This window comes from Miscanthus floridulus, chromosome 17 (genome assembly GCF_019320115.1).
Source record: "Miscanthus floridulus cultivar M001 chromosome 17, ASM1932011v1, whole genome shotgun sequence".
NCBI lineage: Eukaryota > Viridiplantae > Streptophyta > Magnoliopsida > Poales > Poaceae > Miscanthus > Miscanthus floridulus.
The window spans coordinates 77731834-77803922 of NC_089596.1; the positions used below are offsets into that span (position 1 = coordinate 77731834).

At 43.8% G+C, this 72089-nt stretch overlaps 2 protein-coding genes across 2 annotated transcripts in view; one reads left to right on the forward strand and one right to left on the reverse strand.

Moving 5' to 3' along the window:
* Positions 1-12962: 12962 nt before the first annotated feature.
* LOC136514797 (squamosa promoter-binding-like protein 9) lies at positions 12963-35711 on the forward strand. The gene is given in 11 exon segments (XM_066508504.1): positions 12963-13858; positions 16204-16325; positions 16328-16375; positions 17715-17983; positions 18125-18199; positions 18273-18380; positions 22459-22576; positions 23273-23408; positions 24801-24975; positions 33532-34092; positions 35155-35711. Coding segments are annotated over 11 exon segments (2577 nt in total). The 5' UTR covers positions 12963-13193; the 3' UTR covers positions 35455-35711.
* Positions 35712-68218: 32507 nt separating this feature from the next.
* Positions 68219-72089, reverse strand: part of LOC136517308 (uncharacterized) — a 4604-nt gene continuing 733 nt past the window's right edge. Inside the window, exons 2-8 of the mRNA XM_066510858.1 lie at positions 71835-71929; positions 70233-70336; positions 70040-70140; positions 69452-69552; positions 68927-69364; positions 68698-68829; positions 68219-68473 (exon numbers count right to left, since the gene is read on the reverse strand). Coding sequence (XP_066366955.1) covers positions 68314-68473; positions 68698-68829; positions 68927-69364; positions 69452-69552; positions 70040-70140; positions 70233-70336; positions 71835-71929 — 1131 coding nt within the window. The 3' untranslated portion in view covers positions 68219-68313. The remainder of the gene's footprint in view (positions 68474-68697; positions 68830-68926; positions 69365-69451; positions 69553-70039; positions 70141-70232; positions 70337-71834; positions 71930-72089) is intronic.

Sequence of the window (72089 nt, forward strand, 5' to 3'; positions counted from 1 at the left end):
TGGCTCAATTATTGGGCAGACTGCGCATCGACCTGACGCGCTGCTCGAGTGCACCGGACGTGGCACCGGACGCACCATTCATGAATAACCGGACGTGTCCGGTAGGTCGACCGGACACGCCCGGTCGCTCCCAGACTGCCACATGTCTAGTTCAAACCAAGGTAGCCATTGCTGCCCATACTTACATGCGACCGGACACTCAAACCAGACACTAAAATAGAAAGGACCAGACACTGAGCTGCAGTGTTCGGCCGAGTCTAGAGAGTACATGAGGCCGATCGGACGCGTCTATTAGAAACTAACCGGACGTTGAGCCTCGGTGTCCGATCGAGTCCAGTAAGCACCCATGGTCGACCGAACGTGTCCGGTCACTCTAGACCGGATGCTGCCAGTGTCCGATCAACTATTTCACTGAACAACGACTTAGTTGATTCACACCGGACACGTCCGGTCGTTGAGATCGTCGTTAATACCGGACGTGTCCGGTCACCATACCAGACGCGTTCGATCACTCTGTGACCAGCACGACTAACTTCTTTTTAATTCTATCTTCTTCACCCTTACTCAAATGTGCCAACCACCAAGTGTATTACCTTGTGCACATGTGTTAGCATATTTTCATAAACAATTTCAAGGGTGTTAGCACTCCACTAGATCCTAAATGCATATGCAATGAATTAGAACATCTAGTGGCACTTTGATAATCGCATTTCGATACGAGTTTCACTCCTCTTAATAGTACAGTTATCGATCCTAAATGTGATCACACTCACTAAGTGTCTCGATCACTAAAACAAAATGGCTCCTACTATTTATACCTTTGCCTTGAGCCTTTTGTTTTTCTCTTTCTTCTTTTCCAAGTTTAAGCATTTGATCATCACCATGCCATCACCATCATCATGATCTTCACCATTGCTTCATCACTTGGAGTAGTTATACCTATCTCATAATCACTTTGATAAACTAGGTTAGCACTTAGAGTTTCATCAATTCACCAAAACTAAACTAGAGCTTTCAATCTCCCTCTTTTTGCTAATTGATGACAATCCTTTCACAAAGATATGAATTAAAATTCAATTGAATTCATGTTGCTTGCCTAAGCACATTTACCATATGTAAAAGGATATGGACAAGTTTCATGAATCCCATATGGTATCAATTACTCCCCCTACATATATGGTAAGAGTTTGGATTATAGCTTGCGCATATGCTTAGATAGAAAATATAGAAGACAATTTCTACCAAATGATGCTAAGGTATAAGAGATGAACCTTTGAAGCGTGATACCAATCAGAGTGCACCAATATATCATCCTTAGCACCATTAGTAACTAGACATACACAAAAACTAGAATACCCTATGAGATCAACATTACAAGCAAGGGTCTAGTTTCTATAAAATAAACATAAGTCTAGTTACTTTAGCCTATGCATGCTAGTTTTTCACTTCACCATTCAAGCATATAACTAGCATACACCACACAAGCATAGATATTGAAATTTAAAACTTGTGCCATGCAAGCAAATATAAATATATGAAATGCACATTCAAATGCAACATACAAGTTTATGAGCTTGCTCCCTCTACTTGTGTGCATTTTTTTATTGTGATTGATCCACTTACAATGTCATTTCATTTGTTTGCTCCTCCTATCTTACTATCTTTGTGAATTTCTCTTCCCTTTTGTCAACAATTAGCACAAAAGGTGGGCTTAAATTATAGATATGTTAGGGTGAAACCATGTGAAATGAGGATCATATTCCCAATTTAATTCAATTTAGATTACTTACAAAAGATATTTAACTCGGTTTAATCCAACGACATGCTTCTTCACACCTCCAAATAAGGGTTATCTTGTACCATGTTGAGTTAAACACTTATACCTTATTTTCTAGATCAAACACTAGGTTTACAAGTCCACAAACATGTCATATGCTACCACTAGATCATTTCAAACATACAAGCAATAGTGGTACCATATAAACATCAAATTCATTTGATTTTCATGAATGAGCCTAGGACATGATAGGAATGACTAGATGCACTAAATAAGTCCTTAGCAATGTATGGATGACATGTCAATCAACTTTACCTTGCTTTGCTCGAAGGAGATGTATGTCATATAATGGGGGGGGTGCATCAACACATATTTGAGAAGTCAAGTATGTTTAATTCATTCCTTAGCTTGTAAAACCTCTTCTTATCAAGTGGCTTAGTGAAGATGTCGGTAAGTTAATTTTTGGTGCCCACACTCTCAATGCTAATGTCCCCTTTTTGTTGATGATCTCTTATGAAATGATGACGGACATCAATATACTTTGTTCTTGAATGTTGAACCAGGTTGTTGGTGAGCTTTACGACACTCTCATTATCACATAGCAATGTCACTTGCTTGAATTTGATTCCAAAGTCACTCAAAGTAGCCTTCATCCAAACTAATTGAGCACAACAACTATCGACCAAAATGTATTCCACTTCGGCGGTTGAAAGTGCTACACTATTTTGCTTCTTTGATGACCAAGACACAAGTGATCTTCCTAATAGTTGACATGTGCTCGATGTGCTATTTCTCTCAACTTTGCATCCCGCATAATTAGAATTCGAATATCTAATCAACTCAAATCTTGCTCCTTTGGGATACCACAATCCAACATTTTGTGTATGCTTCAAGTACCTCAATATTCTCTTTGTTGCCTTCAAATAACTTTCTCTTGGTGAGACTTGAAATCTAGCACCCATGCATTTCATATATTTGCTTCTTGGTGAAGAGAGTGGTGTCAACCTTTCCCATCTTGAATCCCTTAGAGAGTAGAAAATCCCTCAATCTCTCATACCATGCTCTAGGTGCTTGTTTTAATCTATATAAAGCCTTTCTCAACTTGTAAACATGGTTGGGTTTCTTTTCATCTTCAAAACTAGGAGGTTGCTTAACATACACAAGCTCATTGATGTACCCATTGAGAAATGCACTCTCCACATCTATTTGGTACAACTTGATGTTGTGGGCACAAGCATAGGCTAACAAGATCCTAATTGCTTCTAATCTTGTAACCGGGGCATATGTTTCTCTAAAGTCAAGACCTTCAACTTGAGTGTAACCTTGAGCCACTAATCTTGCTTTGTTCCTTATTACTATTCCATCTTGATCTTGCTTGTTCTGAAAGACCCACTTGGTTCTAATCACATTATGATCCGTAGGCCTCTCAACTAACTCTCATACTTGGTTTCTTGTGAAGTTGTTTAGCTCTTCATGCATAGCATTGACCTAATCAACATCCTTCAAAGCTTCATCTATCTTCTTTAGTTCAATGGATGACATAAATGAGAAATGCTCACAAAATAAAGCCAATCTTGATCTAGTTCGCACACCTCTTGAAATATCATCAATTATAGTATCCAATGGATAATTTCTTATAACATTGGTTGGTTGAAGCACTTGCACTTGATTACTTGCATTTGATTGATCACTTGGTTGAGATGATAAACTAGCCACTTGTTGTTGATCTCGCACTTTGTCATCACTAGTTCTTGCTTGAACTTGATCATGAGAACCACTAGCTTGCACATTTGAGTTAGAGAGCATTTGATTCTTGTCATCTTCAACATCAATCACCTCTCTAGGCCTTATATCACCAATGTCCATGTTCTTCATAGCATTGACCAATTGTGTGCCTCTTACATCATCTAGATTCTCATCTTCCTCTTGTGAACCATTTGTTTCATCAAATTCCACATTATGAACCTCCTCAAGAGTACCACTAGCTAAATTCTAAACTCTATATGCCTTGCTAGTAGTGGAGTAACCAAGCAAGAAACCTTCGTCATATTTCTTTTCAAACTTGCTCAATGTAGTGCCTTTCTTTAATATGTAGCATTTACAACTAAAAATCCAAAAGTATGCTATGTTGGGCTTTCTTCCATTCAATAGCTCATAAGGTGTCTTCTCCATCGTGGGGTGACAATAGAGTCGGTTGCTATAGTAGCAAGCCGTATTGATTGCTTCGGCCCAAAATGAATGACTCACATTGTATTCAGTCGACATTGATCTTGCCATATCAATCAAGGTTCTATTCTTTCTTTCAACTAGGCTATTTGATTGTGGAGTGTACTTGACCAAGAATTGATGTCTAATTCCAAATTCATCACACAACTCATCAATTCTTGTATTCTTGAACTCACTTCCATTGTCACTTCTCACTTTCTTGATAGTTGTTTCAAACTCATTGTGAATGTCCTTGACAAATAATTTGAATATTGCAAACACATCACTCTTGTCAACAAGAAAGAACACCCATGTGTATCTAGTGAAATCATCTACAATCATAAATCCATATTTGTTTTCACCAATGCTAGTGTATGTGGTTGGTTCAAACAAGTCCATGTGCATCAACTTAAATGCCTTAGATGTGCTCATCATGCTCTTCTTAGGATGTATGTTACCAACTTGCTTTCTGGCTTGACATGCACTACATAGCTTATCCTTCTCAAATGTGACATCTTTCAAGCCTCTAACTAAGTCATGTTTAATCAACTTGTTCAATTGTTTTATTCCAACATGACCAAGCCTTCTATGCCATAACCAACCCATGCTAGACTTAGTGATTAAACATGTTGTCAATTGAGCTTCTCTAGCATTGAAATCAACCAAGTATAGATTCTCATATCTAAATCATTTGAAAATCAAATTAGAGCCATCTACACTTATGATCTCTACATCATCCACACCAAATATGCACTTGAAACTAAGATCACATAATTGAGCTACCGACAATAGGTTGAAGTTCAAGCTCTCTACTAGTAGCACATTGAAAATGCTCAAGTCATTGGATATTGCAATCTTACCAAGCCCTTTGACCTTGCCTTTACCATTGTCACCAAATGTGATACTATCAATCCTATTGCTCTTATTTTCATTGATTAAATTAAATATTCTTGAATCACCAGTCATGTGTTGTGTGCACCCACTATCAAGCACCCAATGCCTTCCTCTGACTTTATAATTAATCTACAAAAGAAGATCAATTCTTTTTAGGTACTCAAACTTGCTTGGGTCCTTGTAGGTTAGTTACCAAGGTCTTTGGTACCCAAATAGCCTTCTTCTTTGGGCCCACAATTGATGTACCAATGAACTTAGCCTTCACACCATTGGCGTCCTTAAGAAGCATGTAACAATAATCAAATTTAATTGAGGATACATTAGGTAGTTTGTTCTTGTTAATCTTGTAATTTTGCTCTATATGCCCAACTTGCTTGCATCTATTGCAAAACCGACCATTGCCCTTCACAAAGCTAACTTTGGGAGTGACAAAGGCCACCTTGCCTTTCTTGAGGATATAGCCTAATCCCTCTTTATTGAGAGAAAATCTTTGGCTACCCAAGTACTTTAGCAAGCAGGCATCTCCACTATAGGCATTGCCTAAGGCATAAGTGAGCTCATTCACCTTATTCTTGAGGGTCTCAGTTTCTACCATTAGTGAGGCATCACAAGTGAGACCATCACTCAAAGGTGAAGTAGAAGTAGTAGTGCTACAAGAAGTGTTAGTGGGAGCAACTACAATGGGCTTATAAACAGATTCGTCAATAATATCACATGTTAGTCCCACATCATAAGACACAATCACTTGCTCCTTCTTGGTTTCCTCCTTCTTGACTTGCTCAATGAGAGAGGAGTGAGCTTTTTTAAGCTTAGAGTGTGCTTTTGCCAAGCTTCTCATGGGCTTCCATTAGCCTCTCATGAGTGGCATTAAGCTCATCAAAGGATTGCTCAAGAAATTTGATTTTCTTGCGTAATTCTTTACACTCCTTTCTCTTCATCTCAACGCAAGTGTGCACTTACTCACACATGTCTAAGAGCTCCTCCTTGGTGTACTCCTCCTCCTCCTCCTCATCATCATCACTCCTATAAGCATCACTTTCACATTCATCATCACTCATATTATATTTTACCTTGGTAGGCTTTGCCATGAGGCATGTCGATAAAGTATCGAAGATGAAGGGCTTGTTGTTGATGGCAATGCTTGCTAGTGCTTTCTTGATAGATTTCTTGTCATCATCACTAGAGCTATCACTATCCGAAGAGCCATCACTATCCCATGTGACCATATAGCCTCCACCTTTCTTCTTCTTTTGGAAGGTCATTCTCTTCTCTTTCTTCTCCTTCTTTTCTTTCTTGTCCTTCTTATGCTTCTTCTTTTCATCCTTATCATTGTTACTATTATAGGAACAATTTGCTACAACATGATCGGAGCTCTTGCAATTGTAGCATCTTCTCACATATTCTTTGCTTTTGGTGTGATCTCTTCTCTTTCTTGCACCATAGCCCTTCTTCTTCATGAATTTTCCCATCTTGCGTACAAAGAGGGCCATAGCTTCATCATCAATATCACTAAGATCATCATCATCACTTGATTCTTTCTTGGACTTTTCCTTGTTCTTGGATGATGATGAACTAGCCTTGAATGCTATACTCTTCTTCTTATCTTCTTCTTCCTTCTTGTCATTCTTGTCACCCCCTCCCTTTCCATACGGTATGTCTCTTGTGTCACGACATCATCTAGTACTTAGTTAGGGGTAATCTTCTTCAATCCTCCTCTTATGATAAGCAATCTCAACATCTCAAATCTTGGAGGTAGGCACATTTGAAAGGTCCTAATAGCTAGAGGGGGTGAATAGCCTAATAAAAATTTCTACAACAACACTTAACCAAATGGTTAGACAATTATGAGGCGAAGCGAGTGTTGCGCTAGCCTACTCAAAATACGAGCCACCTACCATAATTCTAGTTTAGATAGTGTTAATTCACACAAGGGCAATGACACTACCCTATGTTAGTGTGCTCTCAAAGGCTAACTAAAGAGCCACACCAACCAAGCATGCAAGCTCTCACAACTAGCTACACTAAAGAGCTTGTCAACTAGATTGCGGTAAAGTAAAGAGAGTGATCAAGAGGGTTATACCGCCGTGTAGATGAATGAACCAATCAATCACGAAGATGAATAACAATGATGACCAATCACCTCGGAATCATAATGAACACAATGATTTTTACCGAGGTTCACTTGCTTGCCGGCAAGCTAGTTCTCATTGTGGCGATTCACTCACTTGGAGGTTCACGCGCTAATTGGCTTCACACGCCAAACCCTCAATAGGGTGCCGCACAACCAACATAAGATGAGGATCACACAAGCCATGAGCAATCCACTAGAGTATCTTTTGGCGCTCTGCCGGGGAAAAGTCAAGAACCCCTCACAATCACCACGATCGGAGCCGGAGATAATCACCACCTCCGCTCGATGATCCTCACTGCTCCAAGCCATCTAGGTGGCGGCAACCACCAAGAGTAACAAGCGAAATCCGCAGCGAAACATGAACACCAAGCGCCTCTAGATGCAACCACTCAAGCAATGCACTTGGATCACTCCCAATCTCACTATGATGATGAATCAATGATGTAGATGAGTAGGAGGGCTTTGGCTTAGCTCACAAGATTGCTATGTCAATGAAATGGCCAAAGATGCTCCCTTGAGCCGGCCATGGGGCTATAAATAGAGTCCTAATCAAATAGAGCCGTTATACCCCTTCACTGGGCAAAACGCGCTCTGACCGGACGCTCCGGTCATACTGACCGGACGCTAGCCCTCAACATCCGGTCGTCCGATGGACGCCACGTGTCATCGCCTTCAAACGCTGTTTGTCAGATTCCAACGGCTACGAAGCTGACCGGACGCTCCGGTCAAAACTGATCGGACGCTAAAGCCCTAGCGTCCGGTTGTTTCCAGTAAGCTCCCCGAGGCATGTTTTTTCGACCGGACGTGTCCGGTCCACCTTGACCGGATGTAGACCAGCGTCCGGTGCTCAACCCTACCCACTGTGCCGTCTAACAGCTCGATCGGACGTAGCCTTTCAGTGTCCGGTCGCTGAGTGACCCAGCATCCGGTCAGTAGACCGACGCCAGCATCATTTCGACCAACTCCATTTCAACTCTAACTTCTTCACCCTTGCTCAAATGTGCCAACCACCAAGAATTTGGCATCCGACGTAATAGAAAATAGACATTTCATTTTTCCAAAAGCGCCGAAACCCAAACCCATCTCAACCCTGCAAACACCTTGTGCACATGAGTTAGCATATTTTCACAAATGTTATCAAGGGTGTTAGCACTCCACTAGATCCTAAATGCATATGCAATGAGTTAGAGCGTCTAGTGGCACTTTGATAACCGCATTCCGATACGAGTTTCACCCTTTTAATAGTATGGCTATCAAACCTAAATGGGATCACACTCTCTAAGTGTCTTGATCACTAAAACAAAATAGCTCCTATGGTTTATACCTTTGCCTTGAGCTTTTTGTTTTTCTCTTTCTTTATTTCAAGTTTAAGCCCTTGATCATCGCCATGCCATCACCATTGTCATGCTATGATCTTCATTAGCTTCTTCTACTTGAAGTGTGCTACCTATGTTATGAGCACTTGATAAACTAGGTTAGCACTTAGGGTTTCATCAATTCACCAAAATCAAACTAGAGCTTTCAACATTAAGAACCAATAAGAGACATCATCATCCTTGATCTTCTCTCCCAAAGCCTTCAAGTCATTAACAATTACTTGCAACCGATGGAACATTTCTAGAATGCTCTCATCATCCTTCGTCTTAAAACTTATTAACTTATCCTTGAGGATGTACAACTTGGCACTCTTCACCGCCGGTGTGCCCTCATATGTTTTCTCCAATCTTCTCCACACCTCATTAGCTCTTTTATAATCCTTAATTTGCTCAAACACCTTAGAATCAATGTCGTTGTATATGGTGTTGAGAGCCATTGTATTGCATTGCTTGTTGGTCTTGTCTTGGTTGGTGGGATTATTGAGATCAATGATAGCACAATCATTCTCGGTCATCTCCCATACTTGATCATTGATTGAACCAAGATACATCCTCATCTTTCTCTTTCAATAATTATAGCATGTGCCATCAACGAACGGTGGTTTGCCCCCCACATGGTTGAACACAACTTGAGCCATAATTTGACACCGATGTTGTTAAGCCTTTAATCAAATGGTGACTACGACTCCGATACCATTTGAAAGGTCCCAATATGGCTAGAGGGGGGGGGGGTGAATAGCCTATTTAAAAATCTACAAATCAACTAGAGTAATTTGATTAGTATAACAAATAGCAAAATGCAAACTTGCTCTAGCTCTACAAGGGTTGCAAGCCACTTATCCAATAATTCTAGTTGCTATGATCTCTAGACACATAATTTGTTATGTCACTACTCACTAAGAGCTCTTACATTTGCTACACTAAAGATCTCTACTAGATGAACTTAAAACAACAAAGCAAGCTCTCAATTCTAATTACACTAAAGAGCTTGCTACAACTACTTTATAAGAATATAAATAAGTGAGTAGGATGATTATACTGACATATAGAGGAGTGAACCAATTACAAGATGAATACTAAATCAATCACTAGGAGAATACCAAAGGGCAAGAGACAACCAATTTTTCTCCCGAGGTTCACGTGCTTGCCGGCATACTAGTCCCCATTGTGTCGACCAACACTTGGTGGTTCGACGGCTAAGAGGTGTTGCACAAACTTTATCCACACAATTGGACACCATAAGAACCTACCCATAAGTGAGGTAACTCAATGACATGAGCAATCCACTAGAGTTATCTTTCGGTGCTCCGCCGGGAAAGGTACAAGACCCCTCACAATTACCATGACCGGAGCCAGAGACAATCACCAACCTCCGCTCAATGATCCTCGCTGCTCCAAGCCGTCTAGGTGGCGGCAACCACCAAGAGTAACAAGTGAATCCCACAGCGAAATACGAATGCCAAGTGCCACTAGATGCAATCACTCAAGCAATGCACTTAGATTCTCTCTCAATCTCACAATGATGATGGATCAATGATGGAGATGAGTGGGAGGGTTTTGGCTAAGCTCACAAAGGTTGCTATGTCAATGCAAATGACCAAGAGAGTAAGCTTGAGCCGGCCATGGGGCTTAAATAGAAGTCCTTACAAAATAGAGCCGTTGGCTCAATTATTGGGCAGACTGCGCATCGACCGGACGCGCTGCTCGAGTGCACCGGACGCACCATTCGTGAATACCGGACGTGTCCGGTTGGTCAACCGGGCACGTCCGGTCGCTCCCAGACCGCCACATGTCCAGTTCAAACCAAGGTAGCCGTTGCTGCCCATACTTACATGCGACCGGGCGCTCAGATCGGACGCTGAAATAGAAAGGACCGAACGTTGAGCCACAGTGTCCGGCCGAGTCCAGAGAGTACATGAGGCCAATCGGACGTGTCTATTAGAAACTGACTGGACGCTGAGCCTTAGCGTTCGGTTGAGTCCAGTAAGCACCCATGGTGGACCAGACGTGTCCGATCAACTGTTTCACTGAACAACGACTTAGCTTATTCACACTAGACGCGTCCGGTCGCTGAGATCGTCGTTAATACCGGACGTGTCCGGTCACCATACCGGACGCGTCCGATCACTCTGTGACCAGCATGACTAACTCCTTTTTAACTCTATCTTCTTCACCCTTGCTCAAATGTGCCAACCACTAAGTGTATTACCTTGTGCACATGTGTTAGCATATTTTCATAAACATTTTTCAAGGGTGTTAGCACTCCACTAGATCTTAAATGCATATGCAATGAGTTAGAACATCTAGTGGCGCTTTGATAACCGTATTTCGATACGAGTTTCACTCCTCTTAATAGTACGGCTATCGATCCTAAATATGATTACACTCACTAAGTGTCTCGATCACTAAAACAAAATAGCTCCTACTATTTATACCTTTGTCTTAAGTCTTTTATTTTTCTCTTTCTTCTTTTCTAAGTTCAAGCATTTGATCATCACCATGCCATCACCATAATCATGATCTTCACCATTGCTTCATCACTTGGAGTAGTGCTACCTATCTATCACTTTGATAAACTAAGTTAGCACTTAGAGTTTCATCAATTCACCAAAACCAAACTAGAGCTTTCACAGGGAGAGGTCGTGTGTCTTGCGAGCGCTGTGTGCTAAGGCGGATGGAAGGGGTCGGGGGTGACCCCGACCTTGGCACCTGGCCCGCTCCACTCGGCTTTCGCTGGGCCTTGGTCGTTCAGGCCTTTGTTAGCCATCATGTTGCGGCCGACGCAGCTTGCTGACTAATTGGTGCCTTGAGACACCTCGGGGTTACAACCCCGACACACCCTCACTCAAGCTTTGATTCACGAACCTGTGAGTGAGATCCTTCGTGCTTGCAACTCTAGGAGTAAGATCCATCTCATGAGCACTTGTGGCACATGCTAGTGATTTGGTTTTCAATTTGTTACTCTTAGGCTCTTGGAACCCTAGCCAACTAGGTGTTGCCCATTGAAGCATTCATCTCTTGCTTGTGAGGTGCTCCGAGAAGTTTGTACTACCCACTTTGTTGTAGTAAAAATTTCTGACTTGATCTTTGTGGTCGCTAGGGAAAGAGGGGAGTTGAAAGAGACTGTAAAGACCTTTGTGGTCGCCTCAACAATGGGGCTATAGGCATAACTTTGTGGTGTGGCCGAACCTTAGATAAATCTTGTGTCCCCGAATGCCTGTGATCTTGTAATTGTGCGTATGTTGTATTATTTGTTGTGGTGGCCCGATCTATATTGTATGTAGGTGTTGGAGCAAGCTATAGCGTGAAATCACTTCGTATTACTTCCTTACACACGTGGTAAAAACAATTTATCATTTGAGCAAATTCAATTGTGTAACCCTAGTTAGCTCCTTTTTCTGGCGGGCCCGAAAATTCGGTCCTCATAAGAGTTTCCCTACCATCCCTATGCATTAGTCACGACCTTATTATTTATCATTGACCACGACTTATTCTTTGTCATCACGGAGCTTGTTAGCACAGAACTGATACCGTGAAGACATGACATGCCATAGAGGAATATACAATGACTTTGCTACCAATGTCTGGTTTTGTAGCTCTAATAATTTTGTTTCGAGGATAGCTGGTGTCACCACCATTTCTCGAAGAGAGGGTTGAGACAAAACCAAGAAATTTTATATGTACTTCTCCCTTCATTCTAAATTATAAGACGTTTTGGCTTTTTCTAGATACATAGCTTTTGCTATGCACTTAGATATATATTATGTCTAGATATATAGTAAAAACAATAGATCTAAAAAAACCAAAATGTCTTATAATTTAGAGCAGATGGAGTATTAGGATAGTAGTTGCTCCCATCGTTTACGAAGTCATTTTTTTAAATAAGCATTAACAACTATGATATGTAGCAAGTATCACTAGATTAATAATAAAATGTATTTTTATATTAAACAATCTAAAGATATAAATATTGATAATGTTTTTTTATAATTCTAGTCAAACTTATTTCCCCCCTTCAAAATATAGAATTTGTGTGTGTTTTTTAAAACGGAATGAGTTAACTAATCCTTTTTCTCACTTCCAGCCTATTGTGTGCATGCATTGCACGCAGCCTCACCGGGGCAGAGTCAACTCACAGGAGAGCACTAGGAAAGGAGAGAATCATGACCAGTTGCCCACTCACCGTTGGCTACCGAGCAACAGTGGTTCGCAAAAATGGTTGTCGACCACGAGGTCCACGTCGTCCTCTTGTCGCATGTCGACATGATGGCACGCGCCAGCAGGAGTGCCGGACCGAGCCCGCGCCATCCCCTGCCGCCCGTCCGCGTCCCAGCCCAGAGATCGCCATCCTCCCAGTCCCACGGAAGCGCCGCCGGCCGCCGGCCTCCCGTTCAGGACTTCAGGCAGTCGCGGTCAGATCCACCGCACGGGCCCCACCCCGACGCCAACAACTAGACGGCGTCCGCACTGACGCATGGGCCCCGCCTGGACGTCGCTGTGGCGTCAAGATTCCCCAACCTGACCAACCAACCTTCCCACTGCACCCGCAGGCCGCAGCCAGCCAACAACCGCACACCAGTCTGGTGTGGTGTGGCCCTCCCGTCAGCGCGCACGCGCGGGACAGCCCCGGTCGGTCCAGCGCCGCCCACCTACCAGCTGTGACGGGGACGCCAGGACCAATTCCATTCGCTCCACTCCACCCTCTCCCTTCCCGCCGCCTCCGCGGAATCGTGAGGGGTTCCCTCCCAAATCGCCGGAGTTGATCCTGCCGTGCAAGCGCGCGGCGGTTAGGGCTAGGCGGTCTCCGGAAATGGACGCCCCCGATTCCGGCGGCGGCGCGGCGGATGCCGGCGAGCCCATCTGGGACTGGGGCAATCTCCTCGACTTCATCGTCCAGGATGACGACTCCCTGGCCCTCCCGTGTGATGACGCCGCCGGTATAGCAGCAGCCGACCCCACCGAGGCTGCCACGGCACTGCTCCCCGCCTCGCCCCCGCTACCGCAGCCCGTGGAGCCGGAGCCGGAACTGGAACCGGAACCGGGTCCAGTGCTTCCGCCGCCCCCTCTTCGGGTTCAGGGGATCGGGCGCCGCGTCAGGAAGCGGGACCCGCGGCTGGTGTGCCCGAACTACCTCGCGGGGAGGGTCCCGTGCGCGTGCCCCGAGGTGGACGAGATGGTCGCCGCTGCCGAGGTGGAGGACGTGGCCACGGAGTTCCTGGCTGGCGCGCGGAAGAAGACTAAGACTGCTGCTCGCCGTGGCAAAACGGCAGCTGCAGGTGCTGCCGCCGGAGCTGCAGGAGGAGGAACTGTCCGCGCGGCGGTGGCGGAGATGAAGTGCCAAGTGCCTGGATGTGAGGCGGACATACGGGAGCTGAAAGGGTACCATCGCCGGCACCGTGTGTGTATGCGCTGCGCGCATGCTGCTGCTGTCATGCTCGATGGCGTCCAGAAGCGCTACTGCCAGCAGTGCGGCAAGTAAGCCCTAGTTTCTCCACTCCTAGCTGTTTGATTAATCGGCATGAAACAAATTCGTACCAGTAGGATACACGAGCATGCTTGGCACATTCGTAGCAGTTTTAAAGTTGGTCTGTGATTGTTTGATTGCCTTTCGTTTTTATCCAAAAGCGACTAAGAATTCATATGTGATGTTTGGATTTTATCCAAAGATAACTACAACTTTTGTGTTTTTCGGAGGCTTTCTGTTTATTAGCATTTCATGGATTTTTTATGCTCCTGTTGGTTAGACTGCATCAAGACATTATGGTACAATGTTAAATTTTTAACCTTCTTAGTCTTTCCTTAGGGGTATACCCTGTTGTGGTGTATTTTCAGAACTGGTCTTTACTTAAGGTTTGTCTTGGTGTTAGCTTTTTCTTGACATAGATCGTAGGAGAATATACATTTCTCAGCACCCAATATAGTTCATAAATCTACTAAGTTCTGTTGCCAAGCAGAACGAATTAGTTACTGAATGGTTCACTGAAGATGTAACCAAAATATTGTGCAGTATTCACTGATGAAACTCATTGTTCATTCTTGTTAATTTTGAAAAGTGATGGTGCACATGCTTATTCTTTTGGTGTATGGTGTTGGCGCAAGGATGTTGGGTCACTCAACGAACAGATAGTAATGCAGAAATGTCATCAGTATGCCATTGGTGTATGGTATTGGCACAAGGATGTTGGGTCACTTAGCGAACAGGTAGTAATGCAGAAATGCCATTGGATTGACTACTTTGCAGTGTTATGCGTGTTTATCCTTATGCCGTGTGTTGGAATTAGAACAAGATTGAGTACTAATTAAGGAAGAAGATACTAGATAGAGCGTGTGGTTACAATAACAACAGGAAAGAGCGCTAAAGAAGATTGGAGTTATTAGTTCACGACACACTCCTATCGACTGCAAGATTTGATTCTCTGTACACCCGGTTGCTCTTGTACACTCCTGTCTGGCGGGGGTTAATGAACCCAAATTGAACAAAGAACAAAAGGAAAGCAAGAGAGGAGCATGGCTGATGAACTGTACATTAGTCATAATTATGGTTGGTGGTATGTATACTCCCTTAGTTAGGGTGAATTTTGATAGAGCCAAAACACAAAAGAGGCAAAAAGTTTCCTTGAAGTTAGTTTATGAACTTTTATTGTACATGTGGGAGTAGGGCAAGATGGATATATTTGGATTGGAGCAGGCATTACCATATTGGGAACCATAATTAGTTACTCCCTCCATCCAAAAGTCTAAAACGTCTAAGCCTGTGACACAGTGACCAAGGAGCACTCAAGGCTGGCCACTTTTCATTTAGTCGCCACGTTCACCTTAATGCTCTGGCGTCCGTTTGCTTCCCTGAGTAACCAACATTTAAACAAATGCTAACGGCGGCTCGGTGGCGTTACTTGCAGTTCATTAGATGAAAGAACAGACTTGACGGAAGGAGTATATCAAGCTAACAGTACTGAACGGGTGCGTGGTAATGCATTTATTTGGCATGTCATACGACGAGTCACAAGTGCCAAAACCGAGAAACAACAAGAGATAGCAGCTTAGACGATTTAGACTTTTGGAAAACTCAATTTTGCTTGGATGACTTAGATTTTTGGATGGAGGGAGTAATTACTAGGTTTGCAAGCCCTGTATCTGATTCACGAACTAAATTGATATACCTTCTTGATGGCCTTACTTTCATGATGTGGCATGCTCCAAACAGCAAATGAGGTAGCTCTTTGGTATTGGATGCAATATAGGTGTACAGGGGGAGATGAAACCCAAAAGGCCATAACTAATTTACATACCTAAAAGGTACACCCCTTGGGAACATCACTTCCATGAAATGGCATGCTGCAAACCACAAATCAGGTATCTGTTTAGATAAGTGTATTCTGGGAAGGCGCAATGGACACGCTGGGGAGAGAGCAATCTATATACAGGTGCTGGTTTATTTCTCCCTGACTTTTAGAGAGGATCCCCTGAACATACTAACCGATTCTAACACATTGGATTCCAGACTCTATAGAGTATAAACTACTGATATCCAAACTTTTCTGAAACAGACTAAACCATAATAAAAGGTCTCCTTAACTAAACTAATTCCTCCTGACAATGTTGCTTCTCTAGTGTATGGGTCACTGTGATGGCGTCCAGTGCCACAACTCCCAATGAATTTCTGCAGGACTTGTTTTGAGCATTTGATGTTTTTTTTGGATCAGTTTACAGTGGTACTTAAACAGCGATTTGATAAATTTGTCACGGCTATAATTTAAATTATGGTGTGCTGTAATAACCTTGTGTCTTAGCTTCCTTTTGAAAATGTATTTTCATTTCAGGTTCCATGTATTACTAGATTTTGATGAAGATAAAAGGAGTTGTAGAAGAAAGTTGGAGCGTCACAACAAAAGAAGACGAAGAAAACCTGATTCCAAAGGAACATTAGATAAAGAAATAGATGATCATTGGATCTGTCAGCAGATGTTAGTGGCGATGGTGAACTTAGAGAAGGTGATACCATTCAATTTCTTCAAATTTGCTAAGGAAAAAGAGTTATTTTTACCTATTTAGTGCTTAGTGTGACTATTATCATTGGTTCAGCTATTCATGGTTTTTTAAGGTGTCGGCGTGTCGCCTAGGCAGCAAGGTGCCAGTGTCGCCTTACCGAAATCAGTGAGAGAGGGAAGTTGAAGAGAGTTTCACATACAAAGAGGAGCCGGAGGGAATCAGCAGTGCCTGGTAACAGAAGCCTCTAGCATCTCTGCTGGCTTTGGTGGCGATGGTTGGCGCAGCCTTCCAGTCAACTGCAGTGGCAATTGTTTCAGATAGAGTTGGCGGCTGCGGCCGATCTGGAGTAGCTGGCAGCAGTGGTGGCTTTGGTAGGGGATCAAATACAGAGATATGGCTTCCTTCAGCGGTGGTGGCAACAAGGGGGATAGCGGAAGAAGTGCTCCTTGATGTGGCTGGGGAGATCTAAGTGGCACTGCTAGATGAGCCAGTGCGACTAGGGGTTGCCCAGGAGGAACATACATGTGTTGGCTGTTGAGGGGTGTATTTGGGTCAGGATTTTGCTGGGCTTCATTGGTCTAGCAAGGGTGATGAGTTGGATATTTTGGGATGGCCCAGTCTGTTTCCATTTTTTTTAATCTTTTACTATACTATATATGGTTCAAGAATATAGTTTACGGCATCGCCTGGCCCAACCTTACCACCATACCTAAGTGCCTAGGTGATAGGAAGGGGCCTAGTCTCCACATCTCGAGTTGCCCCTTAGGAATATCGCAGCTATTAGTTTTTTCTTAAAAAAAACAGCAGGAGAGGTGCCTATTATATTGTTTATCTGATTATACACGCACACTGAAAAAAGAACAATTCATGGCTGTTTACCTATCAATAGGTCACAAATACATTTCCCATTTCTAAGTATAGGTTTGCCAATTGCCACAAGCCCACAGCAGAATATTCTCTTTTTTATGTATAACAGCAACACCTTACTATTCAAAATAAGTGGAGAAGCTTAAAAAAAGTGGAGAAAAGGAAAGTAATCTTTCCATGTTAATACCTTGCAAAGATATGGTTAGCGTACTTTATTTCCCGTGAAAATGGCTTCACTGTTTATATAATATTTTATTAGCTAGGATCTAAGTATTTGGTTAACATGGGTTTCCTTAATCCAGTCTAACTCAATAGTCAATACTTATGATTTGGTTAGGATACATATACTGATAGTGTGGGTTCATCTATGGTCTTATCTGAGTAAACAACCTATTATACTGTAGTTTAATCTGATCATTCTGCAGTTTGTGTTGTCCAGTCTACGATGTCCTTGTTGACTTTTAATTTTGCGCAGAGAACATGGAAGGCACAACCAGTGAGATGCTTGAGACTGTTCTTAGCAACAAGGTGTTGGACCGAGAAACACCTGTGGGATCTGAAGATGTGCTTAGTTCACCAACCTGTATACAACCTGGTTTGCAAAATGACCAGAGTAAAAGTTTGCAAAATGGCCAAAGTGTGACTTTTGCAGCTTCTGTTGAAGCCTGCATTGGTGCAAAGCAGGAAAGTGTAAAACTTGCCAATTCCCCAATGCATGACACCAAGAGTGCCTATTCATCCTCGGTAGGCCCTTTTCTTTGTTCTCATGAAGTTGTTTATTTATATTAATATGTATGATTCTGCAGTTGCAATCTGTTTAGTTTGATGGAACTTTTCATTCCTTCTACTCTAATGGTTGTAGTAATGTTATACCATCCATTCTAGTGTCCAACAGGGCGCATCTCATTCAAGTTGTATGACTGGAATCCTGCAGAATTTCCTCGACGCCTACGACACCAGGTATAGTCTTGCTATAAGTTCATTTAACGTAGAACTATATTGTTTTGAAGGGATGCTATATGTGAATGTGTAGATCTTCGAGTGGTTGGGTAGCATGCCTGTTGAATTGGAGGGCTACATTCGTCCGGGTTGTACTATTTTAACTGTATTTATTGCAATGCCGCAGCATATGTGGGACAAGGTATGCCGTGTTTTTTTTATTACACAACACAGTTATCTTTTCAAGTCAAACGAACAGATGCTGAATAGCTTACCATGTACTCCCTCTGTTCTAAATTATAAGTCGTTTTGGCTTTTCTAGATACATGGTTTTTGTTATGCACCTTAGATACTACACTATGTCTAGATACATAGCAAAAGCTATGTACCTAGAAAAACCAAACGACTTATAATTTGCAATAGAGGGAGTATCAGTTATGAACGGCTAACTATAAATCTGTAATAGTAGTCCCATTCCAGATAGAATACAGATGTTCCTACAACATGCGTACTATCATCACCTGCCACTTCTGACTAATAACATATGTTTTAATTAACAACTTGAAAAGTGAAGTACTACCTCTGATCACAAAAGGATGCAATTCTCATTTTTCGAGGAGTCAAACGATTTGAAGTTTGACTATAGTTATATAAAAAAGTACTAACATTTGTAATAGAAAATAAGTATCATTAAATTAATTATGAAATATATTCTCATAGTAAACCTACTTGGAGACATAAGTTTTAAGAGTACTATTTACTATAAACTTGGTCAAAGTTAAGCTAATTGACTGGGACAAATCCCATAGTTGCATCCTTTTGTGAGTGGAGGGAGTATATATACAACAACAACAACAACAAAGCCTTTAAGTCCCAAACAAGTTGGGGTAGGCTAGAGTTGAAACCCAACAGAAGCAATAGGCACATGAATAGCTGTCTTCCAAGCACTCCTATCTAAGGCTAAGTCTTTGGGTATATTCCATCCTTTCAAGTCTCCTTTTATTGCCTCTACCCAAGTCAACTTCGGTCTTCCTCTGCTTCTCTTCACGTTACTATCCTGACTTAGGATTCCACTACGCACCGGTGCATCTGGAGGTCTCCGTTGCACATGTCCAAAAAATTCCAGCGTACTATTTACTTTTGTGATTTTACCAGCATACCATGCAGAAATCAGAATGAAAGTATTCTATTTTTATTACTTTGCCTGCATATGGATATATATTATTATTCTCACTGAAGTTTTCCAGTTATCATTTATCAGTTGTCATATGTTTTTTTTCTCGAACACGCAGGAGAACTGCGTATCTTTATATTAAGAAGAAAAAAGGGGGGCAAGAGCCCTTACAACACACACTCACACTCCTAAGCTCTTAGACAAACAGTTGTCATATGTTCAATGTTGATTGGTTTGTTTGAAGTATATGTTCCTGGGATCTATCGTACGTCCATTGCTAATGTTTATCTGGAACCTGTAGGTTGGAGTGTTTTCAAAAAGCATCTCTTGGTATTTGTAACAGCAACAACTTTCACTAGTAGTGCTAGGCATCTCTTGCTTAAACAAAGAAAATCTTTGCAAGCTCCAGAGAGCTGAATAAGTTGTTCTGCATTGATAAAGTTTGCTGCCAAACCCTCCAGCTTACTTTCCTTGCTTTACAGAGATAGGCTAGCCTCTCCTTGCTTTGCTAGGCAAGCTCAAGAATCTAAACACCCCTGTAGCTTAAGCCGATCATGCTGTGCTATGGTAGAGGTAACAGTGGGTATCAAACTGGTGATAATTATTAAGAAAATCCAAAAGTAAATTTGTATTGTTTTTGTCACAAGATATTGATGATCCCAAGCTCGTGAGAAGTATACACCAACAACTTTAACCTACAGCACGTAGGTTAAAATTCGAACTTGGCAATTCCAAAATCCTGGTACACATTCTATTGCTTATTTATTTGGGAAAATTGCGTTCTTGCCCTTGTCCAGTACTCTAATTGTGATTTCGCCCCTCTTTTTTGAACTTTGTAATTTTACCCTCGCTTTTTTCAAACAATGCTCCCGTCTACCCCTGCTTTGTAACACCGTCTAAAATGCTTGGATTAAATGGTAAAAGAAAAAGAAAAAGAAAAGACACCTACATGAAAAGACGATGATACCCCTCAGTCCCTTTCTCCTTTCTCACCCGTTCGCTCGACCCGTTCCTGACGAGAAGTCGCGGCTCGCAGAAGGTTTCGTGGCCTGGCAGCGGCGCAACTCCTCCTCCGTCCTTCCCGCTCCCCCACGGCGTGGCTCATCCTCCCTCCTCCCCGCTCCCCCCCGGCGCGTCTCCTCCTCCCTCCGCCACACTCCGGCGGCGCGGCTCGCCTGTTAGGGTTTGGGGAGTACCGGCGGCGGCGCGACTGCTGGCGGCGGCGCAGCTCATCCTCACTCTGCCCCGCTCCTCCCCAGGCTCGCGCCCGCAGTGGCTGGGGCGCCGCGTGGCCTGCGGCGGGCTCTGCCCCGACCCCTCCCCCCGGCTCGCGCCCGCTGCGGCGCGGCTGGGGGCCTCGGCTGCCGCCCCGTCCCCCGCCCCACAGGGTCGCGGCCGCACCATCTGCTGCTCCAGTCGGGCACCTCTGGGATAGCTGCAGGGCGGGCGGAGCGGGCGGCTCCGGTGCCTGGACGCGGTTCCCGGCGACGCCTGGCCATGGCTCCCGATGGTGCCTGGCAGTGGGTCTCCGCGCCGCCTCCTCCCTTCCTTCCTCCGCTCCTCCCCACGCAGGCTCTCGTGCCCGCCTCCTCCTGCCCCGCTGACGGCGCCGCACCCGGCCACCGATGGGGCCGCCCCGGGCGTCGTCGCGCGCCTCATGGGCCTGGAGTCCTGGCCCGCCACCGCCACCGCCACCGCCACCGCCACCGCCGCGCCGCCCAGACCGCAGAGGAAGGTGGAGGCGTCGTGTTTCGGACGGCGCCGCCGACTCGGCGGTCGTGCTGGTGCTGCCTACGACCCGGAGCCATCGCCCTCTCGCGCCCGCGCACGCGCCGACGGCGAGGAGCCACCATGGGGCCGACCTACTGGCTCGTGCACGGGGCCGCAACCAAGCTGCTGGACCCGGGCGCGCGCGCAGGCGCCAGACTGGCACTGGCGTACGCTTGCTCTTCCCCGCAGCACCGCAAGGATGGCCACGCCGGCGCCTTGCTTCATGGCTCGTCGGGAATGGCCCACACATTGAAGATTTTTGGTCCCACACAAAAGATTATATCGAAATATTTCTTATGGCGTTACATCTGTCATCATTATGAACCTTTTGGTCCCAAAATTTTGAATATTTATCAATATTAAATCTGAGTTCAAATAATTGCAAGTTGTGCCAAATATGTTTGACCAAATTTAATCAATTGTCAGCATACAATAAAAAAAAGTATAATTCCAAATCAGGGTAAAATCACAATTAGGCATAACAAACAGGGGCAAAATCGCATGGGCATTGATGTCCTTTTGTACAAAGTTTAACACTGTTAGGGGTGGATGACGGAGCAGGGGCAAACAGGTGCTTCGTTTTGAAATCATAGGGGTAAATTCACAAAGTCAAAAAAACAGGGGCAAAATCACAATTTCGATACAAAACAAGGGTACAAACGCAAGAGCCCCTATTTATTTGGAGGTTGAAGCAATAGATAGAGAACTGTGTAAACATAAGTGACTTTAATATGTAGTTAATTGTACCACAAAGAACTCAATCAGTTGTACTAATGAAAAATTACTTCTAGCTCTATTCACTTTTAGCTTTATATCCAAACCATTTACTGAAAAATCCTGGTATTTTTTCCCATCTGTTTTAATTTTCTTAAACTAACAGCATTTGACAGTAGGGGGAGACAGTGGTTTCAATTGCTCAATCAAAATAGCGGCCACCATGCAAAGTGGAAAATACATGGGCAAAGCGCTAATTAGGTTTCTCAATGGGTGCATTGTTGTTGTTGGTGTCCCAAAAAAGGGCAGGGTTTAATGAAGAAACTATTGTTGAAAGTAGAGGGGGAGGCACCAAGCTCAAGTTCTGAACAGAAATTTGTTTTCTTTGTGTCCCTTTTTTTCCTTTAAAAACAAAACACCTATTATAGTCTTCAAACCATGCACAAGGATTTCCCAGACTTTTTCCCATTGATGTGCTAATTTCGTAGACGAATTCTCACTCTAGATGATTTGCAGTTTTTCTTTTATTCTTATTTTTTGCACTTGTATTGTTAACAATTTATTTATGATTTCATCGTATCAAAAACCATGTGTTGCTAATAAATTGCGTAATTTTTTACAGTTATCAGATGATGCAGCAGATCTTCTCAGAAACTTGGTAAATTCCCCAAACAGTCTTCTGTTGGGTAAAGGGGCCTTCTTCATTCATGTCAATAACATGTTATTTCAAGTACTAAAAGGTGTGTATGCAGCAACTTTTTACTATAGCATGACATAATAATTTGTGCTTGTAACTATATTGATTCTACATGTACCTGACTTACCGTGTCCATACATGTGAATATTCATTGCCTTGGATCAATCACAGGCTCAGGGCTATCAGAAGAAGTTCGGCTTTCAGTTATACCAATGAAAATTAATGTTCTTTGCTTACTATCTGTGCAAACACCTTGCCGAAAAACCTTTCCTCAGCACATAAGAATGGACATTTATTTCACATTGCTAGATAGCCGATTTACTTTCCTATATTTGGATGCAAAGCTCCATGTGTCCTGTACTGACATGTATAGTATATTATTGTAAATATATGCTATCTTAGAAGTTTTTAATTGTGCTTTGCGCATATGGAAAACAATTTTTTTTGCATCTTATCTGTGCTGTTACGGTAGTACCTGCTCAGAGACCTTTGCCCTCCAACACAAATGATTATTTATCTCATGACTACAATCTATTTTTTCTTCAACTGTTGGATGCAAGACTCCTTGCGACCTATACTTACAGACACATTATTGTTCTCATAAAACTAATCATCTCATGTTGAACTGTAATTGATGAGGGAACTTATATAGTTAAACTCAGTAGCTTGTTGCACTTCCATTATTATCATAAAATAAATACCTGACTAATGATCTTTTTTTTAATCGGCTGCACATAAGATGGAGCAACATTGATGAGTACCAGATTAGATGTACAAGCCCCAAGGATTGATTATGTTCATCCAACATGGTTTGAAGCAGGGAAACCTGTCGATCTTATCCTTTATGGAAGTTCTCTTGACCAACCGAACTTCAGGTACAAGCTCTGTTGTAATCCTTACGAAACAGTAAGCCATTGTATCTGTTGAACACTTGAACCCCTACAAAGTAGCCTGGGTGTTGGGCAACCTTGTTTTATGCTGAACTTTTACTAGCATATCTGACAATATCTGTTGTGACATATTCTTGGTGTTGATTTACATGATTTTATTTTATTGCTATTTTTTATTGGAAAAAATTTACTTGTATGAATTTCATTTCCCAACCGAAATACCTGTGAATGCGCCAAAGGCAAACTTGTGCTGTTTAGTACTCCTTCCAAATTATAAGTAGCTTTTACTTTTTTTGTACATCCATTTTGCTATGTATGTAGATATAATATATGTCTAGATACATAGCAAAATGGATGGACCAAAAAAGTCAAAGTGACTTATAATTTGGAACGGAGGGAGTATGTTGCAAAACAAAAATGTTGTTTCAATAACCATCTGTAGTTGATCAAATTTTACAAGAACACTCTTGGACTTCCGTCTATTCTGATCAATCTGAAGAAACACTGAAATGAATTTGAGTGCTAAATAACAGCAATTCTCAATTTATTTCATCCGGTCATATTTCATGCACAAAATGTCTAGAAATTGGTGCTTTCTGCATAAAATAGAACAAGTAATTACCAAAAGTTTAATGTTTGTTCTTTTCATGGTTTTCATTCCAAATTTGTAGCAAATGAATGTTCAAGATTTAGCACAGCATTTATTCCTGTGAGACGTAAGAAGCATAATGCCACCCTTTTGAATCCAAAATCACCAGCAGTAGCCAGTCTTCTCTTGTCCGAATCATATAGATAATCCATGAAGTTGGAACGATGCTTATATTTGGCTTCTACGCAACAAAGGCACTCTTTATGTTGTAGTCTGGTTTTACATAATACCTATGTATAATGTGTTATATTGGATGTGGTTATGCTCAATCTGCATGTAGCAAAAAGGATTTGATTTCTTTAATAAAACAAGTGTAGCTGAAGGGCGGGCCTGGTGCAAGCGGTAGAGTCTTACCGCCTGTGACCGGAAGGTCCCGGGTTCGAGTCGCGGTCTCCTCGCATTGCACATGCGAGGGTAAGGCTTGCCACTAACACCCTTCCCCAGACCCCGCACAGAGCGGGAGCTCTCTGCACTGGGTACGCCCTTTTTAATAAAACAAGTGTAGCTATACTTTAACCATACATCCTTATTGTTGAATTTGTTTTTATAACCAACTCTGAAACTTGTGCAAAATTGTTACACATGGATATGTTTGTTAGTCTGTATAAAGTGAACCAATCTGTGATCTTTTTTTTTCCTGTATAGAATCTATTTCTTAGATGGCAGCTGTCTGCTTGAATTGTGGCTATGAAGAATGAAGAATTTATTGAATTTTTATCTCATGGTAGGTCACTTCTGTCTTTTGATGGGGACTATTTGAAGCATGATTGCTACCGTTTAACATCTCATGATACCTTTGACCGTGTCGAGAATGGTGATCTTATTCCTGGTTCTCAACATGAAATTTTTCGAATTAACATCTCTCAATCAAGACCAGATATTCATGGACCCGCATTTGTGGAAGTAAGTATTGTTTTCATTGGCAATTTTGACCAATTTCACCATTTAACTATAGTCTGGAACATCCTGTTTTATTAAATGTTTTTCTCCATCCAATGCTTTTAAGTTTTAATCTATTTTCAAGTCAGGCTTGCTTGTGGGATTGCTTTGTTACTGTTTGTATGTCTCTTTATTTCTAGTAAGCTGCATTGCTGCTCATTGCAGAGTTTTGATCTATGTTCCTAGACCTAAAACAACCTACAATGTTAAGATATGGATTGATGTGTTTGGCATTTCTTGTGGAGTCATACGTCTTTTCCACTTGTACTTTTGGGTACCACCTTCACAAAGTGTGCCTTAGATTGCTGCAAAGAAAAGGTGAACTCGAAAGGAGCCCAAGTTAAAGATAAAATACAAAGTGTGCATTGAAACATGACAATGAATTCAAGATTTTTCTTTGCCAATTTTCTATACAATACTAACATGTGGCACAGTGGCAGGTAGATTTATCTTTTACAATAGAAGCATTCTGGTTAACCTGATTAGTCTTAACATTAAGCTATTCACAAAGAAAAAGTCTTAAATTAAGCACAACTTCATAGTAGGGCTGCTAACAGGGCGGGTCAAAGTGGGTTTTATGGGTTGGGTTCGAATATGGGGTTAGTTTGGATCAGTGGAAACATGTGTTATGAACTTGCGGGTTGGGGCGGCTTAGGTCTATTGCATATGCAGGTTGGAATGGGTGGACGCGCATCGCTGCACACGTGGGTCGTTCTTAGCTCCCAAGTCCCAAGCCTAGCAGGCCGTAGGTACGCTGACCCAGCTGAAGAAGCGCTTCTCGGGTGGGGAAGTAGATGAGTGATTCCTCGATGCACCGGTGGTTGACGGAGGCGTCAGTATAGGGAGGGCATCTCCATCTACAACAACAGCAGCAACAACAACAACAACAAAGCCTTTAAGTCCCAAACAAGTTGGAGGTAGGCTAGAGTTGAAACCCAGCAGAAGCAATCAAGGTTCAGGCACGTGAATAGCTATCTTCCAAGCACTCCTATCTAAGGCTAAGTCTTTGGGTATATTCCATTCTTTCAAGTCTCCTTTTATTGCCTCTACTCAAGTCAACTTCGGTCTTCATCTGCCTCTCTTCACGTTACTATCCTGGCTTAGGATTCCACTACGCACCGGTGCCTCTGGAGGTTTCCGTTGGACATGTTCAAACCATCTCAACCGGTGTTGGACAAGTTTTTCTTCAATTGGTGCTACCCCTAATCTATCACGGATATCATCGTTCCGAACTCGATCCTATCTTGTATGACCGCAAATCCAACGCAACATACGCATTTCCGCGACACTTATCTGTTGAACATGTCGTCTCCATCTACTCATAACAAAATCTGCTATTAATTTCAACTCCAAAATTTTGCCAACAAGATTTTTGTCGTACCAAAAAACAGAGAAAGCGAGGTGAGATTGATTCGTCACATGGCTTGTTGGTGGACCCCGAGGCTGCATTCTCTCTGTTGTCCTTTCTGGTCGGTAAGCCACCAGATGTACCCAAAAAATAGTGTTGTTCCACCTCGTCATCGCCGCTGCCTAGCGCTTCTTGTGGCGGGATGGTATGTGTCTTGGGCATGGACGGGTTGGACGATGACGGTGGTGGGCTGGTGGCTGCGAGTTCTGCATCATCGCAGATGTGTTGGCCGTAACAAGTGATTAGATTCGTGAGGAGATGAAGCGTGGGGCGGGTTGACAGAAGGCAAGGTGGGGTGGGTTCACTAATTAGAATTTTGGGTGGGGATGGGTTTGCAGCAGATGTTCTAGAACAATGGGTTGGGCCGGTTTAACCCTTTTTGCAGGCCTACTTCATAGCATGAGCAGAATTGAATATGCTTTAAAAGGACTTCTTAGCTTATATAGTGCTCTAGTTTAATGTCTGCATATAACTTTAAATAGCTTATATAGGAGAAGAAAGAATGCTATAGACGCTTATACCATGACAGGAGTGTGGACAACATAGAGAAGTACAAGGTGGCAAAGAAGACTACAAAGCGAGCTGTAAGTGTGGCAAAGGGTAGAGCGTACGAGGATCTTTACCAACATTTGAGTACGAAGGAAGGAGAGAAGGACATTTATAGGATGGCTAGGGTTCGTGAGAGAAAGACAAGAGACTTCAACCAAGTTAAGTGTATTAAGGATGAAAGGGAGCATCTCTTGGTGAAGGAGGATGAGATCCGACATCAATGGCAAGAGTATTTTGACAAATTGTTCAATGGTGAGAATATGGACACAACCTTTCAGTTGGATGACTCTTTTGATGACACCAATAGGCGCTTTGTGCGGAGAATCCAATAATCTGAGGTCAGAGAGGCGTTGAAAAGGATGAAAGGAGTAAGGCGATGGGACCGGATGATATTCCAATCAAGGTGTGGAGATGCCTCGGGAACATAGCTATAGTATGGCTAACCAAGCCATTCAACCATATTTTTCGATCGAACAAGGTGCCTGATTAGTGGAGAAGTATATTGGTACCGATCTACAAGAATAAAGGGGATATTCAAAGTTGTACTAATTACCGGAGAATTAAGTTGATGAGCCATACTATAAAGCTATGGGAGAGAGTTATCGAGCATCGCTTGAGAGCAATAACGCGGGTCTCTATGAATCAATTTGGTTTCATGCCCGGAAAGTCAACCATGGAAGCCATTTTCTTAATAAGACAAGTTATGGAGCGGTATAGGGAGAAGAAGGATCTACACATAGTTTTTATTGACTTGGAGAAGGCTTATGATAAAATACCAAGGAATGTTATGTGGTGGGCTTTGGACAAACATAAAGTTCCAACGAAGTACGTCAGGCTCATTAAGGACATGTACAACAATGTTGTTACTAGAGTTTGAACAAGTGATGAAGACACGGATGACTTTCCGATTAGGATAGGACTACATCAAGGGTCAGCTTTGAGCCCTTATTTGTTTGCCTTAGTGATGGATGAGGTCACAAGGGACATACAAGGGGACATCCCTTGATGTATGCTTTTCGCGGACGATGTAGTGCTAGTTGATGAAAGCCAGACAGAAGTGAATCAGAAACTGGAGTTATGGCGGGAGACTTTGGAGTCCAAAGGTTTTAGACTCAGTAAAACTAAAACTGAGTATGTGAGATGTGACTTCGGCACTACTGCTCGGGAGGAGAAAGATATTAGTTTGGAAGGTCAAGTAGTGCCTAGGAAGGATACCTTTCGATATTTAGGATCAATGCTATAGAGAAACGGGGATATTGATGAAGATGTTAGTCATATAATCAAAGCAGGGTGGATGAAGTGGTGGTAAGCATCTGGTGTCCTATGTAACAAAAGGGTACCACAGAAGCTAAAAGGCAAGTTTTATAGGACGGCGGACCTGCTATGTTATATGGTGCAGAATGTTGGCCTACGAAAAGACGACATGTTCAACAGATAAGTGTCGTGGAAATGCGTATGTTGCGTTGGATTTACGGTCATACAAGAAGGGATCGAGTTCGAAACGATGATATCCGTGATAGATTAGGGGTAGCACCAATTGAAGAAAGGGAGAATTATGTATTTGGCACTGAAACAAATCGGTCTTTTATATTTGGCACTAGAAAATTTGAACTTCCTTGACTAGCACCAACTTGAAATTTTCTTCTATAAATGGCACTGCCGTCCATTTGATGCACTAACGGTATTAACTGACAGCTAAAATGACATGTCTACCCTTCCATGTAGTAGCAACACGTAGTGCCAGATAGGAAAAGAAAAACTGAACATGTTGTCAAATAAAGAAAGCATAAATATCACAAATATATTTGTGAATTAAAACATGACATTTTGATAATTGAAGAGTGCAAACAAAATAATCAATAATTTCAAATACTAAGATAAGAACACGTACAAAAAATAATAAATAGATTTCAGGCACAAGCTTACTTCGTAGATCGTACTGAATTAGGAGTAACTTGGAAAGAGCCTATTCTGCTTTCCCGCCGGCGTGACACCCAAACACTGTCGTCGTCTTGGCCGGCCGGCGTGCTAACTCCATAGAGGTGCTGTGCTGCGCTGCGTCGTCTGCGTGCGTGTACACTGGCCAGCGCGCTGCTGGGACCATCGCTTCTCGGCCGGATGCTCCCGCACGGCGGTGAGTATGGATGAAAACGGTACGGATATTTATTCGACCGTCCGTTCGACCGAACAAATATGAACACTTATCTGGATAGTTACTCGGATATCCGTATTTTTTTTCGGATACGGATAATAAAACGGATATCTTAGGCGGATATCAAATACGGATGTAATATCATCGATATCCGGCGGATATCGGATAATCCGATTAAGTATCGGATATATCTGGATATTCCAAACGGATATTATCCGGATATTATTCAAACGAGATGGAGAAATTTAAAAATCACAAATTTGAACCATCCAAACTATCTCAAATGGAAAGTTGACCAAAACAACAATTGGGCGTCGAAATTTAAAAATCACAAATTTGAACCGTCCAAACTATCTCAAATGGAAAGTTGACCAAAACAACAATTGTAGATCTTGATGAGTTGAACAAACTTGATATTCAAAACTTTTCAATTTGAAGTCATTTAGAGTTCATAATACTAGAGTCAAAGTGTTGTTTTTTCATTTGACCAAATTTGACTTGGTCAAACTTGCTCAAATGAGACACTAAATGACCTCAGATGAAAAAACTCTGAATACCAAGTTTGATCATCTCAGCAAGATCTACAATTGTTACATAGCTCATTTTCCCATTTGAGAAAGTTTTATCAAACACTAGTCACAAATTCTTGAATCTCATATAGACTTTCTAAAACTATGTCACATACTTGTGAAATTTGAACTATATTTTATTCAAACTTTCTCAAATGAAAAAATGACCTATATAAGGATTGTAGATCTTGATGAGCTGAACAAACTTGGTATTCAAAGTTTGATCATCTCAGCAAGATCTACAATTGTTACATAGCCCATTTTCCCATTTGAGAAAGTTTTATCAAACACTAGTCACAAATTCTTGAATCTCATATAGACTTTCTAAAACTATGTCACACACTTGTGAAATTTGAACTATATTTTGTTTAAACTTTCTCAAATGAAAAAATGGCCTATATAAGGATTGTAGATCTTGATGAGCTGAACAAACTTGGTATTCAAAACTTTTCAATTTGAGACAATCTAGGGTTCCGAAAACTAGTTTGTAGGCGTTGAAATTTAAAAATCACAAATTTGAACCGTCCAAACTATCTCAAATGGAAAGTTGACCAAAACAACAATTGTAGATCTTGATGAGTTGAACAAACTTGGTATTCAAAACTTTTCAATTTGAAGTCATTTAGAGTTCATAATACTAGAGTCAAAGTGTTGTTTTTTCATTTGACCAAATTTGACTTGGTCAAACTTGCTCAAATGAGACACTAAATGACCTCAGATGAAAAAACTCTGAATACCAAGTTTGATCATCTCAGCAAGATCTACAATTGTTACATAGCTCATTTTCCCATTTGAGAAAGTTTTATCAAACACTAGTCACAAATTCTTGAATCTCATATAGACTTTCTAAAACTATGTCACACACTTGTGAAATTTGAACTACATTTTATTCAAACTTTCTCAAATAAAAAATAGCCTATATAAGGATTTTAGATCTTGATGAGCTGAACAAACTTGGTGTTCAAACGTTTGAGACAATCTGTATCTTTATCTTATTTGTTGCTTTACTCTTTAGTCTTTCGGCTTAATCTAGATGGATTATGGACTCATAGAGTGATGTAATGGTTTGCGCACGTATTCGAATAGATATTTGTATCCGACCTTCTCCGAATCCGATTCATACCGTATTCGATACTCATTATTCGTATCTGTAACCGAGTCAATCCGTATTCGTATATGTATCCGAACGCTATCCGTGTCCGAATCCGAATCCGAACAGAAATATGAAAACAAATATAATATGAGTGATATCCGTTCGTATCCGATCCGTTTTCATCCCTAGCGGTGAGCTCTTCGCCATGCCGGAGGGGTGGGTGCAGATAACCACCATCGGCGGGTACACCTTCATGCTGCAAATCTTCGTCATCAGCGTGAAGACGGACCTAGGCATGATCGTCAAGTCCGGCAAGAAGGCCGTAGCCATCTTCTTCTTCGGCACCATCACGCCGCACCTGGCCATGTACGCTGTCGGCGCCGCGCTCAAGCCGCGCGTGCCGGTTGCGTGGAAGGCCACCTTCATGCTCACCAACCTCAACGTGTGGTGGTCGCTCTCGTGTTAGCAACCTGTAGCTGGATTGTAGAGAATAGAGGGGAATTAGAAGAACGGCAGTAGGAGCTCAGGGATTTGGGAGGAAGATGAACAATGGAGAGAGAGGAAGGAAACCTGTTTGTATTCTGTTGTTTGATGATCTTTCCAGCTGGTGCTCCTGCGCTCTTGTAGGTGATGGCCTGTGGTCCAGGCCAATGCTTGACATCCAGGCCACTTGATAAGGTCTGCCACTTGAACTGTATTACCAATGAAAGATGGCCAGGGTGTTGGCCTAAGTTGAACTCCATTGCCCTGCGTCCCAAACTGCTCCGGTGGCGGCCATGGTTGCCTATGCGGCACTGCATCCCAGCTACGACAGGATGGAGGCGAGAAACAGCTCTGTATGCTCTTGTCAACCAAGGATTGAGCTGAGGGCACACAGTCAGTACATAGCATGTTTGACATATGCATGGGAGGTGGCCATAGTATCTCTAAAATATGCTTAGCCATTTCCTCAAACACCTCAGGGGCCTCTTGAACGACAGAGACAGGCCCAAACGCAGCAACTCCATTGGAGTGAGGAGGGTAGATGATAGTGTTGTACCTTCTCGGCATCAAACACCACTTGCGCTTGAATGGAGATGGAAGCAGGCCTAAATGTAGTTGGCATAGTGGGGTCGATGCAGGTGGCGACATGGACGGAGAGCTCGGACGGGAATGCGTTGGCGTACTCGAAGGAGATGGTCTCGCCGCCGAGCAATGGCTGGCCGTCGTTGTGGAGGCAGTCGTCATGGCCCTGGTAGATGGCGATGTCCTCCGCGGCTGCGCACCCCTCGTCCATCCGGCTTTACTGTATCGGGCCTCCTGCTCCTCCACCGCCTCCAGCGACTCCTGGCGAGCAGAGGATCTGGCGGGGCAGTGGCGCTGGCACGGGCACGGGCACGGGTAGGGCGCCGCGTCGGACCTCCAGCGGGCGTGGGCACCCCGCGTCCACCGCTGCGCGATCTGCAACCGTCGGCCGCGGCCGTCCCGCATCCTCCGCGTAAGGGCACGCGTGGGGCCGTGGGGGCGTGCGCGGCCAGCCCTGGCCGCCGCCGGCCGATCCCTCCGCCTCTGCCTGCGTGACATGGCGCGTGCGAGTAACCGAGGAGCAGGGGTATTTTGGTCTCCCTCGAAATGAACTGACAAGTTGAACACAGTCAACTAACAGATGCCTGGTCGAAATGGACGGCAGTGCCATTTATAGAAGAAAATTTCAAGTTGGTGCTAGTTAAGGAAGTTTAAATTTTCTAGTGCCAAATATGAAAGACCGATTTGTTTCAGTGCCGAATACATAATTCTCCCTTGAAGAAAAGCTTGTCCAACACCAGTTGAGATGGTTTGGACATGTCCAACGGAGACCTCCAGAGGCACCGGTGCGTAGTGGAATCCTAAGCCAAGATAGTAACGTGAAGAGAGGCAGAGGAAGACTGAAGTTGACTTGGGTAGAGGCAATAAAAGGAGACTTGAAAGGATGGAATATATCCAAAGATTTAGCCTTAGATAAGAGTGCTTGGAAGACAGCTATTCACGTGCCTAAACCTTGATTGCTTCTGTTGGGTTTCAACTCTAGCCTACCCCAACTTGTTTGGGACTTAAATGCTTTGTTGTTGTTGTTGTTGTAGCCAAGAGCCTTGTGATTGAAGGAGGAATACGAGATGATAAAACAATAAGAAGTATAACTGAACACCTTTTAATACTTAATTTCCTCCCCCCCCCCCCCCACCCACACACACACCTTCCTCTAAAATTGAATGCTGTTTAATTGTATCCATATCAGATTAGCTAAGCCAGTGATGTGTAGTTTGGATTTTCTGAAAGAATTTCAGTAAAGATGATGAATTCTCTTTATAATCTAATATAATGGTGTGATTTACTTCAGCTTATCCAGTAGGTTGATAGGTACTCTAGTGGCGGTCTGTGTAACTAAAATTTCATAGTAGAACAACACTTCTGAATACATAATTCAAAGAGGACCTCACAACAAAGTTTACTTGTTAGGTTATTTTACTGGGAAATTTGTTTGTGTCTTGCATCATCCTTATCCAAACATTTGAACATCAGGATAGGGATACAAGACTGATTCATTCTGTTGCTAACTGTCTAGTGCAAGAAGCAACAAGCTAATACTTTGTTGTTGTTCCATAGTTTCAACTAACAATTACCATTTTATCTGGTTACATGACAATGGTCCACTGTCAGTTTGACAAATTATGTTTGCTGTATATGGTTACTGAACTTTTAATGCTTAGACTATATGGATTTTCTTTTGCAGGTGGAAAACATATTTGGGTTATCAAATTTTGTTCCTATCCTTTTTGGTAGCAAACAGTTGTGTTCTGAACTAGAGAGGATACAGGATGCTCTTTGTGGTTCTTACAGTAAAAGTAATGTACTTGGTGAGTTATTCGGTGCTTCTTCTGATCCTCATGAGCATGGGAAACTTCATAGTTCTGTGATGTCTGGATTCCTGATAGACATTGGATGGCTTATCAGAAAGCCTACTCCTGACGAATTTAAAAATGTGCTGAGTTCAACAAATATCCAGAGATGGATATGCATCTTGAAGTTCTTGATACAGAATGATTTCATCAATGTTCTGGAAATAATTGTGAAGTCAATGGACAGCATCATGGGTTCAGAGGTTCTTTCAAACTTGGAAAAGGGGAGATTGGAAGATCATGTAACAGCATTTCTTGGATATGTAAGCCATGCTCGGAACATTGTTGATCGTAGAGCTAACCATGATGAGAAAACACAGATTGAAACAGGAGGCATTAGTGTTAATTCTCCAAATCAGCCAAGCTTAGGCGCTTCATTGCCACTTGCTAGTGAAGTAAGTGCTACTATGTTGCAAAGATTTTTTGTGATAATTAAAAATGTAAAATAGGCTGATGCTTCACCTTGGTGCATCGTTCTTTTGACTTTTATGAATGAATAAGTAACTAGAAACTTTCAATGAAACATTTCCATATGCCAACCTACTGTCATAACTCAAGGTTCGTGCCCAGATTTTTGGCCTAAGATTTTACCAGCTGGCCCCCAGCTCAGTATTGACATTCCAAGTCAGCCTAAGCATCTATCATTAACAGCTATTAATTAATTAATTTATTCATGCTATTAAGAGAAATTGGGGTGATGAACTGTGAAATGGCGACTGCCCATGAGAGAAATATAATCATGCCATATTTCCTGCTCATGATATGAAGCTACCTCTGTGCCCTTTTGCCATCTGTCACCATATGAAAATACATCAAAGACGCAGCTTGAGAAAAAGAAAAATGCATCACGTTTTATCTTTTATTCAAAAGCTTTAGTTGTTTATGCTCGAAATACACTCTGCCATGAACAAAATTAATGCAGTAGGGTATGCAGATGCATTTGTTTGTTGGGTATGTAACCTCAATCAGTGGCGGAGCCATATAAGTTGCACAGGGGGTGATGGACTAGACAAGGGGTGCTGGATTGATTGAAAATATATTGAATTTTGATTTTTAGTCTTATTTTTCTCCTAGGGATGATTTTATAAGCTTATATTTCTCTTAAGGATTCTACCGGCAAGCCTGGTGCTGCAGCCTTCGCAGCACTGCCCCTGGCCTCAATATCTGTTTTATCATCTGAGTTCAATTAATCAGACAATTTATGATCCATAGCTAGGCGCCCAAGTGCTAGAACCACAGCAGTTAGATTCTGTTGGGAATAAGATAGAGTTGGGAACCAAAAGGCACCACCTTTCCTTGCCCACCCAAAGGAACCAAACAGCCCCCAGATTCTGATGGCAGACTACTTTCCTTTCATGGAAGTATTGATTTCATGCTATATTATCTCAGTATTATTTTGAGCTTCTACATTTCTGTGGTATCCATGTTAACTAATTTATGTTTGGAACTCTTTGTAGAACACTGATACTGGTGGTGATAACAAATTGAACTCAGCCGATGAGGAAGAAACTATGCCACTTGTGACTAGAGATGTCTCACACCGGCACTGCTGCCAGCCTGATATGACTGCGAGGTGGCTTAAGCCCTCACTAATTGTTACTTATCCTGGTGGTGCCACGAGAATGCGACTTGTCACGACTGTGGTAGTTGCGGCTGTTTTGTGTTTCACAGCTTGTCTTGTTCTTTTCCATCCGCATGGGGCAGGGGTGCTTGCAGCTCCAGTGAAGAGGTACTTGTCGAGTGACTCCGCATCATAGTTGATGTTAGATCAGATATTCTAATTTCCCGTGCCGCTCTCCTCTGTATCATATGCGCTTTGTTGAGGCATAGCTTGTGCATCTGATTTTTTGGAAGGTAACCAACGTACAGGTGGTTTTCCACCTGTGCAAAACTGGCATCGTTTGTTTTTGAGACAGTAAGTATAGCCACCGGAAGTTCGGACCTGCTAATGTCTGGGTATGTAAACTGTTAAAGTAGTGCATCAGTTAATGGAAATTAGCTGCATTGCTGCAAAGAGTGGGTCCGAACTATTGGCATACAATTGTGCTACCTGTTTGTCAGGTCTATAAGCCGTTTGTGCTGATTTGTTCGACTGATTTGTTCGGAGAAAAAAAATACTATACCATGGTTGATAAGTCGGCTTATAATGGCAGCCGAACAGTTGCAGTGGGTTTTATTGGCATACGCCTTGAAGAATGTTATGCATCTCGTTGGAAAGAAACGTATCCAAAGATTTGGTCTCAAAGAACAGGGATGCACATCGACTGCTCTCACTAGATGCAAAGCCTGGCAACCCAAAGCCCACTTGCATCCCTAGTTCTCACCAGTTGGATCTATCTCAATTCTTTTCTTCTGACAAGCCACCTCTCGATTTTGTTACCAACGCCTGGGCATGGAAAATGAGATTCAGTTCTTAGTGAAATGCCTCAGCTACTACCAGATTATGCGCTTCCCCTTTCTCCTTGTTGCATGGGCGATACTCTCTCCATTCCATTCAAATTATAAGACACATTGACTTTTCAAGATTCATAGTTTTTATTGAGCACTTAGATATACATCATGTCTATATATATATATATTAAAAGCAATGTATCTAGAAATATCAAAATGTCTTATAATTTGGAATGGAGGGAGTAAATCATAACATGTCATTCCTATCGTCTTGGTTTCCAGCATTAGGTCGTGATCGCGATAGACAAGGGTGAAGAGCAATAGTGTGGAACCGTGATTCCAAGCATGGGGCCTCGCACATCATCGTCTGCCAACTGCCGTCCGATCTCCGATGTGCAGCCAGTGTTCTGGCCGTAGCCTGTCTCTCTACAAGTCTCTCGGTTGGCCAAGCGCTTCTTCCCACGGACCGTTGGGCCAAGGCACAGAGGCCTCGACATCTCTCTCCAGGCGCTGATCCGCCCTCTATTGCGGTATTGCCACGTTACAGGCTTCCCACTCTCCAAATCCGCCATGCGACTATGCGTGGACCTCACTGCAAAGCCTCATTCACCTCCCATTTCCAGTGATTTAGCCCACAACAATAGTACTAGTACTCCATCGTTCACTTTGAGTCAAATTTATTTTAACTTCAAACTAGAAAACCAGGCGAGCCGACCATGGCTACTAATAAATGATTAAAATATTGAGTCCTCCTTTGATGTCTAGGACTTGAGGACATGAGCTCGATATTTTTTTTTACATATATGCAACAACAATTACGAGCTGATACGTTGGCAGCTGAATATTCACTTATGTAATTTCTACTTATTTGGCACACTATTAGCAATTGCAAGATCGACTACTAACAAGCTGAGAAAAGTCATACATGGTCAAATTTTCATGGACCTTGTACCAGCATTGTTTGATCTGTGAGCTATACTTCAAAAATAATCTTGGTGAAAGTGTAATAGGGGGTAACTCATAATAGATACAGCTAAATTTGTCTTTCTTGTACTCAAATATTGTAAAGTAAAGGTTGGTAAAAAGGGCTTCATGTAAGTAGAGGTCGAAACTGAATATGCTGTATAGGTAAATTTATAACTACAGATCAGGTCGATTGCGAGCGTAGGAAAGTAGTGCCAGTGCATGACACGGCGATCATTGTCGTAGTGTAGCACACTTGCATGGTAGAAGGACGCAGGTGAAATGCAATGCTATTTGACTGGTTACCACCTAAAGGACAAAGATATTATGTCATTATTATTTGACACGCAAATGTACTGCTGTTGTTCAGTGTAGAAAACAATGACCTGTGGCAGTCGAAATGAGGTGTCTCTGGACATACATATAGTGTGCTAAACTAAGGTTCTCCCTAGCTAACTAAAGCAAATTTCTAGGCAAACATTAGCTTAGAAACACTCTTCCTATATAAACAGTAATCACGAGTTTTAAACATCATAAATTCAACTGATTGATTTTTCTAAATACTGTATTACCGGAAGCCTGGAACAACTGGGCTCTCCACAGGTTCAACATAGATGATCTTGAAACATAGGTTACTTTTCAACAAATATTATGTATGTTCTAATCTTGAGATTCCAGGTCTTGCATCATGTTAAATTGTAGGAATTGAATTTCAGGGTTTCAGGTTATGGAATTGCAAATTTCAGAAACGAACTTCTGAGTTTCAGTTTATATCATAATCAAAACTATAGAATTCCACAATCAAACTATAATATGCTACATGTAGTTTATGTTATGATTGGCAAACATAAGGGATGCATCCTGCAGGGCATGGACTATATACTAAGCAAGAAGCAGTAGTTAAATGAGGTCAAGTGGTTGCTAATATTCAGAGACTCAAAGCAATGAGCAACATTTTTTACACTAAAATTTTTAAATTGTGCCAAGCTATGCAGCATGATAACCAGGAGTCTAGGAGATACTTTAAGACACAGACCAAGGATACTTCAACTTCAATGATACACTCCCACATGGTTCTGGTATTGCACACTTTCTTTGCCGGAAAAGAGGCCTGTGGAAATTTAACATGGCCTCATTCAGAGATAGGACAAGGATACCTGCGCTTGGAGATTATGGTGTTCCACGCCAATATTATCGGTTGCAGCATTTAGTCGAACAGCTACTGCACACAAGCAGGTCTGTGATCTTGCGCAGGAGATTAGCAGCCCCTGAGGCTTTATGTGTGCCTCCTGGTGAGCATGGTGTGTTAGATTGATCTCTAATCCCAAACTGGACCCAACGGCCCAGTTGAGCCTTTGATCCGCACCCTGATCGGGGGCGCCCAACCCACTATGGCTGGAGGGCTCCTGTCACACTGCGCTATATATAGAGGTGGGGGCCGGCGGCTCTGAGTACGAGGTTCGCCTGAGCCAAGCTCCCCACTGAAACCTAAACCCTAATCCCGATCAGAGAGGGGCGCAGCCAGTGACGGGAAGCCACCAGCCGCGCCGCCCCACTCCACCGACGTTGACGACTTCATTGACCTCTTCCCCGAACGTCGCTGCCCGAGCGCAGACTTCACCAACGAATGAGATGGCGGCATCTATTCCTCTCTGTCTCTCTACTCTCGATATCATATTCACAGTAAAGAGGACCCGCTAGACCTAACCCTAGATGATCTTTTCAATCTCAACAATGGTATCGGAGCCTCACTGGGTATAGATCTAGCCTATAGGATGAGAAAACCGAGTAGCAGCTAGAAGGAGGTGAGAGATTCGGTTTTCGGATCTAAAAGAGGGTCACCGAACCCTAACCCTAACAGGGTGAAGGAAAGGAGTAAGAAGAAGGACTCGGCTTCAAGAAGAACCTGAATCAGAGCTCAAACCCACGAAGAACTCGTTGGGGAAGATGAATAGTGACTCCAGTGAGTCAAACCCTAACCCTAACTCGACTTAACCCCAACCATAATCCCCAATTGGATGAAATCAGAGAAGAAAATCCAAAAGCAGATGAAGAAAAGGAGAAAGGGGAAGAGGGGAAGGCGCCTAACTCGCCGGCGCGCGGGAAGACGGCTGAGCCATGCAAGCTCCGGCCAAGGGCGCCGCCGCTAGTCCGCTCGACGGCGGCGCGCTCACCCGCATGGGGAGCGCGCGCGTCGGCGAAGGGGCCGGCAACGACGCCATGTTCTTTCCTTTTTCGCTCGATCGCCGCTCGCCGCTGATGCGCTGAGGAAGAAGGAGAGCAACAAAGAGAGAAGGGAAAAGAAAGAATGGCACTAGGGTTTCGGGGACGGCGACGCGGCGCCATTTTGATCGGCCGAGATCGCCGCGCGACCGTTGGATCTGATCCAATGGCGACCAGAGAACAGGCCGCCTTCAAGCCTAGGCGGGCGAGGGCGCGAGGCCGCTTTCCCAGCCCAAGCCCAGGTTGCGGCCTAGGCACGGGGGAGCGTGCGGCACAGGGCTCGCACGGCCGTGGGCCGTGGGCCAGTTTCGCGTTTGGGCCGAATTACCAGTAAAGGATGAAGCAAATTTTTTTTCTGGTAAAAGTTTTATTTCCTAGAAGATGGATAAATGGATTAAAGAAAATAGAAAAGAGAATTTTCCTGTGGGTAAAATTCATTAAATTGAATCATGTTTCCGCTGCAATGTTAAAGTTAATAATCTTCTAATTAAATTCAAACCAACAGGAGAATTTAATTTGAAGGGTAGTCATTTTTAGTCAGTAAATTATAATATTGTTATTTTTCTAACCAACGTTGATAATAACAATGTTATAATGTTTATTCGTTAGTTTTCATGCATTAATTCTATTTTTGCCCAATGGTGATGTAGAATTAGTGTATACGAATATTGTATGTTTTAATTTTGACCAACGTTGGAATCAAGACATGCAATTGTTGTTATTATTTATGTTCTCACTCTATATGAATTGTGTTTTCAGGCGGATACAATTTAATGGGTTGTATCAAAGAGATCCCCACTCTCAAAGGTGACAACTACACGGAGTGGAAGAAAAAGATTGACCTAGCCTTCATCTTGGCTGAGGTGGACTAGGTAGTCACCTCACCATGTTCCACTGAGCCTGTGGCACTGGTGAGGGAGACAAACGAGGCTGATATCGCTTGGGCAACTAGAGAGAGGGATTTTGAATCCCAAAAGATGTTCTATGACCTTGAGCATAGGAAGTGGGTCACTGCCAATAAGAAATGTTTGGCTGTGATAAAGAACACGATTAAGCCTATAATTGTGGGCTCAATCTCAGAAGGTGACACGGTCACTGAGTACCTCGATAGAATAAAGAGTTAGTTCACTGGTTCTTCAAAGACATATGCTACCTAGCTGATAAAATAGCTGGTGACGGAGAGGTACTCTGGAAATGGTGGCATAAGAGAGCACATACTAAAGATGAGCAATTTGGCATCCAAGCTAAAACCAATGGATCTGGCTCTTAAGGAAGAGTTCCTTATTCATCTGATTTTTGCTTCCTTGCTAAAGAAATTTGACATTTTTGTTGTCAACTACAACATACAGCCTGAGAAGTGGGACTTAGAGAGGCTCATGGATATGTGTGTGCAAGAGAAGGAGAGAATGAAAGCTACCAATAGTGGCACTATCAATTATGTGAAAGACAACAAGAAAAAGAATAATAATGCTAACTCCTCAAAGTCAAAGGGAAAGGGTCCCATGCTGCATCAGCCTCAGCAGAACAAGTTCACAGTAGAGAAAGATCAGTGTCTCTATTACAAGAAGACGAGACATTATAAGAAAGATTGTCCTGATTACTGTCGATGTTTGACCACCGATAGCCTACCATGGGGGTCCCCGGGGTAGTATGTTTGGGCTTCAGCTTATGCAGAACTCAACGGTTAACGCAAGAGACAGTCGATTTATCCTGGTTCAGACCCTTGATCTTCGATCGAGTAATATCCCTACATCTAGTCGGCGTTAGCCTTTGCGTTGGATTGATTGTAAAGTGTTGTGCTGTATAATTGTTCTCTGAACTCCCGATCTAAGGAGCCCTGCCCTCCTTTATATAGTCAGGAGGCCAGAGTCCTAGTCGGTTTACAATGAGAGTTCCTAGTAGGATTACAGAATACTACTACTACTAAGATTACAGGGAAAGAATCCTAGTTAGGCTAGTTCTTCTTCCTTCCTTACGGGGTATCCCGTGGGTCCCGCACCGACAAGCCCCCGAGAACTTCATAGTTGAGTTCTGAAAGCCTCGTCTTGTTCCTTCAAGTCTTGTCGAGCAGGAACAAGCGTCGTTCGAGTGCTTTCTTGAGCGAAACCGTGCAATGCTTCGTGAGATCTTCGTGTGGTGTGTACCTTTTTGAAGAAAAAAGTACCCCCATTTAGATGTAGCCCCCGAGCCTCTTGCTATTTGGCACAAGAAGCTTGAGGGTCTTTTCTTGAAATCTCCCTGATTCTTCGTTGAAAGGCTCCCGAGCATATACCCGGTTTCTTTGTTGAAAAGAGCTCTGATTTAGCTATGTTCGGGTTCTTTTTGTCGAAAAGAGCTCGGATATAGCTATGTCCGGGTTCTTTTTATCTTGTGGCCTTGAAGTCATCTGTCTTGAAGAAGTGTTCTGAGTGACGTGCGCTTTTTCGAAGGAAAAAAGTGCACTCACTGAGTGTAGCCCCCGAGCCTCTTGCTATTTGGAATAAAAAGTTGAAGGGTCTTGAATCTGAGTTGTTCGAAAGAACTGTATACCTTTCCTTTTGCAGCCCCCGAGCATATATCCAGGTTGTTTTGTTCAGCAAGAACTCGGATGCAGGGTCTTGGCGTATTCTCTGGTAGTTTGCTGTTGTCAGATGTAGTTGTATGGTGGTGGTTGAGTGTAAATGCCTTTTGTTCACGGGTTGTACTGTGTTGGTATATTCTTTTGAATATGCTTGTCTTCAAGTAATGTTCCCTCTCGCCTGAGTCTTCCATTATTGAGCCCTGTCTTTTCACTGTGTCCTTTGTTAGGCTTGTTTTGTTGGTACTCCTAGTCCATGTGCACCGCTCCTTCGATCTATAAATACCCTCCCGGAGTGCTTGTTTTCATCCATTGAACATTCTATTGAAACCTTCGCAGTCATGAATATGGTAGTTTGTGAAGTAGAGCAGCCCCCGGGCGTGTTTTGTAGTTCCTGTGTGTCTTGTCGTAATTGGAGGAAGTCTTGTGATAGGGATTAGAGGTAGGCTAATCCCGCAGCAGCAATGTACCAGGATGTACGTGGCGGTAGTTGGAGGAAGTCTTGTGATGTGGGCTTCGTTCCTTCATCTGGCAGTTCTGGGTTGATCCTCATCGCCTGTCCTGAGACTGTCCGATGCAGATCAACACCATATCTAGCATCACATCGGTCTTGGGTAGACAGATGCCTGCCGACCTTCTCTGCTCCATGTTGTCCCGCCGTGCTACTGATTTCCGCCTTGGATGCACTGCGTCCGTCCTTTGAAGAAAACAGTGTAGCCGAGGGCGGTTCATCCTACCGAGTAGCAATTTGGGACACGTAGTCGTTCCAGAGCCTAGCCATGTCTAGGTTCCTCTTTGCTACTTTGCTTTTTGTGGTACGAGTTTGTTGGGTCTTGTGAGATTTGTAATCTTCTATTTTTGAAGTCGCTTGTAATGGAAAGAATCTTGTCTTCTAAGTTGTCATTTATTTTTCTGCTGTAGTTCTGGTTGTTCATGAGATTCCCAAGTTCTTTCTATAAGAATCGAGTTCTTATGTTCCTTGTGAGGTAGCCCTTCTTTTCTTCATGGTTGACGGGTTGTTTTTTACAGTAATCTGATAACTCCACCGTAGTGCTGGATAGATAAGTCTGAAATCTACCCATTGAATTGTACCGTTGTGTGGATTTGTGCCCTCCATCATTTTAGCTGTGTCAATAAATGGACCGTTGCGTTCTCACATGGTGCTTTAATGGGCCTAGTGGGCCGTTTTTATCGCTGTAAAATCTATTTAAAGACCCTTCATCTTCTTTTTCTTTACTGCCCTTCTCTTGCCTTGAAACCCTAGCTTTCAGAAATCTGCCATCACCATTGTCGCCGCCATCTTAGTGCCACCGTCCAAACCTTCTCTTCCCCTAGCTCCTTCTTGCCTCCGTTAGTACATGGGTAGGAAGAAAGCTGCGAGCAAGTCCCAGGCAACCTTCGTGGATGAGGAGTCATCTCTTTCCATGATCGAGAACCAGGAGTTCATGGTCATGAGGGCTGCCCAGAAAGCTCGACCGGCTCCGACAACAACTGAAGACTAGCTCCACGAGCTTGCCGATGATGGTCTAATCCAGAGCAAGGGCATTACTGAATGGAGAGTTCCAGGCGAGCATCGGGTCCCTGCTCCAGGTCCTGGTGAGATTATCCTTTTCATCTATTTTATCTGTGCCGGTCTGTGCCTTCCTGCTTCCTCCTTCCTTCATCAATTTCTTGGTTATTTTGGGGTTAGTCTGAACCATCTAACTCCCAATGCTGTCCTCCATCTTTTTGTTTGCGTACATCTTTGTGAAGCTTTCCTTGGAATTTCTCCTTCTCTTTCTCTTTTCCGTCACTTCTTTCATTTGAAGCCTCAACCCCGCCGTGAAGACACCAATGTTCTTGGCAGCTGTGGGATTTAGTTTCACCAGGGTCTTAAAAGCAAGTTCTTTGACTATGACCTAGTTGATTCTATGAGGGATTAGCCTACTGATTGGTTCTATGCCACCAATTTGATTCCTTCTCTAGTCGTACATTCTAGATCTGGTCCCTCGGTTAACGACCGGTGGCAAAAGAACTCCCTGACGCCGGCTGAGGTTCAGGCGATCCAACCATTTCTCGATAGGATAAGTACTCTAAAATAGCAGAGTTTGACCGGCTTTGGTATTGTCTTGAGCTTTCTTCGTTGCCATGTTTAGCCTCTGAAGGAGCGAGAGAACCTTGGCTTCGAGTACTCTGGGGCTGAGGATCCTTCACGCATGGTCCCCGCCCTTGAGTTGACCGATGAGGAGGTTCTCGAGCATCTCCAGAAGATGCTGAAAGGAGCAAGCGTTGTCCCGCTTACTATCTCTGAGTTCTCTACCAATAACCCACCTCCAGCTGTAAGTCATTTTCTCTTCGTGCGGGTACTTTCTATATTTCTTTTGCTGTATCCATTTTTGCTTAATTTTCCTTGTCTTGTTGTTTTATTCTTTTTATAGGAATTGGGGTGCAACTTTGTTGACCCGGTCCCCCTTGATGTCCTCCCTACCGTGGTGAATACTGGGGAGAACCTTGCTGGGGCTTCTGTAACTAGTAAGTTCCCAATCACCACCGTGTTTTTTGGAGTTTCTTCTGGAGTTGTTGATGTATATAAAGAATATGTTCCTCGTCCAGTCCCTCGAGGTCCTCGTAGTGTCTCGAAGAGGGGGCAAGCAGATGGTTCTTCATCTGGTTTACCTGCTTCCAAGAAGTCTCACTAGCCAAGTACTCGTCCAGGTACTCCAGTTGTAGCTAGCATGCTCTTAGGTGAGCATATTAATACACTCTGTCCCTTTGTCTTCTTGTTTTTGTCTTGAACCAAGTACTTTTGTTCTTTTTTCAGCTGGTACTATGGTGGCCTTGGTCGAGACTGAGGAAGAAGAGGGCGATGATGCACCCCTTATCACGCGGCGGTGAGTTATTTTCTTGTTTTGCTGCTGCTGAATCCCTCCTCTTTGTTTTGACTTTGGTATTGATCTTTTTGTAGTAAGCGGTCGTCGGGTACTAGTTCTTCTGAGGCTCCTGCATCGGGTTCTTCTATGGCTCCGGTGGCGAGTTCTTCCATAGCTCTAGTACCGGCTATACCACTCCTGCCGCCTAGTGGCGGGGATGTTTTTGCTGCCGTGGTTCCTCCTGCGAGGTCTTCTTTTTATTTTACAAAGAAGAAGATAGCTGGGTGAGTGGATTCTAGTTTTGTCTCTTTGCTTCTGTTCTCCTTTTCTCTTGTTCTCATTGGCGAGTTCTTTTATCAACTTTTAGGCCTTCGTCTTCTCTTGTCCCTCCATCAACTTCTTGCCAGCCCTCTATTGTGCCACCGAGTACTGAGCCTTAGGACTCGCAGCGCACTGTTAGTGAAGTGGTTGTGGGGGCGATAAGGCCTTCTGGTGATGACGCTGCTGCTGTCTTGGTTGCCCTAGAGGTGACCATGACCATTGCGGTGGACTCATCTAGGGAGGTAGCCAGGACTTCCCATGATGTGTCCTTGGCCTTGTCTTCTCCGCATCGGTCGTCTTCTCCCTCCGCTCCTCTTTCTACTGAAGATGTGGTTCATCAATTTGATGCCACTCATCGGTTGTCAAAGTTGACCGCTTCTTGGGGAGACTTCGTGACCTTTGCGACTTCTTTTGGAGAAAAACTCCAAGTAAGTTTTCTAAAGTTCTTTCTTTGGATGTCCGTCTTTCTCCTATTCTTATGCCTTCTTTCTCTCTTTCTTTTTTGTTCAGTCCTTCTCTCGGGACCATACCGGCTTCTTCTCGTCGGAAACCAAGAAGAAGTTGTCTTTTGAGTTGAGTGCCCTAGAGGTAGAGCTGGATCTCTGCTAGGCCGAGATGGAGGCTGAGTGTAAAACGCATCAGAAGGAGGAACAAGGTCTTCGTGCCCGGGTTGTTGAGGCCGAGAAGCAGAGGGATGCTGCTATCCAGGAGGCTTTAAAGAATTCAGAGGCCATAAAGAACTTGGAGGCCGTGAAGAAGGAGTGCAACAGTATTGGGGGTTCTTTTTGTTTCCTTCTGCATTCAAACTCTCCTTTCTGCTGACTTGTTGTTTGTTGCCTTGTCTAGCTCTCCGAGTTGAAAAGCAGAAGCTCTTAGAGGGCGTTGATGAAATGAAGACTCTTATTTGTTCTAGTCACAACAAGGCTGAGGAGGTAATTACTCATACTGAGGAAGAACTTGCGCTTGCTAAGTTGATTAGGCGTGGAGCTGATAGAGATCTTGTGCAGGCCCAAAAAACTATTGAAGACTTGTCTGGCAAGTTGGCGATGGCTACTGAAAACAAAAAAGCTTTGTGGAAATCCTTTCATTCAGTAGCCGACGTTCTCTGAACTCTAGCGGATGATGGGCAATCTTGGGCTCAGTTAATTCCTTGAATTCTGACTCGTTTCCAAGAGTTTGTGAAGAGGTGCGCCCAACTGTGTACCAAGAATGTCCTGGCCTAGGTCTGGGTTCTTGCTCCAGTGGCTCCTTTGTCTAAGATAGCAGAGGAAGCCGATAGTCAAGAATACATTGATGCCGTTGAGAGGATGGAGCCTGAGGTTGAAGACTTAGCTAGTAGAATTGTAGATAATCTTAATATTGTTATCTCTTCTCCTGATGATGACGCTTGATGTATTTGACCTTTATGCCCGTGCCTTGTAATATGACATTATACTTCTTTTTGAATGAAGATTTTTTGTTGATGTCTTCTTTGCCTGGATGCCTTGTTTATTCCTTGGATGATTTTTCCAATTGGTCAGAGTTACTTGACTTGCCGAGTACTTTGTCTTGCTTTCGTCTTTGCCTTGTAAACAACTCTGCGCGCTATCTTGACAAACTTTCTTGATTTGTTGAGTACTTTTCTGTCCCATGTAAACAACTCATTATATATAGATCTTTGTGTTGACAACCTTTCTTAATCTGTCGAGTGCTTGTCTGACCTTCTTTTATGCCATGTAAACAACTCGTTATATGTAGATCTTTGTGTTGACATCCTTTCTTGATTTGTCGAGTGCTTGTTTGGCCTTCTTTTGTGTTATGTAAACAACTCGTTATATGTAGATCTTTGTGTTCTTGGGTATCTCCAGTGTAGCCCCTGAGCCTCTTGCTATTTGGAATAAGTAGCTAGAGGGTCTTGTCTTGAAATTGCTATGGTCTATGCTCAGGCTTAGTTTTAATCGTTTTTCTTTTTATTTTGGGTGTTAGCTTGTTAGGTACCCTCATCGGTGGGCTCAAGCATCTTTTCAGCTATTTTGCTTCGGCCAGGATGCTCAGGCGTATTTTTAGCCATTTTGCTTTTTATTTTGGGTGTTAGCTTGTTAGCTATACTCATCGGCGGGCTCAAGCGTCTTTTTAGCTATTTTGCTCTCGGCCAGGATGCTCAGGCATATTTTCAGCCATTTTGCTTTTTATTTTGTGTGTTAGCTTGTTAGCTACCCTCATCGGCGGACTTAACTGTCTTTTCAGCTATTTTGCTCTTGGTCGGGATGCTCAGGCGTATTTTCAGCCATTTTGCTTTTTATTTTGGGTGTTAGCTTATTAGCTACCCTCATCGGTGGGCTCAAGCGTCTTTTCAGCTATTTTGCTCTCGGCCGGGATGCTTAGGCGTATTTTCAGCCATTTTGCTTTTTATTTTGGGTGTTAGCTTGTTAGCTACCCTCATCGGTGGGCTCAAGCATCTTTTCAACTATTTTGCTCTCGGTCGGGATGCTCAGGCGTCTTTTCAGCCATTTTGCTTTTAAGAAACAACTCGGGGAAAGCCATGATGAGACATATGTTTGTCGAGAAAGAATCATCTTTATTGATCATGAATATTGATGTGTCACAATGATGCATATGTTTTTTGTGAGCGCTATCTTTGTTGATCATGAACGTTGATCTCTTGTGTCTTGTATACGTATTTTCCCTTGAGTTGTTTTCATGCGTAGAATCTTTGTAGCTGACTGATGTGCCATGTATTGTTGACTTCTTTTCTGTCTTTAGTTATGAGCTTGTATGTGCCCGGTCCGATGACTTTTGTGACGATAAAAGGACCTTCCCATGGACTGAGTAGTTTGTGGCGTCCGTTGGTTTTTTGTATTCTTCTTAAAACTAGGTCTCCGACTTGTAATGATTGAGACTGGGTATTCTTGTTGTAGTGGCGCCTTAGTCCTTAGAGGTATCTTGCTGATTGCAGGGTAGCGTTTACTCTGACTTCTTCTGTACTGTCGAGTTCTAATCTTTGGGTGTGTTCTGCTTCTCCTTCATCGTATTGCTCTATCCTTGGTGACGTCCATATCAAGTCTGTGGGTAGTACGGCTTCTGATCCATACACCAGGAAGAAAGGTGAGTATCCGGTGGCTCTGCTTATTTGAGTCCGTAGCCCCCATACAACCTTGGGTAATTCTTCAATCTATTTTGATCCATAGTCTACTAGTTCTTCATACAGTCTTGGTTTTAATCTAGCTAGTATGAGTCCGTTTGCCCTTTTGACCTGTCCGTTGGCCTCTGGGTGTGCGACTAATGCGTAATCTATTTTGAAACCACAGTCCTGTGCCCAACTTTTGAATTCTATGGCCGTGAAGGGAGAACCTAAATCCGTGATGATTCGATTGGGCATGCCGAAGCGGTGCATAATGTCTTGGATGAACTCGACTGCTTTGGCTGCGCTGTATTTTGCTAATGGTTTGAATTCAATCCATTTGGTGAACTTGTCAATTGCCATGAAGATGTACTTGAATCCGCCTTTTGCTTTCTTGACAGGTCCTACTTGATCTAGCCCCCAGCAGGAGAAGGGCCAAGCAGGTGGTATGCAGATGAGGTTGTGGGCTGGCACATGAGCCTGTCTTGCGAACATCTGACAACTTTTGCAATCTTCTGATGAGTTCTTCTGCGTCTTTCAAAGTGGTTGGCTAGTAGAAACTAGTGTGAAATGCTTTGCCGACTAGTGTTCTTGAAGCGGCATGATTTCCACATCAACCTGAGTGTATTTCATCTAGGATTTGTTTGCCTTCTTCAAATGAGATGTATTTTAGGAGTACTCCTGATGATGCGGCTCTTCTATAGAGCTTGTCTCCTACTAGGATATAATTCTTGCTTCTGCGAACAACTCATGTGGCTTCCTATTTTTCCGCTGGCAACTTATTCTTTTTCATGTAATCAATAAAAACCTAGGTCCATGAAGTAGTGATTACCAAGATCTGGGTGCCTTTGGCTGAGATTTGAGGGTTTATTTCACCGGGTTGTTTGATAGAGGGGGCTGATAACTCTTCTATGAACACACCGGGTGGGACCTCTGCCCTGTCTGATCCAAGCTTGGCAAAGACATCTGCTGCAATGTTGGAATCCCGCAGGACATGTAGACGTTCTAATCCTTGGAAATGTTTTTTCGAGTTTTCGGATTTTAGCACAGTAAGCACCCATGTTTTCTTTGGTGCAATCCCAATATTTGTTGACTTGGTTGATGACTACTGCCGAATCGCCGTATACGAGTAATCGCTTGATTCCGAGGGTAATTGCCACTCGTAGCCCGTGGATGAGAGCTTCGTATTCTGCTTCATTGTTGGTAGCTTACCATAATATCTGAAGGACATATTTGAGTTGTTTTCCGTCTGGAGAAATTAGGAGGACGCTTGCACTGGCTCCGCCTAGCTTGAGTGATCTATCAAAGTACATCCTCCAATGATCAAGAATGGTGATTGACATGGGTTGTTGAATTTTTGTCCATTCGACAACAAAATCAGCAATGACTTGAGATTTAATTGCTTTTCGTGGGGTGAAATCGATGTTGAGAGCACCGAGTTCAACCGCCCACTTAGATATGCGCCCTGTTGCGTCTCTATTGTGTAAGATATCTCCAAGTGGGAAATCTATCACTATAGTAATCTTGTGGCTTTCAAAATAGTGACAAAGCTTGCGTGAAGTGATCAGTAGTGCGTAGAGTAGTTTTTGCACATGTGGGTACTGGATTTTTGATTCTGACAGAACTTCGCTGATGTAGTATACTGGGCGTTGTACTTTATACATGCACCCTTCTTCTTCTCTTTCTACTACTATCACCATGCTGACTACAGTAGAAGTTGCTGCAATGTATAGCATCATGTCTTCATCTTTCTTTGGAGGTGTGAGGACTGGTGAGGAGGTGATGTATGCCTTAAGTTTCTTGAAAGCTTCATTGACTTCTTTCGTCCACTCGAACTTGTCTATCTTCTTTAGTAGTTTAAAGAAAGGTAACCCTTTTTCGCTGAGTCTTGATATGAAACGGTTGAGTGCCGCCATGCAGCCTGTTAGTTTTTGTACATCTTTGATGCTTCGAGGAGGGCCCATCTCTGTTATGGCTTGAATTTGCTTGGCGCTTGCTTCGATTCCGCGATGACTGACCAAGAATCCGAGTAGTTGTCCTAAAGGAACTCCAAATACACACTTGTTTGGGTTCAATTTCCACCTCCACCTTTTTAGATTCTCGAAGGTTTGTTTTAAGTCTTCAATCAGTGCATCCGGGTTCTTTTTTTTAGAACCACGTCATCCACGTATGCTTCTATGTTTTCGCTGATCTAATCACCAATGCATGTTTGGATAGCTCTTTGGTAAGTGGCTCCAGCATTCTTGAGTCCAAACAACATGGTCTTGTAGCAGTAGGCGCCGAACGGAGTGATGAAAGATGTCTTGCTTTGGTCCTGTTCTTTTAATGCGATCTGATGATATCCGGAATAGCAATCAAGAAAGGATAATAGGGCAGATCCTATTGTTGAATCAACTATCTGATCAATGCGTGGTAGTCCGAACGGATCTTTCGGGCAGTGTTTGTTGAGATCTGTGTAGTCGACACACATGCGCCACTCGTCCGTATTTTTTTTTTCTGTACTAGAACTGGGTTTGCTAGCCAATCTGGATGAAGGATTTCTCTGATGAATCCGTCTGCCATTAGTTTTATAATTTCCTTTTTAATTGTTGCCTTCTTGTCGGGAGAGAATCATCATAGTTGTTGTTTCATAGGCTTGGAGCCTTCATTGATATCAATTCTGTGCTCAGCCAACTCTCTTGGGACCTTTGGCATGTCGGCCGGCTTCTAAGTGAAGATATCCTTGTTGTCCCGAAGAAAGTTGGTGAGCGTGAGTTCCTATTTTGCTGATAGGTGTGCACTGATGGTTGCCATTTTTGAGGGATCACCGGTGCCCAGGTCGATTTGCTTGACGTCGGCTTCCTTTGGTGGTGCTAGGATGGTTGGTCTTTTAGCCGGTATCTCTAGTTCTTCTTGGCTTATTTCTGCGGCGATAGTGGCTATTTCTTTTCTTCCATCGTTTGCCTGTGCTTTTGCTGCAATTTGTGCCTAAACATCATAGTCAAATGCACGTTTTAAATCACTTCGGAGAGAAAGGACACCGTTAGGCCTTGACATCTTGAGCAGTAGGTACGGATAATACGGTATTGCCATGAATTTTGCTAGCGCTGGGCGCCTGAGGATTGCAAGGTATGATGAATCGAAGTCCGCAACCTCAAACTTGATGAACTCTGTACGGTAGTTCGAGGGGGTTCCAAAAGTAATTGGTAGAGTAATTTGTCCGAGTGGCATGGCTGCCTTGCCGGGTACTATTCCATAAAAGGTGTACTTGTTGGTGTAATCATCCCGGTGAGTTGTAGTCCCATCTTCCTTAGCGTTTCTAAAAAGATGATGTTGAGTCCGGCTCCCCCGTCAATTAGTACCTTGGTGACAGTCATACCAGCAATAGTTGGATCTAGAACCAGTAGGTAATGGCCTGTGTTTCCTATGCTGGTCCATTGGTCTTCTCTTGAAAATTGGATTGGATACTCTAACCAATTGAGATATCTTGGTGTAGCAGGTTCTGCTGCCATGATGGTTCGTAACGCTAGTTTTTCTTGATGTTTGCTTCTGGAATCTAGAACCCCGGCAAAGATTACTACCACTGTCCCTCTGGATTTTTGGAATCCCTTGTCTTCATGGTTGTCTCCTTCTTTTTTCTGATTGTCTTCTTTATTGTTTCCCTTGCTATCTTTTCTAGTGTATTTTTCATTGAAGGTGTAGCAATTTTCGATGGTGTGCTTTCCATTGGGGTGCAAGGGGCAACGTATGTTCTCAATGTCGTCGTATCTTCTGGGCTTGGTAAATTTCTTTGATTTGTCAGCCATTGCTACTGTGTTGTCTGGACCACGCTTTCTCTCCTGATGTTTGTTGTTTTGAGGGTTTTGCGTATCTGGGTTGTCTCTGTTGTTTCTATCCGAGAATCTTTCCCTTGTTTTTTCCTCTGTAGTAATCATTTTTTCCACTGTCCATCTAAATTCTTCATTGTTTCTTAGGTTTTTTTTGCAGAAGTCTTGAAATTGCCACCTGGCCATGATTCCATGTGAGAAAGCTTCGATTACTTCTCGTTGGGTGATGTCGTGTACTTGAGCTCGTAGTTCGCCAAATCGTCGATAGTAATTTCTTAGACTTTCCCCTCCCTTCTGCTTGAGTCCTTTTAACTCTACGTGGGTGATTGGATGTGTAATAATTGCTGCGAAATTTTCATAGAAAGTTCTTTGCAAGTCTTCCCAATTTTTGATTGATCTTGGATTCAATTTGTCAAACCATTGAAGTGGCATGGTTTCTAGGGCCATGGGAAAGAACAAGGTTTTGATGTCATCGTCTCCTCTGGCCAATTCAATCGATTGTGAGTAAATTCTGAGCCATTGCTTTGGTTCAGTCTTGCCATCATACTTGGAGTGGTTGGACAGCTTGAACTTGTGAGGTAGTCACATTGAAGCAAGTATGTTTGCAAAACAGGGGAATCTATCGTGCGTTCTGGCTTCTGTATATTCTGATTCTGCACCCCCTTCTTGCTAACTGTCGTCTTGGTGAGAGTAGTTCTGCATGGCTATCCAAGTAGGTGCTTTGCTTCTAGCCTTTCTTGGTTGTTCGACTTGGTTGTTTTGACTATGATTTCTTTGGCTCTCTCAGTTGTGACTTCCACTTGGTCCAAGTCTTTTGAAAGTAGACTTCCTTTGATTTTGATCTTCCTGTTCATGAGATGTTGCCCTTCCATCATGTGTCCTAAAGACTGATGATCGGAGAAAGTCTCAGAGCTGTTCTTGTTTTTCATTGGGATATGAGGTCGCCCTTCTAGTGCTTCTCGGATCTTATCGTAGGGTGTATTCGCTGCTCGTCCTTCTTCGACCTCTCGTTCTGATTTTCTTCTATTGTACTTGGCTAGGTCTGATTCATATTTGATTCAAGTGTCCTTTCGCTGTTTAGCATGGCGTTGACGTCCTTGTTTCAATTTGTTCTTTCTTTCTCTTGCTTGCCTCTGACTCTCAATCTCACCATCGTGCCCCTGGATAAATGGTGATATGTTGGATTCAGATTCATCTGAAGACCTCATGTTGGGTACTTCTGGGGGGATCAATGGTGATCAAGGATGGCGAATCATGAATACTTCTCTAGCGTGAGTTGTTCTGTCATCGTCGTTGATTTCCGTACTACCAGAGCTATTGATAACTTTAGTAGAGGTTTCAAGGTCATAGATCAAATCTCCTTCTTGGTAGGGTAGAGTTGCTATTGTCATATCGTCGACTAGTTGGGTGCCGTCATCCTTAGGAACGGTACCTGGCCAGTGAACAATGCAGTCTTGAGATGTTATAGTTAAAACGAGACCTTCCTGGGCTCCTTTTAGTGGCATTCTAAGCACGAGATAGGTGGATCCTTCATGCCATGTCTGATAAGGTGTTGTCATGTTGTGGGGTCTGAATGGAAGAGTACCCAACTTCTTTGAAGTACTCTGAGTGTACTCCGAGTAGTATTCTTGATAGGTTGACGTCATGTTCCGAAGCTTTGTCAGAAAAGAACTCAGTTTTCCGAAAGAACTCGGATAGGACTTCGTCTCGGAAATGGAACTTGAGTTTGAATCGGATGCGTGAAGTCACGAAATCTGAGTTGGATTGGACATCACGAGCTACGTGAATCTTCCAACAAGCTGATCTATCATTGTCGCTGAAATGGAAAAGTCCTAATGATGGTTTGAACCTTCAAGGAGACGGCCTTGGAGCTTACCATCATCGCCTGCCTCGTAGATCCATGAACCAAAAATAAAGGTTGATTCCATCGAGAAGATCATGTTGTCGAGGTCCGTCAAGCTCTCGGATGCAAAGTCACCGAAAGCCCCTACCTGGCGCGCCAGCTGTCGATGTTTGACCACCGATAGCCTGCCACGGGGGTCCCTAGGGCAGTATGTTCGGGCTTCAGCATATGCAGAACTCAACGGTTAACGCAAGAGACAGTCAATTTATCCTGGTTTGGACCCTCGATCTTCAATCGAGTAATAGCCCTACATCTAGTCGGCGTTAGCCTTTGCGTTGGATTGATTGTAAAGTGTTGTGTTGTACAGTTGTTCTCTGAATTCTTGATCCAAGGGGCCATGCTCTCCTTTATATAGTCAAGAGGCCAGAGTCCTAGTCGGTTTACAATGAGAGTTCCTAATAGGATTATAGAATAATACTACTACTAAGATTACAGGGGAAGAATCCTAGTTAGGCTAGTTCTTCTTCCTTCCTTGCGGGGTATCCCGTGGGTCCCGCACCGACAATTACTTAAAGATGATCATGGCAAAGAAATGTGAGAACATTATTACGTTCATAAATAAATCCCTGTATGTACAGTATTCAAAATCTACTTGGTGGATTGACTCAGGTGCAACTGTTCATGTTGCTAATTCCTTACAGGGATTCTGTTTGACAAGGACTACACAAAGAAGAGAAAGACACGTTAAAGTTATAAATGGAGTCCGAGAAGATGTTGAAGCCATTGGTGATCTTTCTCTAGAGCTTGCTGATGGCTTCACACTTTTACTTAAAGATGTACTTTATGTTCCCTCTTTACAGAGAAACTTGATTAGTGTTTCATGCTTGGACAATGATGGATATGATTGCCATTTTGGAAATGGCAAATGTAAGATAACATTTAATAATGCATGTGTTGGTCTTGCTATCTTACAAAATGAGCTTTATTTGTTATCACTATGTGATGATGTGAATGTTGTATGTGATGATGGGAACGTTGCATGCGACAATGAGAATGTATCCTCGTATGCAGATGTAAACAAAAAATGAAAGAGAGCTCACGATACATCGTTGAAATTATGGCACTGTCGGTTAGGCCATAATTCGAGGGGGAGAATAGAAAGACTAGTTAAGAATGATATTCTTCCTCCATTCGAGTTCTCAGATTTAGAACAATGCAGAGAATGCATAAAAGGAAAGTATGTAAAGAAAATTAAGAAAGATGTTAAACGAAGCGCAAGAATTTTATTGATTATTCACACAGACATCTGTGGTCTGTGGCCTCTAAAGAGTGTGGATGGTTATGATTCATTCATAACATTCATAGATGGCTACTCCTATTATGGCTACATTTATCCAATCAAAGAAAGAACAGAAGCATTTGATAAATTTAAGATATTTAAGGTAGAAATTGAAAACCAACACAATTTAAAGATTAGGATAGTCAGGCCCGACTGTGGGGGGGAGTACTATGGTCGGTATACCCCATATGGCCAAGTTCTTGGACCTTTTGCAAGGTTCTTATAGGAGAATGGCATAGTAGCCCAGTATTCTACATCGAGCGAACCTCCACAGAATGGAGTAGCTAAAAGACGCAATCATACCCTGATGGATATGGTGCGCAGTATGATAAGTTACTCCACCTTACCGTTGAGCCTGTGGATGGAGGTGTTAAAAACCACCATTCATATTCTCAATAGAGTACCAAGTAAGTCAGTGCCTAAAACACCATATGAGTTGTGGACAGAAAGAGTACCCTCACTAAACCACTTACGTGTGGGGGGGAGTCCTGCTGAGGCTAAAGTATTTAACTTAAACATTGGGAAGCTAGATCCCAAAATAGTAAGTTGCCATTTCATTGGCTACCTAGAAAAGTCAAAAGGTTTTCATTTCTACTGTCTAGACAGACATACAAAGTTTATGGAAACGAGACATGCTGTTTTCCTAGAGGATGAAATGATGAGGGGGAGGATGGTAGCTCGAGAAATTAACCTTGAAGAGAAGCGGGTGTATGCGTCCACTCCGATGATTCATGAGCCATTTTTCTCACTACCTACTGTCGCTGCACCGATAGTGCAAGATACCGTGGTGCCAGCACCTGTTATTATTCTACCTATGGCAACTTGAATGATGATGAAGAACCTGTTCTTCAGGATCCTGTAAAACCTATTGCCACACATGAGGGGAAGCAACAACAGCCTCAAACAGAAGATGTGCCAAATGTGGAGGCCCCTAGAAGGTCTCAAAGAGTTAGAAAATCAGCTATTTCTGCTGACTATGAAGTATACAACACTAAGGGATTTCAAATGGAGGATGATCCCACCTCATTTGAAGAAGCCATGAGAAGTGATCATTCATCAAAGTGGCTTGAGGCTATGGAAGATGAAATGAAATCTATGAATGCCAATAATGTTTGGGACTTAGAAATAATTCCTAAAGGAGCCAAAATAATAGGCTGTAAATGGGTCTACAAAACAAAACTTGACTCTTAAGGGAATATAGAGAGATATAAAGCATGACTTATGGTAAAAGGCTTTACGCAAAGAGAAGACATTGATTACAATGAGACATTTTTTCCAGTCTCATATAAGGATTCCTTCAGAATCATAATGGCATTAGTGGCACATTATGATTTAGAATTACATCAGATGGATGTAAAGACGACATTTCTCAACGGGGACTTTGAGGAAAATGTTTACATGGCACAACCGAAAGGTTTTGTCATAGAAGGAAAAGAACGAATGGGATGCCGCCTAAAGAAATCCATTTATGGATTAAAATAAGCTTCAAGACAGTGGTATTTGAAGTTTGATTAGACGATAAGGAATTTTGGGTTTAAAGAGAATATAGAGGACAATTGTGTCTATGCAAAGTTTAAGAATGGGAAGTTTATCTTCCTTGTCCTGTATGTGGATGATATCTTACTTACTAGTAGTGATGTCAGTCTACTACTAGAGACAAAGAAGTTTTTATCCTCAAAATTTGATATGAAAGATCTTGGTGAAGCTTCATTCATTCTAGGAATCGAGATTCACCGAGATAGAAGTAAAGGGGTATTAGGACTGTCACAAAAGACATACATAGAAAAGATCTTAAAGAAATTCAATATGCACAAGTATAGTCCCTCGCCAGCTCCTATAGTCAAGGGCGACAGATATTGGGATTTTCAATGCCCTAGGAATCAGTATGAGATCGATCAAATGAAAACAGTTCCATATGCTTTAGCTGCCGAAAGCTTGCAATATGCTCAAGTATGTACGCGCCCTAACTTGGCATTTGTTACCGGGTTACTTGGTAGATTCCAGAGCAATCCTGGAATAGAACACTAAAAATTAGTAAAGAAAGTCTTACGTTATTTGCAAGGAACGAAAAGCCTCATGATGACATATAGAAGATCAGATTCACTCCATATAGTGGGATATTCAGATTCTGATTATGCGGGAGATGATAGAAAATCCATGTCTGGATATGTATTCACTCTCGCAGGGGGAGCTATTTCATGGAAAAGCTCAAAGCAAACCGTCACTACATCGTCCACAATGTATGCCGAGTTTGTAGCGTGTTATGAGGCAACATGGCAGGTGAACTGGCTAAATAAGTTCATACACAGTTTGAAGGTGGTTGACGACATCTATAGACCACTTAAGTTATACTGCGATAATAATCTGGCAGTACAATATGCTCACAACAATAAGTCAAGTGGTGTTGCCAAACACATTGACATAAAGTATTATGTTGTGAAAGATAAAGTCTGGGATCATGTCATAAGTCTTGAATATATATGTACCGAAAACATGCTCGCGGATCCGCTTACAAAAGGCTTACCACCCAACGTGTTCAGAGAACATGTAGCCGGCATGGGTTTAAGGGAAAACCTATAATTTCTAGACAAAAGAAGGCCCAAAGTTAAGTATCTATTTCAGAATAGAGTGGTGTGTTGTAGTTATTAAATCTATCGGCAATTGACCGTGATGATGAAACATACTCTATGCGCTAATCTATAATGGAATGAATAAAAGTAAATGATATGAAATTGAAAGATGGTAGGAGATCAAGGGGGACATTATTAGATTGATCTCTAATCCCAAACTAGGCCCAATGGCCCAGTTGGGCCTTTGATCCGCGTCCTGATTAGGGGTGCCCAACCCACTATGGCTGGAGGGCCCCTGTCACACTACACTATATATAGAGGTGGGGGCCAGCGGCTCTGAGTACGAGGTTTGTTTGAGCCGAGCTCCCCACCGAAACCTAGACCCTAATCTCGATCAGAGAGGGGCTCAGCCAGTGATGGGAAGCCACCAGCCACGCCGCCCTGCTCCACCGACGTCGACGACTTCATTGACCTCTTCCCTGAACATCGCTATCCGTGCGCACACTTCACCGACAAACAAGATGGTGGCTTCTAGACCATCTCCCTCTATAGTGTTAGGTTTGACACATTCTTCATCTATTCCTCGCTGTCTCTCTATTCTCGATATCGCATTCACAGTAGAGAGAACCCGCTAGACCTAACCCTAGATGATCTTTTCGATCTCAACATGGTGGGCACATCACTCTCCTCTGTAGGGCCTCGGTGGCAAGCCTAAGGTGCTGACCAATGGTGTCCATGTGGAAGACTCCGCGCTCACTGTACTGCCAGGGGCGGCATCAAGGGAAGGAAGGGAAGACAAGGTTCAAGGGAGGCGAGGAAGCACGGTACGCTATCCTGTGGCACCCTGTGCCAGAGCCAACGACCTAACCCACACCGCGCCGCCACTCGTTTTGCCCGCACCAAGCACTGCCGGCATCGCCTGCTTCGCTGGGGAAGGGGCGGGGGGGGGGGGGAGAGGATGGAGTGGGAGGATGGAGACGACCAGCGACTTAATGGGTGAGACCCGAGCCGATCCACAAATGACTGTTCATATTGCGAGTTCACCCGATCCGACGACTTACGGGTTATCAGATGACATGGATATCGGGTCTGCCCAAACCTTGGCTCTGGATTAGAGTTATAGAGATAGAGATTAGTTTCTTTAATTCAATATTAACATTTTTTTTTCTAAAACCTTGATAAAAGTTAAAGACAAAGTGAACAACTGAACAATAATTTAGAATGGTAGGTGTAATTGAAAATTCAAGGATGGGAGTGATCGAGCGACATCACGTAGTCAGTGTGTTCATGCAGTCACGATAGACAACAACTGCAACTATAAGCATCGAGTTGCCAACATGATTGAGAGCTGACGAGACATCTATATCATCGAAGGCCTTGCAATAAAAAAGGGCAAAGAAGAAAAAACAATGTATCACATGACAAGGGACAAAGATGTGTTTGGTGCTACTGGTAACAACCATCAATGATACTTATATACCTGCATTTCTAGCTGGCTTCCACGAGACTCCTGGCAAACAAAGATATCCAATTCTTATAATTGCCATCGAATAGAGATCATAATTCTATGAACCACTTCTTTTCACTAAACCTTGCTACTAATGTTACACCATCTATAGAACCATCTATGTCTACATATCACATTTTGGACGGCATCGCCTCTCAAGGCAACGGGAGGGGCAACACCACCGCCACCGCCCAAGGCCCCCCCACCGTCGCCTACCTCTGGCCGCCGCCGCCGCTGCCAAAAAAAGGACCATGGTCGCACCCTCTTCCTCCCCCCTTCTTCATCTCTTCTCCCTATTCCTGTGGATGGACGGCGTGAGCTCGGTGGTCGGGCTGCTCGTGATGGCCGTAGATCTAGGTCTCCTTAGCCCAGATCTAGCCTCACAGGCCCCGAATCTGTGGCCGGCAAGTGATATAGCAGTCATAGGCCCCGAACCATCTATGATCTAACCTCGGCTGGCCACAAGTAGTGGCCTATGAGTGGGGTCACTGGTGTGGTAGAACTGCCTAATCTAATGCCTCCCAGGAGTACTCGTCTTCCATTAGGCACTAAGTACTCAAGGGAGAACACTAAACTACGCAGTTCCATCGGGCACACTGATGAGGACATGACACCCATGCATATGACCATGTTTGGTGCATGGTATAGAGGGGTAGGAGGCCAGCAAGGGTGTCCAAGTTAAGAAGGAGGCCCAAGGCTAATTCAATTCAAGTCCTCGAGGTGGAGGCCCAAAGTAACTCAAGTTCGAGTCTGTCTCGGTCTCTAGGACCAGTCTGCCATAAACTGGTCACCTAGGACGCATTCGGACTCCGTTTTTGATGATCCACATATGGTTGGAAAGCTAATTTGATAAGGAAGCTAATCCAAGTGGTCTCATGTCAAAAGACCTTCATAATTAATGGGAATCATTGAAACAAGTTAGCATCCAGAATCTGTCAGGGTGCTGCAACACCGTCTTTTGGTCCATTGGACCGTGTATCGTGTTTGGACCCATTAGGGGGTGCGTCCAGGGGGGTGACACCCAAGACTCTATAAATAGCAGTCATCGCTCTCCTTAGGGTTTGGGTTTTGTTTAGTTCTTGATTTCCTCGTGAAATAGACATCGTTTTGCTGCAACTGTGCCGCTAGGGCTACTTGCTGTGAACCAGGGCCCCAGTTCTTGATCTTGTTCGCCTGTGGCAATTATTCCTTTCGAATAAAGACTTGAACTCCTTCTTGTTATCATAAGCCTCATATTTATTTGCAATTTCAGATTACGTTCATCCTGTTCTTGCTTGTGTTCTCGATTCGCTTGCAGGAAAGCCTTTTCGGCGAGGTCAATCGCGTTCACGTGGTTGATAACCAACGGAGCAGTGGTGTAACGGTTGCGGGGGTCCGAATCAGGCTTGGTTCAAAGCCTAGATTGTGAACGCCAAGTCTCCACCAATCGACACTATCATACCTTTCAGAAGATCGGGCCTAGTCTACATCACACACCCCGTGGGAGAACCCAAAAATCCATATTTTTCCATCAGGATCACAAATGAGAGAATAAAGCTTACATCATTCTTAGTCATTTCTTACATCATCTTTTATTACAACATCAGAGTATAATATTTATTGTTATACAACGGAATGTAATCATGTTATCTGAGTTATGAACAATTTAATTTAACAGCAAAATCTAAACATGTGATTAGAATAACAGTAGAAATAAATATCTATTCATGACATGGCGAAGCATTGAGATATAAACTATGACAATAGATTGTAAAACTTTTATTTATAAAAACATTTAGTGAGAGTTATAAGTAGAAACTATGATTGCAGCGTAAATGAAATCCTCTCTGAGCTCACCAGGATGAATCCACACACAAGAGTCAGCTCTAGCATCCACCTATTACCTGCAATAGGGGGAAATAAAACCCTAAATACTCAATTGTACTTAGCAAGACTTACCCGATAGGAGAAAAGAAAAAGACTCCAAGGATATGCAAGGCTATCTGGCTTGTGGATTTATTGCATCTGCAGAAAGCATTACTAAACATGCGTCCTTATATTCGATTTTAATTAATAGCTGCATTAGTTCATTATCTAACCATTCTATGTAAGCACCTGTACTACTTTCAAGCAGGTGGTAAGCAATCAGATTTCCTTTTTTCCATCTTTCATCTTTTAGTTCTTACTACAGTGCTAGAGTTAAGACAAGTCGTACTGGAATGCTGATGATTTGTGAATCAATGCCTCTAGCTTTGTACCCTAAAAACACACACCCCTCTTGTACCCTAGGCACAAGTAGGATCAACCCACTACCCTCCTATCATGGGGTCTAGGTCCCTATCCAAACTGGGACTCTAAGCCCCCGCCCCTGAGTCCCAGACTCAGTGTGGTGCGAGGACCTCCTAACCCAGAAACCACCATGACAGTCGGTCCGGAAAGAGCCAAAACCCATGATAAGAGAGTAACAAGTCTTCCAAGCGTCCATACCCAAGTATATGCTCGGGATAATAAGTCTGTGACTTGCCTAGTGTCTTACGCAACGGCCGGTCCTTAACCGACACAGACAGGGAAAGCAGTGTAACCAAGCTATGCCCCGTGGCCGTAGAACATAACTTTTTACACTCACCAATACCCAAACCATATCCCTACTCGGTCACCATTTTTCTTTCCACCATTTTATATATTCCAAGTGATAATAATACAGTAATATATTTCCTATCTCTCACGAGTGACAGGCAATCACTCAACTTCTATCGGAGTCCTGTAGCATAGCCATCTACACGATCCTGTCATACTAGTAAGACTCATAGGATAAAGATATATATGCAAGTGGGTTTCAATAAAACTCCTTAAAACTTAATGCACAAATGTAATTTAAACTGTAGAAAAATAGAGGTTATGCACCGGGGCTTGCCTGGATAAAATATAACCAAAAGTTAGTATTTGCATCTTCAGATCATCCATCATCATCTGAATAGAAAACCCATTGCATCATCTCCTGGATAGAACACCATTACACTATCTTCAGATTTCCACTCATCCTTCACTTGATCCGTTGATCCATCATCCTACCCATATGATATGTAATGCGATGCAATGCAAAGACATAATTAATCGACTACAATCGTGACTCATAAAAATACGATTTACGCCTCTCAAGTTAACAAGCTAGTTCTAATGAAGATTGTAATTAGGCTACATATCCATGTTGTCGAATAAGATGTCATTTCCCAACAATTATTTTAGTTATATAAACCCAAGTGGTTTCTTTATTTCACTCTATCGATTTAATCATTATTCGAAATAGGGCATCATTATCTATCTAGCAAGCTAATTATTCTAGAGCTACAAAAATTACAGTGAGCAGCTAATAATATTAGTAATTTACTATAAAATTTTTAGAGTTAATACTAACACCGATTTATCACGAAAATTTCTACAAGTCTATTTTTTTACAATACTAAGTATCTCAAATTAATTATATAGCTTCCAAGAATATTATCAAACTATGTGAACAAACTATACTAATAGATAGATCATGATTTTAGAAGTCTAACAAAATTGGTTTCACAATTTTTGGACAACTACATAAATTTATATTGATTTTACAAGTTTATTTCCAAAACTAATTAACACTTGCTTTAGAACACTAAATGGGCCAGCGGCCACCTATTCAGCCCAGCAGACAAGTGGCCCAAGCGCACAGCGTGCACACGCGGCCCATGCGCAGGTGGCACCAGGCCAGCCTAGGCGGGCGCGGGCGTGAGTGGCCCAGGCGCACGTGGCCTAGCTAGCTAGACTGGTGGCCCACCGGCACGCTCGTTGCGGTGGCCCAAGGCCGGCCTAAGCACGCAGGAGCGGATAGCCCAATAAGCCGACCCACGCAGCCAGGGCAGGGCGGCGATGGTATTTTTGCGATAAGGTCCCTCTACTTTTCTTAAATCGACCCACAGGACGTAAGCATTATTCACTTGAGTCACGTAGTTTGCAATAAGAACCCTGTAGCCTTATCTATTTCGATATTCTCACCTGCTCTCTCTCTCCCCAAAGCAGAGCATGGATCGGAGGCACCGGCCGGTGGCAGCAGCAACGGCGCTGTGGGGCCAGGGAAGGCACGACAGCGGCAGACAACCCATCAGCGAGCCGCATGGGGACCCACGTGGCCTTGGGCCCCCGGAAGTCTACCCGCGCGAGCCATGGAGGCGGGCACACCGACCGCGATAGGGGAGGCGGTAACGACGGAGCTGGAGGAGGTGCTGGCTCAGCAGCGTGGAGCGGATGAGCAGCGCGCTTGAGGGCTGCGGTCCCAAGCGGGGAAGGAAAGGCGGCACCGGCTGGCGCACTGCGGCGCGTGACCACGACGAGGCGTAGCGATGTCAGCACAAAGGAGGCTCGAGGCGAGCGGAGCTGCGCGCGACCATCCTCCGAGTGATGGTGGACCTCCTCGGTGACCCGGTGGCAGGGGACGTGCCGGCACCGCAGCTACACATGGCTCGAGGCAAACGGCCATGACGGCAAAGCCATACCGACATGGACGGGGAATGACAAAGCGTGAGGCCACGGTGAGCGCGACGGGGCAGTGCGGGACCCAGTGTGCTTGCAAGTGCGGTGGCCAGGCAACGGACGGCGGAAGGCCACCACAGTAGTGCAGCGTGCAGAGGCAAGGGCAAGGACGATGGCGGGGCACTGTGGCTCAGGCGCACCAAGGAGCAGTGGGTCCAGCATGGGAGCCGGGCACGCGCGTGCGGGAGGAACGGAGGAACGATAACGGCGTCCCGGCGTAGGAGACCAGTAGAGAAACAAAGAGCGGGGAGGGCGAGCAGGAGCTAGGATGGCTCCCTTCGGCAACAGAGAAGAAAAAGGGAGGAGGAAACAGCGCAAAGCTTGGTCGAGTTTGATAGAAACAAACAAGATAGGCAGAGACAAGCAAGGTAGGCCATAGAAGTAAGGGGACAGAGCGAGCAGCAGCTTGGCACAGGCAAACAAGACAAGTAAGGCAAACAGAGGCAGCAGAGGCATTCATGGTGCCGCAGAGTGAAGCGACAGACAAGCAGACAAACTGTGGCGCTTAGCAGGGCGTGGCATGACAGAGCCATGTGCTCCCATTAAAAATTTCGGACACGACGCAAAGCGATGGAGAGAACGACATGGGCGTAGGCAAAACAACGCGCCAGGGTGCAGAGCCACAACGGGAGACGAGACGGTGCATAATTGCAAAGCAAGGCAAGTACGTTGTACGCCGCGCCAGGAAAAGTAAATGAAACTGCTGCGCTTGTCCAGTCTACAGAGAAGAGACAAGCCAACGCAGGCAAGAGAAAAGAAAGAGCGAACACGACTCGACAACGCGACACGACGTAAATAAATTGGATGACTGACGGATTCAGAGCAGGGGGCGCACCACCGTATTCAAGCGGCCAGAAGACAGTGAGGCAAGGACAGTGGTGGCGCCTGCATGTGCCGAGCAAAAAGCCAATAAGTGGGCCCCACCTTACGTACAAAAATATTTCCTCCACATATCACTCTCATTCCTATTTATTTTATTTTAAGTTTTAACCCGATTAACTTCCACCAATAATTATTTCACGCAAAAGTTCATACTTCGCACTAACCCATAGAGACAAAATATTTAAGCACTATATTCCAATCATATTTTATTTTTGTTTTTAAAATAAATTCTTTTCATGTCTAGTGATTAACACAATTTAGTTTGTCCTTTCTATTACGGTGTTTCATTAGCACATCTTCGAGTTACGTAGGCTAACCTTCTATATTTATTCAATTTATCTCTCAATCACAAAAGTAAGTCCAAAGATTTGTTTTATCATTTTATGTGAGTTTAAAATTTTTTTTAAACACGAGAGCTTGGTTAATTAATTTCTTTTAGGCCTTGATCAAGGTGCTAAGCGAGCTCGTAACACCAGAGGTGTTACAGCCAACCATCGACCGCTAGCTGCAGGGCTCCTGGTGCGTGCCCTGCCGCTGTTGCTGGTTGTAGAGCCGCGCCGGCCGCTGCAGCCATCGTCCAGGCCTACTGGCCCGAGCTGGCCGATGGCGGAGGCTTGTGGACCGCTACGTGCAGAGCGCCGCATGCGTGGCCTTGCCTTGTGTGCTTCATGTAGCTACCGTGATGGATTGGAAATTGGGCGTAAGCCCTGCCCGGACTTAGCTCCGGGCCAGCGATGGTGTCACAACCTACGTCATCTTCCTCCTTGGAGGCATCGTCGAAATTTCCATTCCACCGGATTCTCAGCCTCACGTCAGGATCTAGTGGTGCCACTCTATTCTACGGTGCTCTTCTTCTTGTGCACGAGTTGGGACCCTCGGCACACGGTTTGGCTGCGGAGCACTTCGTTCTAGGCCTGTCGCTGCTGCTGCATGTTGTCGGGGTGGCGGCCTCTCCGGGGGCTCCTCGAGTTGGAGGTGGGGCTCCTTGTTGGCCTCAGGTATGGCCAATATTTGTTCGTGGTGCCCAAAATATCGCTTGTCGTGTAGCAACTCCACCATCATCCTTGAACCTTATTGCCTTGTCTGACCAAATGCCGGGTTAGCGGGACCATGATTCCCTCTATTGGATCTCCTCATTCTCCTTTTGCCATCCCTCCCTCCTTCGAGGCTTCCTTCTCTTGATGGGCATTGGCAGGTGTCGACTGGGTCCCAGAAGTGCTTCAAGACAGTGCAAAGCACGACTGTCTTCTCCCTTCTTAGCTCAAAGCTTAACAATTGCTTGGGGATTGGAGGTCGCCGGAGTATTGTCACTTGAGAGCCGGTGCACAATGACATGTTGTGCACTTCTCAGAACCCCACCTCGGTTCCAATCCCTTCTTCCTAATGTTTTGCACCAGTTCTAACTGTCATGCTTCGCTTCCAGTGGCCTAGCTCTGCCTTTCTCCATGATCCTTGGTTGCCTTGTTTCATCAAATGCCAGTAATGAGACCATGGTCCCCTCTCTTGGATCTCCTCGTGCTCCTTCTTGCCATCCCTCCCTCCGTTGAGAATTCCTCCCATCACTAGGCGTTGGCGGGCATCAATTGGGTCTTGGATGTGCTTCTATGATAATGTAATCACGACTATCGTTTGTCCGAATCGACTCGAAGCTTAACATTTGCCGTTGGTGTGGAGGTCATGGAATTGAGCCTCTTGGTTGTGGTGCTTGTAAGGAAAATGGACCCTAGGCCCATTTACTTTGAATTTTGGTGTTTGATGACCAACACAACCAAATTGGACTAATGAATTTGCAAGTAATGTTTTGTAGTTCAATAGGGTGCAAGACGTGACTTGGACGAAGGCGACATGATTATGATCCCACGATCAACACATAAGAGAAAACCCAAGATATCAAGCATAGTAAGCACGAAGATTGGGAACCAAGCCAGATGCAAGATCGCGAAGAAACGAGCTCGGCAGAGGAGGACCAGACGCGCCCGATCAGGTGCTCGGCAATAGTAGGCATCAGTAGCTGTGACCCAGACGCTGAGCGATAAGCAGTGACCGAACGCACAGATGACACTGTTCTTCGTCATGACAATATTTCAGCGTGACCGGACGCGACGACAGGATGACCGGACGCACCAAGAAGTAGCGTCCGATCATGTCCAGAAAGGTTCTAGAGCGGCGCTAGCGTTGACCGAACGCGTCCCGATCGAGTGAGACCGAACTCGGCCCAGAGTCCGATCAACGCGCGCGCTCCAACGGTCGGCAAGACCGGACGTGTCCGGTCTAGACGACAGCAAGCATCCGGTCACTAGCAGAAAACATTGGTTTTGATTCCAACGGCCTGTTCTCTCATTTGGGGCTATAAATATACCTCCCAACCGGTCATTTGAGAGTAGGAGAGCTGAGGAAACATACAAGGGTGTTGATACACTATTTTAGTGATCTCTACTTGCATAGTGCTTAGTGATTATTAGGTGATTAGCGTAGGTGTTTTGCGAAGTGCTTAGATTGATTAGACCACCGCTTATGCGCTTGCTCTGGGTTTAGGCCTAGGTGTTTAGTGAGGTTTGCACACCTCTTATCACTCGGGTGCTTGCGCACACCATTGTTGTACACCGGAGGGCTTGTAGTCTTGCGAGATCACACCAACCGTGTTTGTGGTGTGGCTGCCATCGTGTACCAAAGGGAACAAGACCCGCGGCGGTTTGGCCAGAAGCTTGATATTGAAGACGACAGGGGAGCGGTCCGGGAGAGGTTTGCCGGAAGACACACCAGAGACCCCACTTGCGCGTGGGGAAGGCCCGGGGCTATCCACGGAGTTACCCGGACCGGGAGCTTGACCCTTGCGAGGGGCTCTCCAACGAGGGACTAGGGGGAAGCTTGCGCCGTTTTTTCGATACCTCGATAAAAATACCGGGAGTCGTCGACGGGAGTTTTGCATATCTCTACCTTACTCTTTAGCTTCCACATTTATATTGCAATCTTGATTTGTGCTTTACCTTTTCTAGCTTAGTGATAGGTCAGGTTGATAGGGTTTGGAACCGGTTGCATAACTCAGATAACAACATCCTAACAAAACCGTAGTTGAACATTTAGACAATCTATTTTTTCATATGTTTTTGCTAAGGATAAAATTAGAGGCCTTAGTTAAAAATAAATTTTAAGTTGCCTAATTCACTCCCCTATTAGACGTTACGGTCCCCTACAGTGCTGTTAGTGAACCACAACTCACAAACATGAAGCTTACCTATGGGGTGCTCGTCTCCCGCGAGATGACAGAAACTTTGACATTTCGTCTCTTTTGGTGCTTTGTAATAGCTAGCGCATTGTACTCTTAGCACCAGCAAACTCAAAATTGTAGTTGCAATCAAATGGTGTATCATCCAGGTGGGGGATTCTCTCCCCTCCCGTCGATTTATCAAAAAAAAAAAAAAAACTTTTTGGACGCATGTGATCTTAGCTACACTCAGGTCATAGGCAACTGCAACCATGGGATCCGTCGTCTCCTGTCCATTCATGGTAAATCAACAATGGAAGGCAAATCTCCTTGCATCTGTATGGCGAAGCATTAACTTGGCAGTCGGAGTATCTGACAAGGAAGGATGCAAGTTCCCAGTCTCCATAAACCCCGTTCCAAAAATTGGAGAAGCAAATATGCTATTCCCGTTCAATCAACAATGTAATTTACACCTTGTTCTTCCTATGTACTACTACAAATACTTTGGCTTAGTTCTGCTATTGACTTGTTTCGTTTGGTACAGTAGGTGGGCTCTTCCTAAAGGCATGCTTTCTGCAGCGCTGGAAAATGCCATCGTACAGCAAATCAAATTGCACTCCAGCTCTTTCCCGATTCACAATGAATAGAATGTGGTCAGCTTCAATAATCTTGTAATACCTGCAGAAATCAATGGAAGCAATTATGTTTCCATTAGTGAAGAGCGATAGTAAACAAATGAAGTCACTTCAAAGCCTGACAGTTGACCAGTTGGATTCAGTGTTGAACTTGCTAAATATTATCATGAGAGCAAATTCTTGACACAACAGGTGCACTTCTCATGAAATAACTAAGAAACAAGCAACTTAAAAGTTTGAAGGAAAATTCTGAATTATAGCACCAACCATATCCCAGGTTGCAGAGCATGGCAGTCAGAATCGTCCACTACAAAACGGTGTGGATGCTCGACTGGAATGCGGGGGTGTGTCATAGAGATTGTGTTCAAAGCCCCATCATTGTCTTCCCAATCTTCATCCCTGCACAATATGGGCAACAAGATTAAAGGCATGCCAAACAATTACAAGTGAAGGTTCTTTTCAATACATGTATTTTGCCTTAGAGCAGAGGATTCACCTGTACCCTTTGTAAGGCAGAGGTGCATTTTGAGGGTGCCGCCACATACACATCTGGAGGACTCTCAGAAAGAGCATGGGGTGCACTCCAAGAACACTTGAAGGCACTGTAATTCCAAATAATTTTCTTGTTTTCTTTGTAGCATAACTGAAGTAGAATGTATTGGGAAAGGTCCTAAGTGTAGAGTTTAGTTTCATGGATCCTTGGATTGTGAGGTCAGGTAGAATCCAATCTCCACTGGCAAATGGGCCCTTGTGCCCCAGCAGCAGATTAATTAGTCCTGAAAAGCCTACTTTCCTCCGTGACATCTCATAATGGTCAAAACCAAAATTGTAGTAATTCTTCAGCCAAGGAATGTCTAGCCAATCGTAGACAATAACTCCGAGCCGGCAGAGCTGAAGAAGACAGATAGATTTCATGGACCTACCATCTTCAACCCTGAAAAGTATATAAAACAATAAGGAGGCTGGTACCAAGATAGAAAAGTCCATTGATCTTATCTGTATCTGTTTCAGCAGCACTTACAGCATGCCATCGTAGTAAGTTCTTGTTGTTCCATTAAGTGCACCCGACAAGGAAGTCAGGCTTAGAACCCAATCTTCAGAAGTATCATGACCAGGGAAAGCCTGAGATCAGTATCACAATATGTGTTAGCATTATATATAGTAATATAGTATATCCACAAAGTGTTAAAGTTCACATGTTTCGTAACACTACAGCATGCCAGCAAGCTGCCGGCTCAACATGCAACAAGCAAGACCAGCATGCCACATGCGTAAAGCCCACAGAGGGTCATGCAATTAAACACCGAAGCTCAATTCAGTGGCAAAAGCGCACTTCAAAATCACATAAAGTGGGGGGAAAGGGTAAACTAAGAACGGATTTTGGCCATACTAAAAACAGATTGTTGGACCATCCCTACAAAAGCGCATTAACAGAGGTCCAAGTTAACAAAAATTGACGTAAACTCATCCTAATTTGGGTGCTCTAATCATGTACTCCAAGTCACAAGAACCATCCCTCTGAAAGCACATGATAGGCATGACTAATTCCACCAGCAGCGATAAACAGCTACCACTTGTGAGTAAAACTGAAAATGTCTTGTTTGTGTACTTTGTCGGCAAGCATCTGATGCAGCACCCTCACAACCTGCGCGCCAGCAGAGTGCCCGACAAAATGCACCGGGTTGTGCTCATCCCACACAGGATAGTGCCCTGCACCAAAATTAGAACAGCCATGTAAGAACTAATGAAAAAAGAAATTCTGAAAGGCCATGGCCATGTATTGTGTTTTTCGGAATCTCTACCTGTGTGATATATTCTCCCAAACCTGCTGTGGCCACAAGCCTTGCTGTGCTCCTCGCCGTAGTCCACCTGCCCGCCCTTGAGGTAGTAGAACAGCTCGCGCGCCCTGCATCGCCAAGAACAATTAAATCTCCAGCGATCTATATTCAGAGGACATAATCTTTCTTGTTCACAGGCACGGAGAAGGAGAAAATTGGCTATTTGCCATTCCAAACAATGGGCTTCGCAAAATTGCCATCCAAAAGATTGACTTCGCAAAATTGCCAACCTAAACATGTATACTTTGTTTTTGTTGCCATAATCCATATTTAGCTCCTTTGTTTCTTTTTTTTTTTGGATTCGTCCTCCACGCGAAAAGACATTTCTACCCTTGCTACCGGGAGACGTCGGGCGGATCACCCTTCACACCTTGGCTGCGTCAGACGTCAGGCAGATCAGCTGATATCCGAATCTAATGGCCTGCATGCTTCTGTACGAGCTACTGTGCATGCATTTGGCCGGTTTTTGAAAAAAAAAAACAATCAGGTGGACAATATAATTAGAATACATGCACGCCTATGTCTGTCACACAAATTCATAAATTGAGAATAAAATGAGTTCACATCCGAATCCATATGCTGAGTATAAATGAATTCATCTCACACATGCATAAATTGAGCCTAAAAACACAGATATTTGATTTTCACTCAAAAGTTCAATTCTTCCTTCCTCATCGTGTGACTCTACTATCTGCAAGTTGTCCCAGTCAACTTGTGGTATAGGATCATCAACCTCCATATCAAACCTAAACCAAATATCGTTTGCAGTTTACGGTCGACGCCGGTGCGTCCACCACGAGGGACGGACTCGGACCCGGTGGGGCGCGGGACGTTGGGGCTGCATCTAGCCTGCCGAGCGTGTCGGCCGCCTGCAGCAAGATGAGCGCGCTTGCTGTCGGGGCTGCGACGAGGTGCGGCGAGGTCGCTCTGAGTTCCACCGTGGTCGTGCCGACAGCAAGCCGAGGTCGCTCCGAGTTCCTCCATGGTCGTGCCGACGGCCACCGTGGTCACGGCAAGCGCGGGTGGACGGCGTGGCGGCGCTAAGCATGGGTGGTTGTGTGGCGGCGGCGAGTGCGTCCGCCGATGGTGCCGCGTCGCGGCCGCCCTGCATCGTGGATGTCTAGGGCACGCGAGCGGCGGTTCTTCGTTTGAGTGCTTTCGTATGATGCAAATAGCCGTCTCGATCTCATCTCTTCACGTCAATTAAGCAGAAGGGCAACAATGTCTTTTCGCGTGAAAGGGATTCCAAAAAAATATTAACAAAGCAACTAAATAGGGAGTATGGCAACAAAATCAAGGTAAACATGTTTAGATTGGCAATTTTATGAAGTCAATCTCTTGGATGGCAATTTTGCGAAGCCCATTGTTTGCAATGGCAAATAGCCAATTTTCTCACGGAGAAGATACCAAGTCATAATAATAAGCAACATAATCTACTAATAAGGTGGTTGAAAAGGTAAAGCAGCGGGCAACTACCAAACGGGAATATTTAGCAGGTTTTTTATTATGATGATAATGATCAGAGAAGTATCTCTGCTAGTAGTAGTTCTTTTCCGAGCCACCCACCTGTCATGGATGCTGGTGAGCGACCCCAAATCCGGGACGAGCACGCGGTCGTCCTTCTTCTCGGCGCCGGCGAAGTAGGAAAGGCCACCGAGCCTCTGCGCGCGGAAGCAAACACCAAAGAGGAAGAAAACATGTGAGGGCGCTGCCGCCGCGGCATTTCACCAAACACTCGCCGCCCCACGTCAGGAAGGCCGGCCGGAAGAGAACCAACAGAGAGAGAGAGAGAGAGAGAGAGAGAGAGTTTCGGAGTTTCCG